Raw genomic sequence first — 72,089 nt, forward strand, 5'->3', positions numbered from 1 at the left:
AGGAGGATCAGGCCGCTCTGTGCAAAAGCATTGCACAGAGCAGGTAAGTATGATGTGTTTATTATTTTAAGGAAACAATCAAACCTTTAGAACCACCACAAGATGTGAAAAACTTTCCTTACCCATATAGAAGCAGTAAGCAGGGCAGTTCACTGCACAGGATGAAAGCCAGGATGAACATCAGAGCCTATCAATGGGTAGGCTGTATTCCTTGAGAGAGTTTTCAAGCAAAAATAACATGTTTGACTGGAATGTCTCCCTTCTGGTAGCCACTGTATAGCTCTGGGTACATAGTTTCCAAGTGTCCCAGATCTTGTGGGACAGCCCCACAGAACCCAAGACACTTGGCACCACTGCAGAGTGGCAGTGGGATGCCAGGTGCTGGAACACTTGCTGCCTTCTATTTCAGTACCCAGCACTGAATCAATGCAGTACTATCAGTCTCATTTTCATCCAAAAAAATCACTATCATCTTGGCCCGACTAGCTGGGAGAGGCATCCATGTGGGAGCCTGCAAACAAGGAAAACCACTGACAACCAAGGAAGGGGTAGGGGGATTATTGTTAATTCCACTTGTAGGCAGGTATTGGTTACTGCTTCCCAAGCGTGAAGTTAGGTGTTACCTGTAATCCCCAGTTTTTCTTGGAGGAATTTGCTGAGTTCAACCCCCAGTTCTGTGCGATATAAAAGGGTCAGATGTCCGGACCCAGAGAGAGACGATGCAGAGTGAAGGAAGGGGAAAGGGAAGAATGAATTTGGTCTAGGCCTGGTCCACTTTGCGAGGCTCACCTGATGCTGTTACCAGAGTCTGAATGGCCAGTACCATGAAGTCGGAGCTAGATTCCAGTCCAGACGTGGACTTAACAAGTATTGGACTTTCGCTTGAACAGGTATGTTGGGGAAGTTACAAGCCTGAAGTTAGGGACTAGAGGTGTTAGGAAATGTTTTTCTTGGACTGTTGATGGTCTCTGTCATTATGATAATTTATTCTTCAAGTAAAACATTTGAAACGTTGCTTTGTCTGGTCTGAAGTTTCTAAAAGGGGTGCAATGTAGTAACTGGCACACACAGTCCACAGATTGGGTCACTAGACACACTGGGGTATGAAGACAGAGGTACAAGGAGTTAATACAATGTAAAGACACAAATGGTTACCAAGGGTAACAAAGGTTTCTCTAGCAGCCTGTCGTAAGGGTGTACATGTGGCAGGTGAGATAACCTCTTGCAGTGAGGGAGATGTTGTCCGCACTCCTTCAGCAATGATCCCTCTATAGCAATGGGAGCAGATCTGCACTGCCGGGACCCTCATCCTGTACACAGATATGGAAGAGAAAGAGTTAAGTAAAGTGCATGCATGGAGTCCACGCTTGGTGCACGGCGGGGCTCCTAACTGTTACCAGCAGTAAGGTAGCAGAGATACGCTGGACAGGTGAAGAGGGCAAGGGCTCTGCATGTCCCTCCTAAATTACCAAGTTTTTTTAGAACAAGTGCTTTGTACGTCAAGAGAGTTTACTAGAGATCATTCATGTTTAGTTATATGTCCAGGTCATGAGCGAGGCTCAAGTAAAGGTACCCCATGTGTAGTGCGATGACCCTGTACAGAGTGCCTAGTGTAGCCCAGAAGAAACTACCAATGAAATGGAGGGCTAATTATTACTGCCACTGATCACCAATGAAAGGATCTGCATGGGGATTGATTGTTATTGCCACTGACCTCAAATTCTGTTTTGTTTTTTTGCTTCCACTGACACCTATGTGGGGAGTTAGTATTATCGCCACTGACACAAGCAGTGGGGGTTGCTTTACTCCCACTTTCTCTTAAGTTCACCAACACAGGCCTTATTTTGTTTCAACTGTACCAACGCAAAGCCACAGTACTAGCCATACACCAAAAAGTGATGTCCACCTTTTGGCCACATTCGCTAGCGGTGGATAGGCAGTGCACTGTGCTTGTTTGATTTTTTTCTCTTGTTCTGTTTAAAGCCCTACTCAGGGCTAAAACAATTTTTACCACTCATCCCTTCCACTCCTCTAGTACATCCTACTAGCCATTTTTTCCTGTTACATTGTGAAGCCACATTTGCGCACTTACATTGCTTGAAATGGGCTTCAAGGTATCCCTCCAAATTATTTCCAGATTTTTGTAACTACAGTGCCGAAAAAGTATTCATACCCCTTGAAATTTTCCACATTTTGTCATGTTACAACCAAAAACCTTAATGTATTTTATTGGAATTTTATTTGATAGACCAACACAAAGTGGCACATAATTGTGAAGTGGAAGGAAAATGATAAATGTTTTCAATTTTATTTACAAATAAATATCTGAAAAGTGTGATGTGCATTTGTATTCAGCCCCCTTTACTTTGATACCCCAAACTAAAATCTAGTGGAACCAATTGCCTTCAGAAGACAACTAATTAGTAAATAGAGTCCACCTGTGTGTAATTTGATCTCAGAATAAATACAGCTGTTCTGTGAAGTCCTCAGATGTTTGTTAGTGAACAAACAGCATCATGAAGGCCAAGGAACACACCAGACAGGTCAGGGATAAAGTTGTGGAGATGTTTAAAGCAGGGTTAGGTTATAAAAAAATACCCCAAGCTTTGAACATCTCATGGAGCACTGTTCAATCTATCATCTGAAAATGGAAAGAGTATGGTACAACTGCAAACCTACAAAGACATGGCTGTCCACCTAAACTCACAGGCCGGGCAAGAAGAGCATTAATCAGAGAAGTCAAGAGGCCCATGGTAACTTTGGAGGAGCTGCAGAAAGCCACAGCTCAGGTGGGAGAATCTGTCCACAGGACAACTATTAGTCGCGCACTCTACAAATCTGGCCTTTATGGAAGAGTGGCAAGAAGAATGCCATTGTTGAAACAAAGCCATATGAAATCCCGTTTGCAGTTTTTGAGAAGCCATGTGAGGGAAACAGCAAACATGTGGAAGAAGATGCTCTGGTCAGATGAGACCAAAACTGAACTTTTTGGCCTAAAAGCAAAACGCTATGCGTTGCGAAAAACGAATGCCCTGTACACGGTCAGATTTTCCAAAGGAAAATGTGTGATAGGACCATGTTGTCGGAAATTCCGACCGTGTGTAGGCTCCATCACACATTTTCCATCTGAATTTCCGACACACAAAGTTTGAGAGCTTGCTATAAAATTTTCCGACAACAAAATCCGTTGTTGGAAATTCCGATCGTGTGTACACAAATCCGACGCACAAAGTGCCACGCATGCTCAGAATAAATTAAGAGACGAAAGCTATTGGCTGCTGCCCCGTTTATAGTCCTGACGTAGGTGTTTTACGTCACCGCGTTCAGAACGATCGGATTTTCCGACAACTTTGTGTGACCATGTGTATGCAAGACAAGTTTGAGCCAACATCCATTGGAAAAAATCCATGGATTTTGTTGTCCGAATGTCCGATCAATGTTCGACCGTGTGTACAGGGCATAACACTGCACATCATGCTGAACACACCATTCCCACAGTGAAACATGGTGGTGGCAGCATCATGTTGTGGGGATGCTTTTCTTCATCAGGGACAGGGAAGCTGGTCAGAGTTGATGGGAAGATGGATGGAGCCAAACAGGGCAGCCATCAGAAATGTTGGGGCCCCTTACACAGCTTTAGACCTGGGCCCCCTGGGGCCCGACCCCAACATTCTCAAGGGCCCGCCCACTGGTCGTCCCACCGAATCCGCCCACAGGCCATCCCTTCGGTGCACCCACTTTTATTTTAACACACTTACACCTTTGGAGACTGGAGGGATGGATGGTGCTGGGCGTGGGTGGGGATGTGTTGTGGAGACTGGAGGGATGGATGGTGCTGGGCGTGGGTGGGGATGCGCTGTGGAGACTGGAGGGATGGATGGTGCTAGGCGTGGGTGGGGATGTGCTGTGGAGACTGGAGGGATGGATGGTGCTGGGCGTGGGTGGGGATATATTGTGGAGACTGGAGGGATAAATGGTGCTATGCGTGGGTGGCGATGCGTTGTGTAGACTGGAGGGATTAAGATGAAGATGATTGAGTTGCATTGTGAAAATGGATGAGGGTGACTCTGGGTGGGGATGAGAGTTACACAGTGAAGAGGCTCTCCAAAATATAACTCATCTGCACCCAGAGTCGTCCATTTTCACAATGAAACTCAATTATACCAGCTTGTCAGCCTCAGGGTGTCCCATCCAAGAAGGAGATAAAGTCCAAATAAAATCTACAGGCAGCACAGGGGGCACAGGGGGCACAGTCAGCAGCACACATTACATTTTTGCGACTTACCCTCCATGCTGCACTCTCGAATCTATCTGCATGCACCTGTTATTGCTGTGTCCACATGCATCGTTGATGAGCTGGCAACTCCCCCTGCCCCTGTGTCGGCCAATCACATTGCAAGCAAACCCAGCAGTAGCCGGCAGGCTCCGCCTCAGCAGGGAATGGATGAGGAGCGAGCGAGCGCTGGCCATGATCACCTGCTGCTGGGGATGTTGCCAGTCTGAAAGATGGCGTCGGCAGGTGCTCGAGTAGTGGGCTTGTTAAATTTCATTACTGTGTGCAGAATACTTACAACATGCGGGGGGGTTGCTGGGGTGAAAGTAGGCGGCGGAGGCTTGTCTTGTTTATGCTTCTCTGCAGCTGCACGCAGATTAGCGGAGCTGGTACAAGATGAATTTCATGTTCTGCTGTAGGGGGGAGCGGGCCCTGGCTGGCCGGGCCCCTAGGGACACTCGGGCCCCTTACCTGCCTGTACCCCCCTGATGGCAGCCCTGGAGCCAAATACAGGGCAATCTTAGAAGAAAACCTGTAATGCCGTGTACACATGACCGGACTTTTCAAACGGACTGGTCCGACGGAACGAATCCGTCGGACAATCCGATCGTGTGTGTGGGCTTCATCAGACCTTCAGCGGACCTTTTCTGTCAAAAATCAGACTGACTTTAGATTTGTAACATGTTTCAAATCTTTCCGACGGACTTGAGACCGATCAAAAAATCAGTTCGTCTGTATGCTAGTCTGACGGACAAAAAAACAATGCAAGGGCAGCTATTGGCTATTGGCTATGAACTTCCTTATTCTAGTCCCTTCGTACGTCATCATGTTCAAATGAACGGACTTTTGAACGGACTTTAGTCCGTTCGTTTGTGGGCAAGTCTGGTCGTTCGAAAGTCCGTCGTAACTACGTCGAAAGTCCGTCGGAAAGACCGTCGGATGTTTGATGCTGGAAAGTCCGCTCATGTGTACACGCATTAAGTCTGCAAAAGACTTGAGACTGGGACAGAGGTTCACCTTCCAGCAGGACCACAACCCTAAACATACAGCGAGAGCTACAATGGAATGGTTTAGATCAAAGCATAGTCATGTGTTAGAATGGCCCAGTCAAAGTTCAGACCTAAATCCAATTGAGAATCTGTGGCAAAACTTGAAATTTGCTGTTCACAGATGCTCTCCATTCAATCTGACAGAACTTGAGCTATTTTGCAAAGAAGAATGGGTAAAATGTTCACTCTCTAGATGTGCAAAACTGGTAGAGACATACTCAAAAAGACTTGCAGCTGTAATTGCAGCAAAAGGTGGGTCTACAAAGTATTGACTCAGGGGGGCTGAATACAAATGCATGCCACACTTTTCACATATTTATTTGTAAAAAAATTAGTAAATCATTCATAATTTTCCTTTCACTTCACAATTATGTGCCACTTTGTGTTGGTCTATCACATAAAATCTCAATAAAATACATTTACGTTTTTTTGGTTGTAACATGACAAAATGTGAAAAATTTCAAGGGGTATGAATACTGTATGTGAGCACAGTGATAAGGGCAGGTGAGGTGGTAACTGCACCAGCAGCCCTACCTGGCACACCACACCAGATTGTATTTACATGTTTAGAGCTGCCTGCTTCTATATGTCTATAGGGCCGCTGTTGTGACAGCATTGCTGATTCAAAATATTGAGAAACCTTTGATTTCAAAATATCAATTTCTTCACTTAAAGGGGTTGTAAAGGTAAAAATTTTTTCACCTTAATGCATTCTATGCATTAAGGTGAAAAAACTTTTGACAGTACCGCCGCCCCCAGCCCCCCCCGTTTTACTTACCTGACGCCTCGAATCTTCGCTCCTCGTCCTCGTCAGCTTCATTGCAGCTCAGCCTGGTCGCTGATTGGCTGCAGTGGATGGATTGAAAGCAGCGCAGCCATTGGCTCGCGCTGCTGTCAATCACATCCGATGACGCGGCGCGCCGGGGGGCGGGGCCGAGTGATACAGCGAGCGGCTATAGCCGCCGGCTGTATCACGGGAGCGCGCCCGCAAGCACTCACCACCGTGCGAGGGAGCTCGCATGAAGGTGGTAAATGCTTGCGGGGAGGAGCTGAAACAGCCGCCGAGGGACCCCAGAAGACCAGGTTCGGGGCCACTCTGTGCAGAACGAGCTGCACAGTGAAGGTAAGTATAACATGTTTGTTATTTTAAAAAAAAACAAAAAACATCTTTACAACCCCTTTAAGCAAGTCATTCACAACTCAAATATTGAGCTATGGGTGGTCCTGTCGATACCACCTGGCTGGACAAAAGTTGGCTAAAAAAATCAGCTGAGCCGGCTGGAAAATTATCGACAGGGCAGTGGCTACATCCTATCTGATGCAGTCACTGTTCGAGTTTTCAGACAGCCATGAATGCTGTGGCTGTCTACTAAATCCATACCATAACAATGCCATAACAATGCACACATACTGTACATGTTTATGGAGTTTCCAGAATGTTTGGGTGGAAGGATTTTACCTACATGTCCATTCGCTGGTTCAGATGGCCAGTAACAGCAGTAATGTGCTGAAAAGTGATTAGTGAAATTATAAAGGTAATGGATAGCAGCATTTTATAGAAATTGCTAGTAATACAGTATATCATAAGTAATTGGCAATTAGTATATGGCATAAGCCCTGAAGCCTGCAGGCACACAAGATTTGACACTTTGGGTAACACTCTACTGTTAAGCATCTTATTTACACATAACCTTTCTTGTTTTATTGGTCCTAACTCATATTAATATATTGTGATAATGTGATTTTAAGCTCTAACGATCAGGGCCCCCTGATCGTTACCAAATTGTATTGTAACTGTAATGTCTGCCTTCATTTTGTAAAGTGCTACGCAAACTGTTTGCTCTATATAAATCCCATATAATAATAACCTTATACCTTATAATAGATGACTATTTGCTACGGATGATATAAAAAAATACAGTATTTTTCGTTCCACGTGACGCACCTGACTATAAGACGCACCTAAGTTTAAGAGGAGGAAAACAAGAGAAAAAAATATTCTGAACCAAATGGTGTACTAAAATATTTACCAGTGCCCATGAAATGCAGCCTGACTGTCAGAAACCATGAATCAGACTGAGACAGAATTACAGTTAAATCTCACTTGTTTAATAATAATAAAAAAAGGTAAATAGAGTAAACATAGTCAAAACATAGCCAGAGTTCAGGAACCAGAACGGATAGTCAGACAAGCCAAAACATCATAGAGCCAGAGATGAGTGTAGTAGAACAGCAAGCAGGATCTGAAGCCAGAAGGAATGTCAGCCAAGCAAGTCTTTAACAGTAACACAGGGGAGCGTCTCTAGAGATGTGACCAAGGCGAAGGCAGAGATTATCTGGGCTTTACAGCTTAAGTAGGCAGGACCGACGAGCAGGATATCATCAACAGGTGAGTCACTGTGGAAAGATAGGAGCTGGCAATTAGCTGACAGCTGAGCAGCCAGCTCAGGGAAGGAAGGGCTGAGCCCAGCCCTGACAGTACCCCCTCCTCAATGACCCCTCCCCCTCGGAGGACCACCAGGCTTGAGGGGAAAACGTCTATGGAAATCATGGAGGAGGACAGGGGAATGTACGTCCGAGGATGAGATCCAAGAGCGTTCCTCCGGACCATACCCTTTCCAATGCACCAGGTACTGTATGTACCCACAGAACCTACAGGAGTCAACAATGGACTGTACTTCATACTCCTTATGGTTCTCAACCTGTACAGGGTAAAGACGAGGCATTGAGGTGCAGACCAAAGGTTTTAATAAGGAGACATGAAATACATTTGAGATACGCATATTAGAAGGAAGGTCTAATGCATAAGCAACTGGGTTAATCCTGCAAAAAATACGGAAAGGCCCAATAAACCGAGGTGCGAACTTCAGAGAGGGAACACGAAGTTGGAGGTTGCGAGATGACAGCCAGACCCTGTCCCCAACCTGGTAGGAAGGATTAGGCAGGCGTCTGCGGTCAGCATGGAGTCTGTACCTATCATTAGCATGTCGCAAAGCCTCCTGGACTTGTGCCCAAGTGGAACAAAGATCACAGAGATAATGCAGGAATACTCTGCAGAACAAATGAGTCAGGCAACATGGAAGGCTGGAAACCATAGTTCGCCATAAACAGGGACAATCGGGAAGCATAATTCAAGGCACTATTGTGAGCAAACTCCTCCTGTTCCTATATGAGGTGGTTTCAAGACTAGTTTTGTAACATGCCAACAGATGGCAGCACAAGACTGCACGCACAGTCACAGGGAGCACCAACCTTCATAAATCACTGTGCCAAAAGATATCATCCTGTGTACATCAGGAGTTGTGCAACTGGTGCTATACTGACCACATGCATTACAACATCTGCTATTTCATCATAGACAGCAAGTTAGAACAAAGAGCAAGCGTGAAATTCTGTTTGAAACAGGGCAAATCTGCCACAGAGACATTTGACATGATTTGCCAAGTTTACGGCAAAGCTGCAATGAGTCGTTCTAGGTGTTTTGTGTATTTTTAGTGTAGCACCCTCTAGTGTGCTAGGAGTTATAGTGCCTTTTTTTTAGGTAAATTTCCAGGCTTGGGAGCCTGGGAGCCAAGCCTGGGTGTGTTTTTGTGATCGGAGAGGGGAGTGACTCAGAATAGAACTGGGTGACTCACAGGTAGCAGGACCTCCCACTTCTTTCCAGAATCTTCTGGTGTTTTCTGTAAAGAGAGGTGGAGAGGAGGAGGTGGAGCCATCTGGGGTATTCTGAGGAGCCCTGACCAATCCCCAATCTGGATTGGCAGGGGCAGGCCTCCTTAAATACCCAGGGTCAGTTCAGCTGGGGAGGAGTTGATCAAGTGGAAGATGGAGATGGAGTGTTAGGCTGTCAGGGCCTTTGAGGGAGCTCCCCAATCTGGTGGGGGTGACCTTGGTCCTGGGCTTGGGTGAAGACAGGACCCTCTTACAACCCACTGAGGTGTCCTGACCAGGAGGCACAGGAGGAGCAAGAGAGGACAGTGGGAGAACACTACCAGACAAGTTTCCAGGAGTTCCACAGAGGCGGCCAAGTGGGCAGGTGAGTGTTCACATAGTCGGGGGAACTGGGAGGCATGCCTGAGAGGACTGAGATGGAGCAGTCTGGGAGGGGTGCAGAGCCAGTCTGGAGGATTGTGGTGGCATGGGCAGAGGAAAGGGGAAGCTGCAGCCAGGAGGGCTGGCAGTGTCTGAAGAGGTGGTACTAGGAGCAGTAGCCACAGGGAATGCTAGCACTGGAACTTTCTACTTTTGCTAAACCATAGGGGCCCGCGGTCCCTGCCTGCAACGGGCATCTGCTTTGGGTCTGGCTGAGCCAGTGTCAGGCCTGCAGTGCTAGCTGATCCAGGAATTGCAAGCAAGTGATGTGCTGGAGGAGTGAGGAGTGATAGTCTACCAGCAAGGAAGTGCAGGAGGAGAAGAGGAGATTGCATACATCGTAGTGTATATAGTTGGTCCCAATTTTGATTCTCAATTACCTGGGCATCTCATAAGTTTTCTATCCTCAGCCAAATTAAATTCCCCTCAATAAAATACAAAAAAACAAGTGCAAGGACTGCTTTCATATCTCTGGATGCTTGAAAAGTGTGTGCCTGGCTGGGCAGGGTGACAGACAGACTACTATGCTCAGCCGCCCCTACGAGGGTACCGCTACATTAGGAATAATAAGAATTGGTCTTCTGACCCCATGGAAGCAATCACAGGTACACTTAAAAGTTGAGTAATGAGGCAATACCCTTCTAGCAGCAGCTCATCTTGACATTCCTCAGCATAGCAGACTTGTCTGGATATGTTCCAGACAAGTAGCCATTTTCTTGATTTGACACAGGCCAGCTTAACTTTTGGGTTTTGGTTTGTGCCCCTGGCTGTAGCAAGACCCCAAAGAAAGTCCTTATCAATGCGGTATCATCTCCAAGTCAAAGCCCAGGAAGGAAAGCAAATATCCTCCCATTGTAATCCTCACCAGGCAGCAGCCTGGGAGAGTAAGGCCCTTCTTGAGGGTTGCTCCGACCCATTAGACATCTGTGGCATAAAACCCTCAGTGATTGGCCAAGGCAGACAGATATTTATAACCCAATACGTGGTGACGGCTCACACTAATGAAAAGAGACAACTCAACAGCATCAGGCAAAAAAGTAATCTATGCTCTAAGTTTAGGTAGAACCTAGCAAGCACCACTAAATTTAGCAAGAGATGCTCCTGCTTAAGACGAGATCCCTTCAATATTTTTGAAAGAACTTTAACCTTTCAACAAATTAGAGGTAGACAAATACATGTCTGTGACATGCAATATTGATGTCTTCATGTCTAATGGGTTTGCTACTGGTCAGTTTTGGTGTTTGGTGCTTTTATTCACCCTTAGGACAACATTCAGAAATAATTTATTTATTATGTGAGATCACTTCCATTAATTATTGATCCCAAAGTAATTCATTAACTATATCGACTAGACACAAAGGTAACCTGGGGAATGGCCTAATGTAGTAAGTGTACACAAACAAGTAATGTAATAAAGCAATCACAAGGTCATGTTACAATCACTGTGAACCATGTGACTTTTTAAAGTAAATGATGTCTGTCCATTTATAATAAATATGTAACTGAACTCTGAATTAGGCTGGAGTTTGGTAAACTTTTTATATGGCTTAGTAAAGGCAGTGCGAGGAAAATGGAATGCCAGATTCAGGTACAGCAGAGCTAGAATACACTTTATTGGTACCAGTAAGGTCTTGTAATCTATGGCAACAGTACAAGAACACAGCAAGACAGCCCGTTAATAGAGGCCTTATAGAAAGTAACATTGCAGAGTTTGAAATGTTAGCACAGTTCTTTATCAGATTAAGCTTTTGCCTATTGACTTTAGTACTGTCTTCTGCCTATACATCAGATTTAACCAGTAGGACAAAGTTGGCAGACACACTCTGGGGGCATCACACAGCAAAACCTATTTTTAATGAAGGGGTATCAGCCCTGTGTTCTTACTACTAAAACCCACCCACTATCCTATTCTCCACAACACAGAGTGCACAAAAACACAGTAAAACCACAACCCCACATTCCATGAACACTGTTTCCCTAGTTTTTCCTAAAATATTCAAACTATAGACTCTGGTATGTGTTTGCTAGAATTTGGCTAACATCAGGACAGTATACAGTCACTTAAATAGGCAGCAAATAAAAAAAGCACAAGGCAGGTTTTATAATGCAATAAAAATTAGAGTGTATTTTTTGAGAGACAATAGCCACAAATAGTGTTTAGTGGCTGGATAGCATGTAGGCAGTTTGGTTAGGCCACAATAAAAAAGGGATCGTTAAGGCAGTTTTTTTCTTGCAATAAAAAATTAGAGTGTATTATCAATGAAAAAATAACAACAAATATTGTTCAGTGGCTGGGCAGTATGCAAGCAGCTTAGCTACAATAAAAAAAGGTGGAATGAGGCAAGTTTTATCTTGCAATAAAAATTTGAGTGTATAATCTTACAGACAATAGCCCCTAATATTGTTCAGTGACTGGAGAGTAGGGCTAGTCTGCAATAGAAGAGGGACACACAAGGCAGGTTTTATCTTCAAATATACCTGAAAGTGTTTTATTTGAGAGACAATAGCCCCTAAAATTGCAAGCAGCTTGGGTAGGTCTGGTGGGAACTGGCTTACGGGGGCCATACATATCTATATATAGTGCGTGGTGGCTGCCTTCTACTATCCTAGAGCGGACAGCCTTACATTACTACAGCATGCTTTATCTTATTGAAAGTAAAGAGAGGGAGTTCAGTCTGCAGACTCCTGGGCTGGTTGCCTATATATTCAGTACTTCTTTGTGCTGTGTATATATATATATATATATATATATATATATATATATATATATATATATATATATATATATACAGTATATACACAAGGAGAAGCAGGAAAACATTAGTGAACATTCATTTGCTAATGTCACACAACTGGGTGGGCTCAGGGTGCAGTGCCCACCCTTTTTTAAATCAATTAGAGTCTCAGGCTTTATTCATGTGCTTAAAAAAAACCCCATTAAAATCCATGCGTCCGGAGCCCTGCATGTAGATTAGGGGCCGGGCGCATGGATTAGAGGGGTGGTGCCCCTGCGCTCCTAATGGACAGGCCACTGCTGGTGAGTATTGTGATGAGGACTTGTTCTTTTGTATTTTAAAGCAGTATTAATTCCAAGAACATAAATGTAGTATATTGCAGCATACCAACTCTCAAATGTGATGGCTGCATTAGTGTTATTTGTAGAGTTTTTCCACATATTTTTACTTGGTAATCCAGCATAACACATTTCTTGTCTTAGGGTGTCTTCACAGTGCTGGAGGAGCACAGGGGAAAAACCTTTGGACAGCAGCATTGTCAGTCTGTGGAGACTGGGGTAGTGTTAGGTTATGCCGCGTACACACGGTCGGACTTTTCGTCTACAAAAGTCCGACAGCCTGTCCAACAGACTTCCGACGTACCTTCGGCGGACTTGCGGCAGACTTTCTTACGAACGGACTTGCCTACACACGACCACACAAAAGTCCGACGGATTCGTACGTGATGACGTACACCGGACTAAAATAAGGAAGTTCATAGCCAGTAGCCAATAGCTGCCCTAGCATGGGTTTTTGTCCGTCGGACTAGCACACAGACGAGCGGATTTCGGGGTCCGTCGTACTTACGACGTAAAGATTTGAAGCATGTTTCAAATCTAAAGTCCGTCGGATTTGAGGCTAAAAAAGTCCGTTGAAAGTCCGGAGAAGCCCACACACGATCGGATTACCAGCCAGCTTTAGTCCGTCAGCGTCCGTTGGACTTTTGTAGACGAAAAGTCCGACCGTGTGTACGCGGCATTAGTGTTATATGTGCCAGCAGATTTAGATGGACTTGAGTAAAAAAATTAAAGAAATCTAAAAAATAATAATTTTTAGGCACTTGCAGCAACGGATTTTTCCTTTTGGGGTAAAGTTTCTACATAAATTAATAAACAAGTGGTAAAAATAACGGGAAAAAAACTAAAAAAAAAAAGATTGATGGCTGCTGGTAGTGATTAATATTAGGGTGATTTTGTATTCCTTTATAGTCTAAGTATTTTCCCTTTTTTAATTCCTTTTTCTTTTTTTTGGTGATCAGGACCCCTCCCCTATTTTTGATGAGCTTGCTTCCTGCTATAAGGCAGACCCAGTAAATACATCTGGTATGTTCATATCTGTGTTTTTTTTTATAGTACCATACCTTATATGAACATCAGTGATCCTATAGTTCTTTCTACGTAGGTACCAAGGTTACCACTTTCTTGTCCTTTCTGTATGCTTAGGGGATCATCTTATGCTGTTGTTGCTCCAGTGCTGAGGTGTGCCCTGTATATTATGCTGTACATGTAATGCAGAATGATATTTCTACAGTTATTTATATGTATCTCTGAATGTTATTTTTCTTTGTAGACAACTGCTGTATTATTTTCATGGGTCCTGATGAACCTATTTCTTTTCTTTTTTTTTTTTCAAATCTCTTTATTGTTTTTTTCCTTTAAATCAACAAAACAAACCGAATACAGTGCACAATACAAAACACAATACACGTTGGTCAAAGTATATATTCATCATTGAGATCCTCATCGGATCACAATACCATTTTCCTATCTAGTAAGTAGATTAGCGTCATAATAAACAAAATACTATCTAGAACATAAAACCTTTCAGTCACTGCAATGTCAGCCCTATCATGTATAGCTTTAGCAAATTGTATCATAAATAATCCATATAATCTATATATCGGTATCATATCTAAAATTTAATATTAAAGATTAAAAACTAATATTGTTGGGGGATGCCGCGTAGGGCTCCTCCAACCACTTAGCCCAAATTTTTTCGTATTGACGAGGACAACCTCTGTTCACATAGGTATCTCTATGTAATGGCAAACTGTTATTAACCAGTTGTTTCCTGTATACTAATGTGGGTGGGTAAGGTTTCTTCCAATACAGGGCAATAGCTTTCCTGGCATAAGACAAAGTAATATTAGCGAATGTTCGCTCTGCCTCTGTAGAAAGAATATCCTTAACAAAACCCAACAAACACACTGACATAGAGACTGGCATGTGGGCATGTAAAATAAAATTTAGCAAAGCCACCACCTCCATCCAAAACCCTAAAATATATGGACAGGTCCAGAAGATGTGTGTGAAATCTCCCAGAGCCACACCACACCGCCAACAGTCGGGAGAACACGTAGGGTTCATCTTGTGAAGTCGGCGTAAAATAAGCTCTATGCACCAATTTAAATTGAATCAAACGGTCTCTTAGTGAGGCCAAAGATCGAAAGGGAGAATCCCACACTTCATCCCAGTCATCATTGTCTAAATCAGGAATGTCCCGCAGCCATCTCGCCATAAGGCCCTCTAACGCCGGGGGAGAAACTGTAATAAAGTGAGAATACAATCTGGAAGCAGGTTTCTCCAAACGATGAGACCGAAGTACCATTTCCAAAATAGACTGTTCGATAGTTTTGGCTTGTGCAAAATGGGCATTGAAGACATGGGAAAGCTGATAATATCTAAACAAATGGGAACTGGGTAAATTAAAATTTAAGGTAACAATAGGTCTGATGAAGCTATTTCTAGCGAATTGTGCTGACTCGAAGATATACAGTATATTCACATTGGCATATCTATACTGTTTGTAATGTTTGTTACTTCATCATGATGTATGGTTGACTCAGTTTATGAGCAAACAAAATATAATTGTTTTTAAATTACAGACATGCACACATACTGTATGATATTTTAGATTAATTTACAATAAAATGTATTGTTTTTATATGGATGTGTACTCCTTATCTGGCCAATATAGTCAGATTTTTCTTTTTTTTTTCCTGCTTTGTAACTTAAAAAAGAAAACAAATAAAGCCACAGAATCAATAAACTTGAAAGTTGGAATATAAAAAAAAATTGTTTTTGGAGTATAATACCACTTTAATTTATTAATAAGTTGTAATTCTTACTGGCTTATCACCAGTAGCCTCTTTTTCTGTAATTCTACAGACATCCGATGTGTTACAGCTTTTGCTGAGCTCCAAGACTCATCATGCTATTGGTGTTTTGTCTGTGTACATTTTCCTTACTGTTTCAGCATCTTTTCAAGATTTTTAAAATCTCCCCCAAATAGGGACAGAGACAGTAATAACAAACTTACAGTAGTTCCAACTCTTCCCAGTTTTGTAAGAAATTACATTTTTTTTATTTGCAGTTCCACTTTAAAAATACAGTCTCCCAATTAAGCTCTAACTCTTATTTAAAGGAAAATATACTGGATACAAGTAGAGCAAGGAGCAGTTTTGTGTGGCGTTTGACTAAAGCCCTGTCATAATGCATTTTGGAAGGTTTTTTATATGGCCCATAGCTATTATTGTATATGATTTGTCTACTACATGAAGCTAGGCACTATACAGCATCGTAAAACAAAATGTTACCCATTATGTTCTTGTGATAGCCTGGGGCACCTTGAGTAATGCAGAGATGTAGCGCACTAGCAAGCTGTGGCAAATGGTGGGTGTGGCCTAACAGAGAGATGTGCTTAAAGGGTGTGTTTAAATAAAACCTGTGTTTATTTTATGACATATATATATATATATATATATATATATATATATATATATATATATATATATATATATATATATATACCACATTCCTACAATACCTACAAACACACAGGCTTAACTCTAACCTCAGCACCTCACATTTCTCAGAAATGAGAAATCATGTGGCATATGAAGCGTGTCTCAGCAAAGAGCAACTGTGGCTAGTTTTCACTAGATATTAGGCATGGAATAAAGGAACATGGTTAAATTTAGTCTAAGCCTACCTGTCAATGTCTGTGCTTCCTTAAATTTGTGGGCAGTGTCTGTGCCCCCCTTCATTAGGGTTCAGTGTCTGTGCCTTACCTACATTGTTGGTCAGTATCTACGTCATCATTACATTGATGATCCATGTCTGTGCCCCCGTACATTGGTGATTGGTGTCTGTGCCCTCTTACATTGGTGATCACTGATCAGTGTCTGTGCTCCCTTTACATTGGTGATCAGTGTCTTTGCCCCTTATTTTGATGATCAGTGTCTGTGCCCCCTTACATTGGTGATCAATATCTGTGCCCCCTTACATTGGTGGTCAGTATCTGTGCCCCTTCCATTGATGATCAGTTTCTGTGCCCCCTTACATTGATGATCAGTGTCTGCTCCCCTTACATTGGATGATCAGTGTCTATGCCCCCTTACATGGATGATCAGTGTCTGTGCCCCCTTACATTGATGATCAGTGTCTGTGCACTCTTACTTTGGTAATCAGTGTCTGTGTCCATTACATTGGTGATCAGTGTCTGTGTCCATTACATTGGTGGTCAGTGTCTTTGCCCCTATACATTGGTGGTCAGTGTTTGTATCCCCTTACATTGGTGGTCAGTGTCTGTGGCCTTTTACATTGATGGTCGGTGTCTGTACCCCTTACATTGGTGGTAAGTGTCTGTGGCCTTTTACATTGGTGGTTAATGTCTGTGCCCCTTACATTAAAGGTCGGTGTCTGTGTCCACTTGCATTGATGGTCAATGCCTGTGCCCTCTTACAGTGGAGATCAATGGCTTTGCCTTCTTACATTGGTGGTCAGTGTCTGTGCCCCGTTGCATTGGTAATTAGTGTCTGTGCCCTCCTAACATTGGTGGGTAGTGTCTGTGAGTCTTACTCACTGGGGGACATCTTGAGCCAGTGCCAGGTTGCAAACTACCCAGACTACACAACACAGCAGTATAGAGCCCCGCACCTTCTCTTCCTGGTCCAAGTCCAGTGAATTTAGTCACACCACTCAATGCCAAATATCAGCTGAAAAAGTAAGCACCATTTTAGATGTATAAAGAGGGAGATAAAACCATGTGTTGCTACAGACATGTGTGTGGCTCCAGTATAATGTAGAAAATATGTTGCCAGCACACATTACCCATTCACAGCAGGTGTGCATTCTGTGCTGTATAAATGCGCACCCACTAGTGTGTATTGTGTAGGGCCAGTGAAATGTGTTGTATTTTTTCTTTTCTTAACTGTATTGCACATCACATGAGCCTAATAAAAGGGACCTGCGAGGTTCTGAAATGTTTCAGTGCTGTATTATGATGCTTTTGATTTTTAAATAAAGCTTTTGATATCATAAGCATCATATGACAGCAGTGCGATATTTATAGGACTCAAGTTGTGCTGGTGACACATTCTCCATGTTTTTCATGTGATGCCAAAAGTTAGTTGCTATAGCACCCTAACCACTATGGTTGTTTCTAATAAGGTGTGTGGTGGAAATATTTTATCTGGCCCCAACACAAATCATAAGGCTACATCTAGGTTAAAGGTGTCCAGTCTTGGGTATAGAATTTTTGGAAAGTATTTAAAGCAGAGAGAAAAAAAAATAAAAGCAATGATAAGATTTCTTAGAAAGACTGGGTACGTTCTCCCGAGATCTATGAACACCAACTGCAATAAATATACATGGTGAAAGACTTTATTAGAAACTTGTTGACAAGCACAGCTACTGCTGCATTATTAAACATAGGATCACAGAAGGTGTAAGAGAGATACATTTTGTCACATGATGTCACCCAGATTGTAGAAAGGAATATAGATGGGAAGTAGACTGTCTGGATCCTCATGGGTGGTACACAGCTTAGCTGCTCTCTTTCACGCTATGCTTGTCAAACAGGTACTCGCCCATGCCGTTCTCGGGCAGCCCAAGGCGTTTCAGGTTGGTGATGAAATCTCCAAAACGTTTGATATCCTTCACCTGTTCCTCCAGATATTCCGATTCCAGGAAATCACACAGCTGGAAAACAAAATGGCGTTGGTTAAATATCAAGATAGAAGAAAAAATATATATATACGTTTTTGATAAACCTGTTGCTTCCCTCCTACTGCACCAATACAACTACTTCTAATTCCTGTCATTTACATTTTTTGTTAGAATTCATGCTCTCAGTGGGGAACTAAAGGTCGGAACCAGCTGCCTGTAAGGCATATGGGTGGATCCCAACATATTGGAGTGATCTGTGAAGTCAGGCTTTAGCCCGCTGTCAGCTGAGTCTCTTGGTCACAGGAGAGCACAAGTAAGTACATTCCTGTGACCCACATGAGAAGTATGGCCAAAAGAGCTTTGACCATACTTTTCTTTTAATAAAGTGTTGTAAGGACCTGAAATGTTGTATTTAGATATAAGAAATCAGTTGTATCACTTACTTGCTATTTATTGAAGATGATGGAATATATGGAATAAAGAGCTACTGTATATTGGCATAACTCATTAGCCTATTGAGCAGATACTTACATGGGGGTCAACTTTGTCCGTGGCCAGCTTGTGCAGGTCCAGAAGAGCCTGGTTCACGGTCTTCTCCAGCTGCAGAGCAGCCTGCATGGCCTCCAGGGTGTTACCCCATTCATCACGCTCTGGTTTCTGAAGTACAAAACAATCTTATAAGGCAAAATGTTTATGTGTAAACAATATTTATTCATAACATAACAATGTGTAAGGCCTCTTTCACACGGATGATCCGTATGTCCATTTTTCATCCTTCCGTTTTCGGATGAAAAACGGACATACATGTATCCCTATGGAATAGCGGATGTCAGCGGATGAATGTCCACTGACATCCGACACGCTCCGATCCGAAAAAGTGTAACGGAGGAAAACCCTATTTTTCCATCCGTTTTCCATCCGTAGTGTCCGTTGTCACCCAATCTCCCATAGGGGAGAGCGGCGCTCTAACAGGTCCGTCGCTGCACAGTGTGTCATCTTCCTGCTCAGTGGGGATTGGCGGAGCGATCCCCGCTGAGCAAGTGGATATTCACGGGGCGGATCATCACTGATCTGCCCCATGTGAAAGAGCCCTATATGATATTTATTCATAACATATATAATTGCTACACAGCCTTTTTGTACCTTAGCGGTCTACTTAGGCTAGGTTCACACTTAAAGTGTTACTAAACCCAGTACCCTGCACTCACTATATCTGGTCTCTCACAGTACACAGAACATAGAAATGCATTAATTTTAGTAAATATAACCTGCTAAATGCCTTTTCTCATCAGAAATATATAGCAGTCTTGTGACTTCAATCAGTTCCTGGTTAAAGCTTGCAGGAGGAGTTTTCATACTGCACTGAGCTGTTCTATTAGGATGCACTACCCCTGGCCCTCTGTCTGGACAGTGCTGATTGGCCCTGTGCTGATCACATGCACTCTCCCAAGAAAAAAAAGCAATATACACCAAACTGAGCATGTGCAGCCTGACTGCAAAGACTCTGTCTTATCGGGACCTGTTTTGGAGTCAGTGGAATAAGAAGAGGATCTGGGCATACAGGATTAAACAGCCTTTTTACGCAATGCAGAGGATTAACCCCTGAGGCTCCACAGTGAGTATAACAAGCATGCTTTACTGTATATAATGCTTTCACTGTTGTGGGTTTAGAAATGTGTGTAAATCGCACGCATTCCTGTGCCCACAGGCAAAACACACTGCCCTTTAGCAGATGCGCAGGTGTGCCATTAATCCTTAAATGGACAAATATGCAGCGCTCAATGGGTGCTAGCAATAAAAGATTGTTATGGGAAGTGTAAACAATCAAGTTCATTTATTGGATGCACATGAAGATAAAAGTCTGACATTGCAGACAAACAGTAAAATCAACCTTGGTTAAAATCAATTAACACAGTCAGAACTGAAGTACTCCGGAAATAGTAGTATCAGCGATCCGCCATGACTCCAGTAAGAAAAGGGTTAATGTCAGCAAGTGTGCTGTGTGTGTCAAGCCTCAGCGGCAGACTCTGTGGCTGAAATGCACATGAATGATGGAATAGGAGGGTTACAACTCGCTGGAGCAACAAGGAATGCCAAACTCACTGTGACCAGAGATGTGATGTGAGCCGCGTTAGAAGATTCCACTGGTCCCGCTGGCTGGCCAAACACGCTGGGACCTGGCTTATTGAACGGCACTTTGGCTTGTGCAACTGAATCCAAGGACCCGCATGTGCAACTGAATCCGTGTGAAACATGTTAGTCAACGGAGCTTGCGATCCGCACAGCATTGATTTCTCCTCACTTCCGGCAATCTTCGGCTCTGATCGGCTCAGCTCGGGTTCTTCCGGTCCTTGGATTCAGTTGCACAAGCCAAAGTGCCGTTCAAGAATCCAGGTCTCAGCGTGTTTGTCCATTTGCTATTTACTTCCCTCCAGGAGTTGGCAGCTGCACTGGGCTCTAGCCTTTTGATGAAGTATCAGTAAGACAAGACAATGGTTTTATAACGATATCAGTTTTAGCGCTTAAGGACCCACATTGTTTTTTTCGTGACATTAATTCTTAATTAAGCCGCAGCTGCGAGTTTGAAAGGATGCAGAGACCTTTTTCTGTCTTTCCTTCAGGTACAGCAATCCATTCAAATGAATGGGCTGCTGTGCCCGCACATACAGCATACAGCTAGATGTGAACATAGCCTCATAAAACATTCATTGCACATGGTCAAAAACATTGTGCATGCTGAATGAGAAAATTGAGTATTGTCCGTGATACTTTTTTTATTTGCACTAACATACAATTTTTCAGGACAAGCTTTCGGGGTATGTCCCCTTCTTCAAGGTCCAAGCAGTACTGATTCACAAATTTTTAAGCAGAATGTTAAAGAAGAAGAAAAAAAAAAAAAAAGAGAAAACCAAACACATGCATGCTGAATGAAATGTCCCATCATTTTTGTAAGAGATTAACGCCTGTATCTTAAGCTCCACCTAGTGGCAAAAATGTGGTATCATTTTTTTCGTTGCGGTATTTCAGAAAACGTTACTGCATTTGGCCACTAGATGGAGCTGAAGAAACAAGCATCAATCTCTTACAAAATTTATGGGACATTTTGCTCAGTGTCCATGAATGCTTTTGATATTTGAGCAACTAATGTTTTATAAATTGAAAAATTTGTCAAAATTGGCTTCTTGCCAGCTGTATATAACTGGAGTGACAATTTTCATGAATTACGAAAAACAGAGATGTACTATAAAATGGACCAAATACTCTGCTCCAAAAAAGCAACCAGGGATGGAGGCACAATATTCCCCGTTTCATTTAAAGTCCCAAAAATATTCCCTTTTTTCTTAAATACTCCTGGGCGCTGTCATATTACCTGTACAACATATGTGCAATGAGAGAAGCCTATCTGATTACTGCATTCTGGCTCATTACTGACAAGGGCACATCACCAGCATGAAAGACATGTCTCTTCCCAAGTCCATGAAAATTTGTTCTTTTATGTTCTTACCTTGATGTCCTGCAGGACAACACGTCCCCCACGCTTGTTTTGATATTTCATGAACTTCTCAGCATGCTCCCTCTCCTCATGACTGTGCTCCTTGAAGAACTCGGCCACATTGTGAAGGGCAACATCATCACGATCGAAAAAGGCATACTGAGGATGGAAAGGAGATTATGGTTTAATGTAAAAATGTACCTAAAAAGCTCACAAATCTGTGTTATCTAATGCCTAATATCTTATATTTGTGGGGTTGTGCATTTTTTTGTTCTCTTTGAGAGATGTACAGACAGAAGAGAGGCCACTTCCAAATGCACCTCCATTTGTACTATTACTAAATAACAGCATGAGAATGCTTCTAGTTGTCCAAGTACAGTTAGTACTCACTGTTACTTTATATCAAGTATTCCTAATCAGACTTTGTACTGGAGAATGTACTTGCTTATCTGCACCGATAAGAGCGATAAGAAAGGATTAATCATTAATAGCAGTAAGCAAAAACACAAAATGAGTCACGTTATGTGTGGTTAAAAAAAACATAAACTTCCCTATTTCTCATGTTGTTGAATAAGCAGTTTGTGGAAAATTGGTGCTCAGTCATTTTCGCAGAACCCAAAAAAAGGAAGTTCTCACCAGTACTAATGAACACAAAAACACACTTGTAAACCTTTATTTTGTGCAATAATCAGTAGCAACCAGAGTTCGGTTCCGTTGCAGTGAAATGCTACAATATATATTGCCCTTATGGCCTGTACACACGGTCAGACATTGATCAGACATTCCAACAACAAAATCCATGGATTTTTTCCGACGGATGTTGGCTCGAACTTGTCTTGCATACACATGGTCACACAAAGTTGTCGGAAAATCCGATCATTCTGAACGTGGTGACGTAAAACACGTACATCGGGACTATAAATGGAGCAGTAGCCAATATCTTTCGTTTCTTAATTTATTCTGAGCATGTGTGGCACTTTGTGCGTCGGATTTGTGTACACACGATCGGAATTTCCGACAACGGATTTTGTTGTCGGAAAATTTTATAGCAAGCTCTCAAACTTTGTGTGTCGGAAATTCCTATGGAAAATGTGTGATGGAGCCCACACAGGGCCGGAATTTCCATCAACAAGGTCCTATCACACATTTTCCATCGGAAAATCCTATCGTGTGTACAGGGCATTAGTCTCCAAGCATTGCAAACCAGAACCACAGCCATCAAAAAAACACTTGCAACAATTGTGCAAATAGTGTTGTCTTTGTACGTCACCCAACAAAGATGTACGTCGCCCAACAAAGGAGCAACAACAGTTTATCCATCTGTATTTTGTAGAAGGCATTTCATTTAGGTGGGGAGAGATGGGATATGCTATAAGACGTGTCCATGGACCTTTTTGTTTAATTATGACTAATTTCACAACACTAACCATTCTTGAAATTGAGTGTTTTAAGTGTACGTATAGACAGGCAAATCTTTCATCAGGAACAATAAATTAGGAACTGTGAATTACACAATGACTAGGTCCTCTGACACAAAACTGCATGTGATTTACTGAAAATTGCTGGCTTACTAGAAAAGTGTTCCAGTAATAGTTATAAAGTGCTGAGTAATACCAATGAATAATCTGGAATGGATATCAGGTCAGATGACAATGGCTTCCACTGTTTACCAACAAGCCCTTGCACAACCATACTGACAGATCTTCTATTGTCAAGACTCTGCAGGCAGCATCTCAACAAAGTATAGTGGGCTCCATTCACAAAGTGGCATTTTACGTTAAGAAATGGGAAGCTCCTTAACAGCCGGTAACTGTGATGTCACGTGGTGGCCGCCCGCTCCTTAACAACTCCTTAACAACTGATGAGTCATCAGTTGAATGTAAAAAACTAAATGCCGGCAATAAAAATTAAGAAAAAAAAATTCCCGGGTTTGGTATGGATTTTGGGGGGGACTCTACGGCCACCCGCTCCTTAACAACAAGCTTGTTTACGGTTGCGATTTGGGAAAACACCTAAGTACCCCAAGCAGTCTGTGAATGGAGCCCATTATCTTCTTAGTATAAGATGCTGTTCTATGTTTAAAAGTAGGAATTGGCCTGACCCTGGTAGATTGAGCCACTCCAAGATACATTGTCAGGGAAAACAAACAATGATGAAACCGTACTGTAAGTTTCTTGTCAGTCTTGGTGCTGAAAGTGTAATCTGACCTTGCCAAACTTGTTTTCAGCTTATGGAACTTCAAATGTTGGGAACAGAACTAAATGTGCCATGTTGGTATTGTTTAAAAAATGTTTTATATATAAGACAAGGATCTACATTTTATTACACACAGTATACAGTATATTTTATAGTCAAATACAATTATAATAACTTAAATAAATAAATAAATATAATTGCGCTTAAAAAGATGATAGGTCTTGTAGTCCTATAAATGATGTAGTATACCAAACTGTCTAATACTAACCACAATAAGCTACATAAAATACAAGATATAGATGTAAATAAAGCACTGTAAGAAATATGTCTTATATACAATATTGTAAAAAACAAAACAAAAAAACAAACAAACAACAAAATCCTTACCATGGAGGAGTAGGTGTAGGAGGCGTACAGCTCCAAGTTCAACATACGGTTGACGGCAGCCTCGCAGTCGCTATGGTAGTTCTGGCGCACCTGGGACCCCATTTCAGCGTTTCGGTGGTTTTGGGTGGCGCAAAAAAGTCAGAGAAGATCAAATTGGAAGATGTTTGGAAAAAGAGCAAAGGACTCAGAGAGGGTTCCGTTCAAACACTGTTGAAGCAAGAACTCTACTCAGAGTCAGGTGTAGATTTGATCACAGCACAAAGGAGCTCTGTATATATAGGCAACCAGCCTGAGAGACTGGGGACTTCCCCCCTCCCTTCACTTACATCATCTTCTAGAAGCCAATCACATAAAGCTTGCTGTTATGCAAGAATCTTGGCCCTTGGCCAGGAGACGACAGTAGAGCGAAGTTCATGAAGAAACATTACCTTTTTTTTTTTTTTCTAGCATTAGCCAACTTTTATATTTAAATGTAATGCTGAATTACTGCATGGGAAAAGGTCCTGTTCAGATACACTGAATTATTACATTAGGTTGGCTCATATCATAATAATTATACACAAATATAGACAGTAAACAGAATTTCAGCATTTGGTGTTTGAGTTTCAATGAATGTTTTTCTAATATTCTACTGAAGGACATGCATCAAACAAATCAGGCACACAATTAGATGTAAATCAGGCTGCCTTTACGTTGAAAACAGTCTCATGGAACAAAAAATAGAAACTGCACTGCTTTTAACACATGTAAAAATAAACAGCTGCTGGCAGCTAAATAGCAAGACAAAACTATGCAACAGTATATATAACATGTATGTTGCTGTGCTAAAGCAGTGATTATAAATACTAAATCAACAAAAAGTCCCAATAGAAAGTGAAGAAAACATGAATTTGTGAAGACTTTAGAGTCCAAATTTGTGTGCCTTGGCGACAAACACCATGGATGGAATTGAATGACAGTTATGCTAATCCATTGCAGTAATCACCACTTGAAGCGTCACCAATAGTCAAAATGCAATCTTACCAAATTGGAATGTCTCCACAGAGTCCAATTCGCCTGTTGTAAACACTTAGCGGGCAATCCAGTTAGCATCACTTGGTTGCAGTATATCAGACTGACTCACTCTCCAAGGTGTATGAACTCAGTAGGGACCATATATTGCAGACATCCACATAGAATCAAAGCAAAGGAAACCACATAGCGTAAATACACTAAAAACTTTAATATACATACATGGTACAGGTTCCACTCACATGATAAAAAGGAATATGCGCATAAAAACACAATTTCTAGGCTGTACAGCAAAGATTCCAAGTCTGGGGTGGCGTGACAGTGTCACGTACGTAGGCTTGGACCAACCCGTTTCCTCCCCTAGGACATCATCTGGGGCCCCATTCATGGTGTTTGTCACCAAGGCACACACTTTGGACTCTAAAGTCTTCACAACATCATATTTTCGTCACTTTCTATTGTAACTTTTTGTTGATTTAGTATTTATTATCACTGCTTTAGCGTGGCCACATACATGTTAAAGAAGAATGACATCAGGGATGGGGCAAGGGGGGAGGTGGAATCCGTGTGGGAGGAACTTCAAAGGCAAGAAACAAGTGGGAAATTTCTAGTGGAGGTATGTTACATGCCCCCCAACTTGAAGGAAGAAGGGGAGTTGGAGCTCCTTTCACAGTTAGAAATAGCATCTAGGCAGGGAAATGTCATCATAATGGGGGACTTCAGCTATTGACTGGGCAGCAAGGACAGCTCACTTAATAAAGACCTGTAATTCCTTAAATGTCCTAAAGGACTACTTCCTGTCCCAATTGGTGGATTCCCCTGACCAGAAATGATGCATTACTAAATCTATTAATTACAAGTGACTCAGATCTGATCACAGATATGCAAATATGGGAAAACTTGGGATCTAGCAATCACAGGATGATTGCTTTCAGCATAAATCATAGGAAAAGAAGGCACGAGGGTAGTACCCGAACACTAAATTTCAGGCGAGCCAATTCTTCAAATAATGCAAGATATTAAATGGGACCAAATCTTAGATACATTAAACACAGAAGAAACATGGGAGTGCTTTAGGAACATATTAATTGGTATAGCCGAGTGCATTCCAATGGGCAATAAATATAGGCGAACAAAGGTTAAACCTGGGTGGCTAAACTGCAACATAAAAAGTCTCATTAAAGACAAAAAAATGGCCTTTAAATAAAATAAAACAGGTGGTTCACTTTTAGCATTCCAACAGTACAAGGAATGCAACAAGAAGTGTAAGAACGCAACCAGGGTGGCTAAGATAGAGCATGGGAGACACAAACCGGAGGAGAGTAAAAAAAAATCCCAAGAAATTTGGGTGACAGAAAAATGAATAACATAATTCCCTACATAACATTGCAAAGAGCCTCTTGGCATAGCACTGAAAATTCCATCAGTAGCAATGCCAGGAGCTGGATCATTGAAATTCAACTTTCATTATCATTAGTAGAAGTCTCTTAGTTATTGGCAAAAACAATACTGAAATGCAAGTGAGGGAACAGAGACAGAGCATCAAAATTCTGGTATCATATTAAACTTTAGAAGTTCTGTTACTGGACACATGCTGAGAACGTAAAGAACACATCCTAAAAAGAAAAAGGCTCGGTATACTGTATGAATGCTGCATGTTCCTTCTTATTTATCTTGGACTATTTATCTTAGACTTATATTTCTTGGACTGACCAGAAAATAATTTCAGTAATTAAGGAGCATGTTCACTAATGTGTGTTTTTGTAAAGCACGTTACATTCCCATAGGGAAAATGAGGATTTAAAGTGTTAAACATTCAGAACCTGGCCCCTAAAACTCAAGGTCAATAAACCATAAGGCTGAAATGTGACTGCTCTAACCCCCTATTTCACTGAGCAGAAATATTAGTGCATTGTTCTAAGCAAACATCATGTGACTGTGTGTTATATGCTGCTTGTAGGGTATTTTTCCACAGGTTGCTGAGTCATTTCCAGAACTTTATGCTGAGTCACTGTACATCGACCCAAAGATGTGTCGTCTGGTCTGTCACATGTTAAAGTCTAGAGTTCGAGAGATAGAGAGAGACAAACTGTACAACTCGCAAAGCACTCGGACCTTCTGTAAAATGTATTAGTGTTATAAAACTTAAAAAAAAATATTGTTTCCATTTTAATAAATTCATGAGACAGTATTGTTAGCACAGTAGTTAACCACTTCAGCTCCAGAAGATTTACCCCCTGACCAGGCCATTTTTTGCTATACGGCACTGGGTTACTTTACTGACAATTGTTGTGCACTATAAACAAAAAAGCCTGACAATTTTGAAAAAAAATCCAATATTTTTTACTTTCTGCTATAAAACATATCCAATAAAAAAATGTAAAAAATCTAATTTCTTCATCAATTTAAGCCAGTATGTATTCTGCTACATATTTTTGGTTAAAAAAAAATACCAGTAAGCGTATATTGATTGGTTTGCGCAAAAGTTATAGCGTCTACAAACTATGGGATAGATTTATGGAATTTTTATTTATTTATTTACTTTTTACTAGTAATGGTGGTGATCAGTGACTTATAGCGGGACTGTGATATTGAGGTGTACAAATTGAACACTAACTGACACTTTTGACACTTTTTTTAGGGACCAGTGACACTAAGACCCCTTTCACACTGGGGCGGTTTACAGGCGGTATTGCGCTAAAAATACCGCCTGCAAACCGCCCCTAAACAGCCTCCGCTGTTTGTTCAGTGTGAAAGCCCGAGGGCTTTCACACTGAAGCGGTGCGCAGGCAGGGCGGTGAAAAAAGTCCTGCAAACCGCTTTTTTGGAGCGGTGAAGGAGCGGTGTATTCACCGCTCCTTCACCGCTCCTGCCCATTGAAATCAATGGGATAGCGCGGCTATACCGCGGCAATACCGCAGCTATAGCCGCGCTGTACGAGGAATTTTAACCCTTTTTCGGCCGCAAGCGGGGGTTAAAATCGCCCCGCTAGCGGCCGAATACCGCTGCAAGAACGACGGTACAGCAGCGCTAAAAATAGCACTGTTGTACCGCCGACGCCCCCACCGCCCCAGTGTGAAAGGGGCCTAAAACAGTGATCAGTGCTAAAAAATATGCACTGTCGCTGTACTAATGACACTGGCTTGGAAGGGGTTATTTGGAGCGATCAAAGGGTTAGCTGTGTGCCTAGCTGGTGTTTTACTGTAGTGTGGGAGGTGCTTTTACTAGGGGACAGCATAGATCTTTGTCCCTGCTTTTCAGGAACACAGGATCCATGTGTTCCTTACTGACAGAATGGTGATCTGCCTTGTTTACATAGGCAGATCACTGCTCTGCCTGTGTACCGAATGATCAGCGAGTGCCGGTAGACATCAGTTCTGCGGGACCCGCCGATCAGCTCCCACTGTGTAGAATCACAGCAGGAGCGAGCTGCCAGTGGCGCACACTCACGCCCAAAACCCAGAAGTGCAGGATCACTTATATATACATGATCCTGCGCAGCGCGGCCGCCCTATAGCGGTCGGCAAGTGGTTAACTTGCTACTAAATTTGCTGCGGCACAGGCAGGCCAGACAAGGTACCTGTACGTCGCCACCTTTCTTCTGGGTTCCAGGCGTGCATGTGTGCACACCCTGCCAACCCATGCTGTGATTGGCATCAGATTTCAGGCAATGAATTTGCCTGAAATCAGCTGATCGGACGTGTCCAACCACACACAGAGTTCTGTGTTTACACACAAAACTCTGTGTGCATAGGAACAGCGATCTGACTGTTTCTTCTTCCTGAAAAGAAGTGAGAAAAAACAGCCAGATCAGAAAGTAAAAGCATCAAATATTTTACACATTACACTTGTCAGGCACACAGTTAACCCCTTGATTACCCTTAGATGTTAACCCTTTCCCAGCCAGTGTCATTAATACAGTGTCAGTGTACAGTATTATCACTAGCAATGTCTGTGTCAGTTAGTGACCCTCCCAAATAGTGCCTGTTAGTGCCAGATTACTTGCCACCTAATCACAGTCACAATATAAGTCGCTGATCACCGCACTTTACAGTATAGCGTCTATAGCTGCATTCCAGTATATATACTGTAGCATAGATTGTAGACGTTATAACTTTCACACAGACCAATTATCATAATTTTTATTTTATTTTTACCAAAGGCATGTAGCAGAATACATTTTTTTATTGGATATGTTTTAGAAATTTTTGTAAATTGTTTGGCTCGCAGTTGTGGCAGTGGCGGCATGGCCCCATTGAACTGGATGGGTGATTTTGACAGGCGGTGACACCTGTCAAACTCTAAAGCCTGAGTTAAGAATGCCACATCCAGCTGTATTTCTGGATTTACTATCTTCACTACCAGGAGCCATGTATGGCCTTTGAACAGTCTGTACATTATTGTGCTTTACTGCAGACAGATACTGATGAGTGATCATTTGACCTGTGTTTTTCTTTGCTCCGTGACTAAGCAGAAATGTGTTTCCATGACTTAACATATACAGTACATCCTTGCTTGCATGCTAACTTGAGCATATACTGTATGTGGTAGCATAAAAAAATAGATTGTATTGCTCACTTATTTAGACTCAGATTTCCCTAATACTTTTTTCAGCATGTAATAAAAGGAGCACAGAGTCCGTGAGATCAGCAGCCTCTCTAGGTAGGAGGGTGCACGTAGGGTTGCCACCTGTCCGGGATTCACCCGGACAGTCCGGGTTTTGAACGATGTGTCCGGGTTTCAGTCCACCTGAAACCCGGACACATTATTTAGACCGGGCTGTGGCACCCCAAGTAACCAAGATAGTTACACACAAATCTGTTGCTGTCCAGGAGCTGCGGGCGGCTGTCTGGGAGCGGGTTCAGCATCACTGGGGGGCAGGGTGATGATGTCAGCAAAAGCAATTTGGCCACACCCACATTTTGCTGCAACAAGCTATGTGCACTACATTACTAAATGTTCGGGTTTGGCTTAAAGAAAGGGCGGCAAACCTAGCTGGAGCAGTAAAAGGGCGGAAATGTAGAAAACAATTACAAGACAATTTTATGGTACATAGTTCATAGAGGCTCCAACTAGGAATGATGCTCTGCTGGACCTGTTAACCTCAAACCTTGCAGAGCTTATTACTAATGTTCATATAAAAGAACATCTGGGTAGCAGTGACCATAACACAATTTAACTTGACCACTTGCCGACCAGCCGCCGTATAACGTTATACGGCGGCAGGTCGGCTGTCCTGCTCAAATCGCCATAGCTGTACGGTGGCTCGCGCCAGCCGAGATGGTGGGCAGGCGTGCGCTCATGCACGTTGTGGGAGCGCGCCCGTGAGTCGGGCTGAATCGATGTCCGCCGGCGACCTGCGATCGCCTAGTACAGAGGCAGAACGGGGATCTGTCAGTGTAAACAAGCGGATCCCCGTTCTGACAGGAGACATGACAGAGATCTACTGTTCCCAGTGATCAAGAGCAGTGATCTCTGTCATGTCCCTGCCAGCTCATCCCCCCTACAGTTAGAACACACCCAGGAAACACAGTTAAGCCCTTGATCGCCCCCTACTGTTAACCACTTCCCTGCCAGTGTCCTTTTTATATTGATCAGTGCATTTTTATAGCACTGATCAATGTAATAATGTCACTGGTCCCCAAAAAGTGTAATCTGGGGTCAGATTTGTCTGCCGCAATGTCGCAGTCCCGCTAAAAATTGCAGATCGCCGCCATTAATAGTAAAAACAATTAAAAAAAATAAAAGTCCCTAAATCTATCCCATAGTTTGCAGACTGTTTGTAAGTTTTGCGCAAAAAGTGTTTGGATACACTGTGTTTATCGTAACCATTTTGAATATTTATAATGGTTACGATAAAAAGTGTATCCAAACACTTTTTGTTATGTCACAATAGGGACACCTCTCACCTTAAGTTTTGGGGTATCGAACCATATTTTAGACACTGGCGGGGGGGACATAAGGTTAGGACCCCCAGTCAGCTGGAATCCAAATGGATTTTTACCTTAGACATATTCTCGCCAAGAGGCCTGAACATTGAATTTGACCTCAATTGTTTTCTTAGTGATTTTTAACGATTTTAGATATATATATTTTTATTACTATCTGTCTAGTCTAATAATTTTTTACCAGCACCTGAATTTACCCGCAATTTTACCTCAATCGTGTCTAAGCTCATAGGAGCTCTTACATATTACAATCTTTATGCCATGGTCCCTTTGCCTGGCTATAATGTTATCTTGTTTATATTGCCCGTAGATTTTAATATTATTTGTCTATTATGTATTGTTTCCCCCCCATGAGACCACTAGCCATTATGTATTATATTTCTTTAGTTGAGATATGGGAATGCCTCCGCAATACCGTTAGCATAGAACAACCATTTGGAGATGGGGACTTCCCATCGCTGTATGGCTATTATTTGTTCCTTGCAGCACAGATTCCTATCCCTTCCGACCGGGTTCGAAAATTTTTATTTTTTTTAATTAATCTTGTTTAATTTTTTTTTAATTACCGTATATACTCGAGTATAAGTCGTTCCGAGTATAAGTTGAGGCCCTAATTTACCACAAAAAAATGGGAAAAACTTAGTGTCCCGAGTATAAGCCGAGGGTGAGAAATGCACAGCTACTGTAAGTGGAAAAGAGGGTCAACAATGCCCATTTGCAGCCTCACTGTGCCCATTTGCAGCCATAGGTCCCCCGAACTTCAAACTCGGTAGTTAAGGGTTCCTAGATGCCCCCTAGCTGCAGCCATAATTTGGGGTCTCTGAACCCAAATGGTCCCGAAATGACATTGCTGCAGATGGACACAGTTGACCGAATTTGGGGCCCTGTATCTCGGGGCCACTTAGTGCTAGGAACCCCAAATTTGGTGTGCAAACTCAATGGAACTAGCACCATAAAAGATCCAAAGCTGAGGATTCTAGCACCAAGTGTCCCCGAGATACAGGGCCCCAAAATCGGTTCAGAAAATGTCAACACTTTTCTGCAGCAGAGAATGACATTTTCCGAACCGACTCTGGGGCCCTGTATCTCGGGGCCACTTGGTCCTAGGAACCCCAGCTGGCTTGGATATGTTGTGGTACCAGTTCCACTGGGTTTGCACACCAAATTTGGGGTTCCTAGCACAAAGTGGTCCTGAGATACGGGGCCCCAAAGTTGGTTCGGAAAATGAAATTTTTTGCTGCAGAAAAGTGCTTGAATCGAGTATAAGTCCAGGGGGGCACTTTCAGCACAAAAAAATGTGCTGAAAAACTCGACTTATACTCGAGTATATACGGTAATCTTTTCTAATTAATATTGTTTGATTTTAGACAATTTTAATATTTTTTATATACTCCATAGATGATTTACAGTTCAGAGATCCTTGTAGTTTTAAAGATGTTTTTAATAAATAAAGAACTCGCTCCGGGAACATTTCCCCTGAATACATTTTATACTCATCAGAGTATGCTGTTACCAGTATGATCTTATTGTTTTCCTCCTCTGCTGACAGCTCATGCCATCACAACGGCCTATTGACTGGATAACTTTCAGCTGACTAGATGGAACACCGCCCATAGCCTTATTGACGAGTGTTGGGCGTGGTATTAGATAACCAACAAAATGGCCGCGCCCATCAACTTCCGGGAAAATGGCCGCTATGTTATTTCCCATTTGACTACTAGAAAATGTCCGCCCATTATAGTGTATGGGGCAGCTATTTAAAGACATCCTAAGTGCCTCCCTGTATCCCCTGATGAAGTCACGTGGTATGTGACGTCACGCGTAGGGACGGGACAGACACTCTATGCTAACTGGAGATTACGAGTTCGCCGCTCGTCAGAGATAAGGCACCTGTTTGATTGATGTTATGTGAGTACTTTTATGCTAATAAAACTAAGCTTTTAGCCTACAATATTACACTATTCTGGGACCTTCCTTTTTTTTTTGTTTCCATTTATATCCGCGGAGGGACTGAGTTCCTGCATAAAGATGTCGATTATAGGATAAAAGGTTGTTACTCCCAGACATTGGTCTTATGCTGTTACCCTGATACCTGGAAGGTATAAAGTTCCTGCAATAGGATAAAAGGGCTGTCACTTCCAATACTGGTCTCATGCTATTGCCCCATTACCTGAAGGTAAGGGGCCATTACTTATAAGTGTAACACCAATATAGATCTGTTCCAGTCACCTCACCCTCTAAAGGAGGATTGTCATATGTTCACCAATCACTTTATTTGGACATTATGAACTTTTAATCACAAGGATTGCTTTTTGCACATGTCACTTTGCTTTATGTTTGCTTGCTGTGTGCATGGTATGCACAATATGATATTATTCACATATTTTGCACTTTATTTAAGATATTTCTTGTAGATGTCTGCACTGTGTGTATCTAATAGATATATTCTAGATCAAGTACACCTTTTGGTGCAATTATCACTGATCGTGCTTTTATACACACCGTGTTTCTTTCACATGTTTTGATCACATGTGTGCTGATTGACCCTTTTGTTATAGTCACTAAGTGTTATGGATTTGATACTAGCACTGTCACTTTATGCTTATGGCTCATTTTTATTACTCCATGTTCTTTGACTAGTGTATACACCATTAGCACCATCACTTTACAAATCTTTTCATTTTGTAATATTAATCTTGTGGCTGGATTAGCGCAGCACCACGCTTCATTCTTTTGTTTTCACTGACCAGTAGGGGTAGGGTGTACCCTATTCGGTGCAGGCAGCTTTTCCAATAGCCTCTTTTGTCCACACATGATAGTGCAGAAATAACCATACATTTTTACCTGTCCAGGATTCACCTGGACAGTTCGGATTTTGAATCATGAGTCCGGGTTTCAGTTCACCTGAAACCCAGACACATGAAACCCAGACACAATATTCAGAGCAGGCTGTGGTTCCCCAAGTAACCGAAATAGTCATACACAAATCTGTTGCCGTCTGGGAGCTACGGGCAGCCGTTTGGGGGCAAGTTTGACTGAAGGGTGGGGTGATAATGTCAGCAAGAGCAGTTTAGCCACACCCACTGTTTGCCAAGGCGCTCTCTGTGCGCTACATTACTACTCTCCTTGGGGCACCAAATGTATCCAAGGTGTTTTATAATCCTATAGTGTTTACTGCAAAAAAATAAAGTATTGCCCTGTGCTACAAAAGTGTTCGGGTTTGGCTTAAAGAAATGTAATTGCCGGGAACCACAGTACGATTACTTCACCTGTGCCTGAAAATCATCAAATAGTCCCTGAGGAGTAATCCTTGTGCTGTGGCTCCCGGCAATTATATGCCCCGGCGGATTGATATAGACAAGGGGACTGGGACTATAGTTTAATTGTCGGGAGCCACTGCACAAGTCTTACTGCACTGCTGACTGATTTAACTAGTTCTGTTCCTTCTTCAGCCCCCAGCTGCTGCCCGATAAGCATTAGCTATGTTGCTTCCCCTGATCCCCAGCTGCCACAGTCCGATCTGAATTAATCATGTGTCCGGGTTCCAGAGAGACAGAAAACCGGACACATGGTTCAAAATGATTCAAAACCTGTACTGTCCGGGTGAATCCTGGACAGGTGGCAACCCTAGCCCTGCAACAGCTTAAAGCCATTGGGAGAAGAGGAGGGAAAGTTGGCTGGGCTGCAGAGGGTCCACAGGGGGATTGGTTCCAGTAATTTCCCTGCCTCTGTTGAGCCTATGAACTTCCCCCACCAATGTCAGGATCGGGATCTGAAGTGAGGACCTCTGTTGCGTCTGGCTGTGGTTCTTCCAACTGTGCCACCTGAGATGCTAAACATTTTGCAGCCTGATCCCTTGGACAGCCTTAGTTTATATCTTGTTTCTGGATGAAACTTGACCTCCTTGCTCTTTGCATGAACTTCCTATTTAAGCCATGTCTGTGCACTTCCTGTTTGCCACATTATTGTGCTCTTCTACAGCCAATATCTTGTTCTTTGCGCTCCTGCTGCCATCCATACCTTCATTACCACACATTACTGATCTTTGGCTTATTCCTTGACTATGTTTCTACTTGATCCCAACTAAGGCTGACATTTGGGGGGCACCGCATTGAGAGGGGTGCCACCAGGCAGGGCCAGGACAAGGGGGGCAGAAGTGGCACAGGGGCACGCTTGAAATTACTGCACAGGAACAAGATTAGCACCTTCCCTGTCTCCCCTCTGGATCCTTAAGCCACCCCTGTATGTAAAGCCCAGATTGGCTGTTCTGCTTACAGCTAGGGAGGGAAGTGTTTGCTCCCAGCATGAAGAACAGGGCAAGTAGTGGGAGTAGCAGCAAGAGATCCTGACAGCCATCATAACAATGGCTGCACAGTGCGGAATTTCTTTCTCCTCCAGTACTGGGACTCACCTCTTCCCCCTCCGCATTTTGACCAGGGCTGCTGTGTGTGTACAGCTGTTCACTCACCGTACACACCATTCACCTTCTCCAGTGGGGGGGGGGGGGGGGGCATGGCAGCTGATTGTTCTCTCACTACACATCATTCACCTTCTCCATTGAGGGGGGGGGGGGGGCATGGCAGCTGATTGTTCATTCACTACACATTATTCACCTTCTAGGGGGGCATGGCAGCTGCCTGTCGTCCTCTTGGCCTTTCAATTGGTGGGCTGTGGGCAGGGTTATCTGTGTTTGGGTCCCCTCTTATCACCCCCTGTAGTCCTCTTAGCTGGGGGTCTTTTTTAGGTAGAGGGGAGAGAGGGGTTCCTGAGGGAGGGTCTCCTTTTATCACCCCCCTCGCAGTTTTCTTTAACTGGAAGGGGAAGGAAGGGGAATTCTTGTATTCCTGGATAGGGTCCCCTCTTATAACCCCCTTGTAGTGCTCCTAGCTGGGGCTCTTCTTTATCTGGAAGGGGGGGAGTTCCTAAAGGGGTTCTCCTCTTATTGCCCCCTGCAGTCCTACTAGCTGGGGTTCTTCTTTAACTGGAGGGGGAAAGAAGGGAATTTCTGAATGGGGTCTGCTCTTATCACCCCCTGCAGTCCTCCTAGCTGGGAGTCTTCTTTATATGGAGGGGGAGGATGGGAGTTCTTGAATGGGGTCCTCTCTTATCACACCCCCACAGTCCTCCTAGCTGGGGGTCTTCTTTAACTGGAGGTTGAGAGAGGGTAGTTACTGGAGGGGAGAGGTATGGGAGGTCCTGTATTCCTGGATGGGGGTCCCCTCATCACCCCCCTGCAGTCTTCCTAGCTCGGTGTCTTCTTTATCTGGAATGGGGAAGGAGGGAAATTCCTGTATTCCTGCATGAGGGTCCCCTCATATCACTCCCCTGCAGTCCTCCTATCCAGGGGTCTCCTTTAACTGGAGGGGGGTCCTGTATTCCTAAATGGGGTCCCTCTGTGTCTGTCTGTATTCCTGGATGGATGAGAGGGGGTCATTTCTATTCACCTCCATGCACTCCTCCTATTAAGGGACTCTTGGGGTGGGGGCAGTATTCCTGGATGGGAGGGAGGGTCCCTTTGTTCACCCCCTGCACTCCTTCATGGTAGGGAATCTCTAAATATTTCCCCTGTATGCCTGGAAGTGTGTGTATGTGTGTGGAGGCGTTTCCCTGATTCCATTTGGGGGTCTCAGGTTACTCCTTGCAATTCTGGATGGGGGACTCTGATTACTCCTTCATTATGGGGGCCCCTAAATACTTCTAGATTCTCATTAGTGATTGAACTTTACAGGGTTTAAAGTTACTCCATGTATTTCCAATGAGGAGGCAAATTTCATTACTCCATTTTGGGGGTCTCTATTTAATATGCCTTCTCATTTATGGAGGTCTCTAATTCCTCCATTATGGCATCTTGTTCTTCAGTGTAGACATCTCTTGTTACTTTGTGTTTTCAAGTACTTAGACCCCCTCTTTAATCTGTTTTCCAATACAGGATACCCCCTGTACTCTGTGCCTTCCAGTGTTTAGGTCTCCTGGTTTGGAAGGGGTCTCTGCATAGTAAACTGTGTTTACTTGGCTTCAGTTTGTTAATGAACAGGCAGCTGCTCAGCACAGAGCACTTGCCAATCATTTACTGTCCAGTGCAGCTGAGGCTGCAGAGAGAGGAACTGGGGAATCTGTCCTCTGTCCCTTTCCCCAAAAGTGAGACATCAGGGGTCTGTTTAGACCCATGATATTTCACTAATCCCCCTAATAGGTCTCCTGAAATAAAATTGTGTGGCACCCTCTAGTGGGCTAGGAAAATATAGCAGGTTTTTTCCTAGTACAGGTAAATTTCCAGGCTTGGCTGGTAGCCAAACAAAAAAAGCGCCATTCCCCCCACCCATAACTGCCCATCGCAGTAAGCAGCATTGGAGGGTGACATAAGGTATAATCAGGGCCAAGGTTAAATCCAAGGGAAAAAAACAAGCATACTTACCGACCAGCTCGCTGGTAGCCAAGCCTGGGTGTGTTTTGTGATCTGGGATGGGAGTGACTCAGAGTAAGTGCTTTGTGACTCACCGGTGGCATCACTAGGACCTCCTACTTCTTTTTAGAATCTTCTAGTGTTTTCTAGAAAGAGAGGCTGGAGAAGAGGTGGAGCCACCTGGGGTGTTCTAAGGAGCCCTGACCAATCCCCAACTTGGATTGGCAGGGGGCAGGCCTCCTTCAATACCCAGGGTCAGCCCAGCTGGGGAAGAGTTGATCGGGTGGAAGAATGGAGATGGAGTGTTAGGCTGTCGGGGCCTTTGAGGGATCTCCCCAAAGGCCTGCCTGGGCTCGGGTGCGGACGGGGCCCTCCAAGGAAGCGTGGGGATGTCCTGGACAGGAGGCACATGAGGAACAAAAGAGGACTGTGGGAGAACACTGTTGAGCAAGTCTCCAGGAGTTGCACTGAGCTGCAGCCAGACATCAATCACACACAGAAGGGACATCATTCCATGCAAGACAAACACAATCCTCTCTGTTTAATAATGTGAAGTGTCCCTGTGTCTGTGTTTTATAAAAAAAATGCAGCTATATACCTGTTTTCAGAGCACTGATAAGCGCTCACGTGACCCGCTGCCTCTCTCCTCCTTTCCTCCTAACTGACATCAGCGGGGAATCCTCAGCCCCACCTGCTGCAGCTGTCAGACTGAGAGAGGAGAGAGGCGGCAGGTCACGTGAGCGCTGACAGGTGCTCTGAAAACAGGTATATAGCTGCATTTTTTTAATAAAACACAGACACAGGAGCACTTCACATTAATAAACAGAGAGGATGGAGTGCATTGTGTGTAGTGGGATAAAGAGGTTGTAAACCTCTCTGTGTCAGTTGTACCTATTGGTAAGCCTAGAATAAGGGTTACCTATAGGTACTGTAAATATCTCCTAAACATGCACCGTTTACGAGATTTTTACTATATACTGCACTGATGATGTCGTCAGCGCATGCGCTGTGAAGAAACGGCCACCTTTGCCATTTCTTCAGGAGCGTGTGCCATGACCGGCGGCTCCGGCAAGCATGTGCGGGAGTGACGTCATTCGGCTCCGGACAGTCACAGAGCTGGAGTCCCCAGCCTCAGAAAGAAGAGGGGGGACGATGGATGCGGCCTGCAGCGGGGACGGCACGGGCTTCATTTGCAAGTGTGTCACATAATGTGCTAGTATGCGATACATACTAGCACATTATGCCTTTACTTTACAGGGGAAAAGAGAGAAAGAAAAACCCATCAGGGTTTACTTCCTCTTTAACCACTTGCCGACCACTGCATGTCGATATACGTCAGCACAATGGCAGCGGTGGGAAAATGGACGTACCTGTACGTCCCCTTTAATTGGCGTGCACGCCATGTACAGTTTGACCGTGCCCTCGGGGCCTGCGGATTCGAAGTCCGCCGGCCTGCCGGCGATCATGTCACGGAGGCTGTAGAACGGGGAGATGCCTATGTAAACAAGGCATTTCCCCATTCTGCCTAGTGTCGTGACAGAGATCACTGCTTCCTGTCATCGAGAGCAGTGATCACTGTCATGTGAGCGGCAGCCCTTCCCCCCCACAGTTAGAATCACTCCTTAGGACACACTTAACCCCTTCATCGCCCCCTAGTGTTTAACCCCTTTCCTGCCAGTGTCATTTACACAGTAATCAGTGCATTTTTATAGCACTGATCGCTGTATAAATGACAATGGTCCCAAAATAGTGTCAAAAGTGTCCGATCTGTACGCCATAATGTCGCAGTCAGGATAAACATCGCAGATTGCCGCCATTACTAATTAAAAAAAAAAATAATAAACATGCCATAAAACTATCCCCTATTTTGTAGACACTATAACTTTTGCGCAAACCAATCAATATACGCTTATTGCGTTTTGTTTTTTACCAAAAATATGTAGAAGAATACATATCGGCCTAAACTGAGGAAAAAATAGTTTTTTTATGTATTTTTTGGGGATATTTATTATAGCAAAAAGGTAAAAATATTGTGTTTTTTTCACTCTTTTTTTGTTTATAGCACAAAAAATAAAAACCACAGAGGCGATCAAATACCACCAAAAAAAAGCTCTATTTGTGGGAAAAAAAGGACGTCAATTTTGTTTGGGTGCAACGTTGCATGACCGCGCAATTGTCAGTTAAAGCGACGCAGTGCCAAATCGCAAAAAGTGCTCTGGTCAGGAAGGGGGTAAAATCTTCCGGAGGTGAAGCGATTAAAAGCCACTTTAAGTTCACTTATGAACAACTCTGAAATGATAATTAAATCTGCAGGTGACAAGAGGGGGTGGCATAGTTATACAGGATAAGACAGACTATATAGTGGAAGCTTATCGACTCTTATCTGATCAATCAACCTACAAAAAACTGTGTAGGCACCCCATTACAGAGTACAGAAAAGAAGCAGAATCTCTCCTATAGCCAAAACAGGAAGTGGGAGAATATCACTCCAAAGTAAAGGACTCCCTGGTTGTCACCAGAACTGCTGTCTTCATTGGAAGATTTCCCCTCTATTCCTGTTCTGAGGACAACCCAAAATTTGGGATTTTCTTTTACTTTCACGTTTGGTGATTACAGTAAACAAGACAAAGAGAGGGTGAATCTGGCTAACTGGGACATCAATAAAAACCAGACAGATGTTCTAATCCCTCTCCACTCTTTCCAAAACTATAAAAAAAGTTTTGTCTTCGTTATACTTTAAGTATAGGAGCTTTAAGTATAGGAGAGGATTTTGTACAACTGTGCAAGACTGAATGTAAGACTTTAGTTCAGCTTTAAGAGATTTATGTAATTAAGAAAAATAGTAACTAGATTCCCCTCATGTTTTAACTGGGTTAAAGGATCATGTCTGTGTAAGGCAGCCCATAGATGAGTCAGTTTTTACATTCTCCTTCCACACACCTGAGCTATTCACTCCCTTCTGAGCTATTGTATTCTGACGACAGGGAGACTTCCCCACCATCATAGTACACTGATCAGTGTTGTAGACTATAACCTGCAGAGCTGATCGAGTGGGGACAATCTGCCAGGGCGGATGTACAGAAGCCGATTTGTAGATAGACCAAAGTGTCCATACATGGATCGAAAATCAGCCAGTCCCAGCCGAAGCAGACAAATTTTGATCCATCTTTGGCTGGCTTAAAGTGGTGTTCCGCCCCCCCAAAAAAATTAAAAGCCAGCAGCTACACATACGCAGATACTGGCTTTTAACGATAGGCCGCTTACCTTTCCTGGAGTCAAGCGATGTTGGCACCGCAGCTGATGTTTCCATCAGCTGTCAGGTGCTGCTGCCGCCATTGCGGGTAAGGGTACCCGGCAGTGTAGCCTTATGGCTTCACTCCGGGAACCCTACTGCGCATGCGTGATGCCTGCTTCTCTCTCCTACTTGCCTGGTGACAGGGAGAGGAGCAGGGATGCGGAGGGAGCCCCGGTGTGACGTCACGGGCCACGGCTTGGATTCCCAGAAGTAGGAACAGGATACCTGTCAAAGACAGGTATCCTGTCCTCCCCCCCCCCCCCCCCCCCGAAAGGTGCCAATTGTGGCACTGGAGGGGGAAAGGAGACAAATGAGCAGAAGTTCCACTTTTGGGTGGAACTTCGCTTTAAGTAACTCCCTTAGTAACAGGCAAACTGCTAGATACACAACAACTTTACATAGAAGTGAGCGGCTTTATCTACCAATAGATGAGCAATTTAATGTAGCCTGTGTTGTAACATAGTAACATAGTTACATAGTAGGCGAGGTTGAAAAAAGACACAAGTCCATCAAGTCCAACCTATGTGTGATTATATGTTAGTATTACATTGTATATCCCTGTATGTTGTGGTTGTTCAGGTGCTTATCTAATAGTTTTTTGAAACTATCGATGCTCCCTGCTGAGACCACCGCCTGTGGAAGGGAATTTCACATCCTAACTGATCTTACAATAAAGAACCCTCTACGTAGTTTAAGGTTAAGCAGCTTTTCTTCTAATTTTAGTGAATGGTCGCGTGTCTTATTAAGTTCCCTTATGTGGAAACGTTTTATCCCTATATCCGTCACCAGTACGGTATTTGGATATTGAAATCATATCCCCTCCCAAGCGTCTCTTCTCCAGAGAGAATAAGTTCAGTGCTCGCAAACTTTCCTCATAACTAAGGTCCTCCAGTCCCTTTATTAGCTTTGTTACCCTTCTCTGTGATTTACACACCCCTGCCACATTGCACAGGCCGTGCAGGTGACACCACAGATTCATATTTCAGCTTTGTGTGTCACCCGCCTGCCCATTGGACCATAATGGTTCAATGTCGGGTGAGCTGGCGGGTGGCATAGGAAGCTGGAATGCTCTTGGCTTAGGAGACATGGTTAGTTCCCTAAAGTTGCTCTCCTACCAGGTTACACTTTGTAGCCTGAACACAGCAATAGAATGTTTGAAAGAAGCACTTATTTATGTTCCTGTTATCCTGGAAGTTTGTTTTCCCTCTTGTCAATTAAGGACTCAAAAGTTCTCTTCATCCTGCGGAATATCCGGGAGTGTTGGTGGCTCTCTTAGCCTGACAGTAGCAGATGCTCCAAACCCCTCCGCTGCTCCACACTGGCCTTTAAAAGTTAGAGCTCTGTATAGCTGTCTAGTTAGGAACTTCAGATACTATCACCTGTAGCTCCTCTTAAAGGCGAATTCCACCTTCCTGACCATGCCAATGTTACACCGATATTTGGAGTATAACATGGCTAATGGATTTTTCAACCTGGTTCTAAAACCTGCCCTAAAATAAAGACACAGACTGCTCAACATGCGTTTTAATACGGCCACAGCAGCCAATTTATTAATACTTAATAAATAACATAACAACGAAAATACCGTTCAACAATGTAATTCTAACAATTTAATTCTAGCAATTTTACTGAAATCGTCCATGTCCTCAGCCGCACCCCAACTGGCTCAAGTACGTTACAACCTCACCATACTTCCATTCCCCCCCCCCCCCCCCCTGGGGACCTAGCTCCTGGGGGGTGGGTACCACTACCAGCCACATGTAGGTGCCATACCTTAGATGGACCCCACAATGTTGCAACAATGTCAATAATCACTGACCCCCCCAAAGACCCCCTGACCCGCCAAGCTGCTATGACAAAATCACCACCAACACAAGTGCTCACTGGGTGTTTCTTTTTTTTATTATTAACAGAAACACAAAACAAGACATATACTCCCCAAACTTGACACCTCATGAAAATTTTTTTTTTTTACATAAGGGCGGATGGGAGGGAAGTTTCTTCTCTGCCTGAAAACTCCCAGAATGCCTGATCTGCCTGTCTGTCATTTACCACCAACAGCAGCACCTCACCCCCCTGCTCTGCTGCCTCCAATCAGGTAAGTCCCCCTGCCCGACTGACCTAGCCGACCCTTTTTTGACCCAGTTCCTCCCCTAGTCATGCAGGCCCTTTGGCCATTTTTCTTCTCCGGGTCTCACTTGAATCACGGTGCCATTCTCCAGCCTCCAACCCTCTATCTGCCCCCCCCCCCCATCCTCAGTCATATCATCTACTTAGATCTGTGTTAGGAAAGACTACAAGTTCCATATGCCACCATAGCAGAGCTACTTGTAGATTTCAATGGAGTACGAGTGTGGTGACGTTGCTGCACTCAGAGTCCATTGATTACTTTCTCCATTCCCATAACCAAAGGATTGTACCTTTCATACAGACCTGGGACTAAAGGAATAGTCTATAGGAGCCTCTGCATTACCCCAACCATCCACAGATCACAGTTTCCATGCTTTACAGGCTCCAATGCAAAAAAAATGATTAAATGCAATTTTTTTTCTTTTTGCAATGTGTGTGCATTTATTATTATTATTATTATTATTATTATTATTTATTTTTATTTTTTTATTTATTCTAAAGGTGATATAAGCCTTGAAAGCCTCAGTTGCCTATGGCAATTTCATCGTTTTACATGTGATTGGGTAGTTAACTTTTAATGTGATGTCACTTCCTGGTAACTCTTTCCCTCCTGTGTTCTGTCATTGGCAGACTTCAGCAATGGTGATCATCAGCAGTGATGTGAAGTCTGTAGCGAAGGCTGATAAGCAGGAGGTGGTGGGTGAAGTGCAGGTGAATATATAAATGGCTTACTGATGACTAATGAACTTTTATGTTATAAAACACGGGGGGCATAGTAGGGGAGAAGGAAATGAGTGAATGATCAGCAAGTGTTAAAATGTTATTTCACCTCCTATTATTTTTATTTTTTTTGTATTAAAATAAGAAACATGTTATTATACTTACCTGCTCTATGCAATTGTATTGCACAGAGTAACCCTGATCCTCCTCTTTTCAGGTCCCACCCCGGCGCTCCTTGCTCCACCTCTTCAGCGAGTGCCCCTATAGAAAGCTGCTTTTTATGGGGGCACTCATGTGGGCTCGCTCCCTAGCCGCCCTGTCTGCATCTGTTGACAGGGAGGCTCGGCCCCGCCCCGCCCCATGCTCCCCCATCACAGAATTTGATTGACAGCAGCAGGAGCCAATGGCTCACACTGCTATCAATCTACCCAGTGAGAAGGGAGAAAGCCGCTGCTCTCGCGCACATTGCTGGATCGAAAATGGGCTCAGGTAAGTATAAGGGGGTTGGGGGGATCCTCTGCACAGAAGGTTTTTTTACCTTAATGCATAGAATGCATTAAGGTAAAAAAAAACTTAAGCCTTTACAACAACTTTAAAGCTTGTTAAAGGGAGACTCCAGGTAAAAACACAAACAGACTTTTCTACTGAGGTCTACATTGCCCTATATCAGTGCCTACAAATAACTGTCTTTATTCATTACCGGTAACCAGTATGCAATATACAAAATAAATGATAACATCAAGAATTGTGTGTGTGGTTCTGTTATATATAATACCTCTAATGTGAGGGGTTAAAGAGAACCTGTTCTTGGTGTAAAGCTTAACCACTTGACTTCCTGAAGATCCCCCCCTTCATGACCAGGCTGATTTTTGCATTATTTTAACTGACAATTGCACGGACGTGCGACACTGTACCCAAATAAAAAGTATTCCTTTTTGCCCACGAATAGTTTTCTTTTAGTGGTATTTGATCACCTCTGCGGTTTTTATTTTTTGCACTATAAACAAAAAGAGATCGACAATTTTGAAAAAAAAACAATAATTTTTTACTTCCTGCTATAAAACGTAGCCAATAAATAAATTTAAGAGATCAAACTTCTTCATAAATTTAGGCCAATGTGTATTCTGCTACATATTTTTGGTAAAAAAAAATCCCAATAAGTGTATATTGATTGTTTTGCGCAAAAGTTATAGCATCTACAATCTATGAGATATTTTTATTTTTGTTTATTTATTTTTTACTAGTAATGGCGGCGATCAGCGCCTTATTATGGGACAATATTGCGGCAGACAATTTGGACACTTTGTGACAGTTTTGACACTTTTTGGGGACCAGTTATATTATTAGAGTGATCAGTGCTAAACAAAATATGCACTGTCACTGTATTAATGACATTGGCTAGGAAGGTGTTAACATCAGGGGCAATAAAAGGGTTAAATGTGTGCCCTGCCAGTGTTTGTGCACTGTGTGGGACTAGGGGAAGGCATGGATCCATGTCCATGCTTTGCAGGAACACGGGATCCATGCTTTCCCTACTGACAGAACGGTGATCTGCCTTGTTTACATAAGTAGACCGCCGTTCTGCCTCTGTAACAAACGATCGGTGGGTATCGCGTCTGCGGTACCCGCCACTGGGCTCCAGCTGTGTAATCACAGCAGGAGTGAGCCACCGGTGCTGCGCATGCGCACACCCTACCCGGAAGAGAGGGATCAGGCATGTATACACGATCCAGGGCACGGGTAACACCCTGTAGTAAAACTGCAATGGGGCGGCCCTGAAGATTAATAACAGATCTGAGGAGTTTAAGGCCTCCTTCACATGGCTGGTTATCTGCATTCTGTGGATTCCAGTGGCAGATTCTTTCCAGTATAATGACCTGATAATGTGAATAGCAGCGGCCGGTCAGTCTCTAAACTAATGACAGGCTGACAGTGGTCACCACTATTCGCATTTAGCCGCACACCGCGTGTTTACCTGCAGATGTCCGAGCCTTGATGCAGTCAGCTGTGTCCAACTCCGACATCCACAGGTAAACGATCGGTGTGCGGCTACATGCGGAAAGCGGCATCGTAGTTCACAGATTTGCTCTGTGATTGGAGGAGAGCTGGTCATGTGTGTCTGACAAGTGAAATAACCAGGACTCCCAGTTTTTTTCTCATAACTCCATTTTAATAAATGGTCAAAAATATTTTTTATTAGAATAATATACATTCTCTGTAGAACAAGATACAGAAGTTTGGTGGTTTCTATCAATCTAACTTCTCTGTAGAACAGAAAAATATCTTTACACATACTGTATGCATAACCCGTCATATGCATCAATCCTCTGCACACTGCTATACGTTTCTATACATTTCTTGCAAACTTTGCATACAAACAGGGATTTTTCATGTAATGATTGGAAAATTATTAGATTAAAAAGAATTTTATTGGTACAAAAACGAATAGAATATACATAAACGTACACATCAATCTATATTTTGAAAATATTAAATAGTTAAAAAAACATCAGATACATGAGTACATATGATGCACCCTACTGCTAATTACAAGTACCACCCCAGATTGGTGCGATGGCGTCCTGTTAGCAGATTTCCAACGCGTTTCAACTTTAATTGTTAGTGGTGAAGTCTTCCTCAGGGAGGGACTGCATCACATTCTAAAATTTCAAACAACAACATGATTACTAATATATATATGGATGTATATCGCCTGTATCTAAAACAATCGCATTTTAACAAAAAAGTGGTATATGCGACTTACATTAGGGCATGTAGCTGTGAAAAATCGCTCTCCCAGTTCTGACAAGGGTCCTAACACCCACTTGTTGGTACTGCTCAAATATCCTCTACGGGGCGGCCTGGTATATTTAAAGAAACCAATATTTGGCAGCCATACTGGTTAAAAAACTGAAAAACATAAATGATGTTTCAAATCAAAAAAATATAAAGAAGAGGATAATTCAAAAATAGATCAAATATAAGGGTGATGGTGGCATATGGGAAAACAGATTTCCCAGAGCCACCATAAGGCAGAAAGATCCAATACCTTGAGTTGATTGTATGGGGTGTAGAGTTCCAAGTAGCAGAGAGCTCAGGTCCTGGAGTACCTCTCTGTAGCAGAGCCAGTTGTGGAATGCTGCCTTTGGCCGTCCCTGGCGTCCTAATGTATGGGGTGTGGGCATGGTAGAGCGGTAGGCGTGACCTTATTCTAAGTAGGGTCTCTAGTTCATTGGTGATACAGTGGAGGAGGCGCGGCTTCAATTAGCCGCCGTCACTGTTAAAAAACACCTTTCTATCATGTGTTAGAGGGGAGCGTCCACAAGCTTCCCTGTTGTCAGGGCAATGGACGCTTAACCACCTCCCTTGCTGTCTCCTCCCCTTCCGCGACGCGAAGCTGTCATGCTTCCCTGTATCCCATAGAGTGTGGGCGCGGGCTGAGAGATCACACAGGCGGGGAGAGAGGTGCGTCAGGTTGCCGAGGCAACGTTTACATATTTGGAGTCTATGGTGCGTATGACGTCGGAGTCACATGGCTCCGATGTCAAATCACTGGAGAGGGAAGAGCGCTGTGTGATCTAGCAGCGCTAGTGGGCAATTTGTCCATATCACACAGGGCGTCGGAGCGTGATGACCCCGCTGCCTGTCAGAAGGACATCTGAATATGTGCAGCAATGTATATGGCACTATTTTATACAGATGTCATAGATGTCACTGATATGTAAGACATGTATAAGGTATTGTCACTGTAAGAATGACAAGTGAGTTCAACCCTCATTGAAATAGAGAAAAAAAGGGGGATAAATAAATAAAAAATGTATATTCAAAAAAACTGCTGAAAGGTAAAAATGGATATAGAGAACAATGGGAATTTATACTAGACTTGCCCAAGCCCCTCTATAGTGGTTTAACTGTCATTCAATGAATGACAGGACACCAACATTAGGACTTATAACCACCGGCACAGTAGGAAACCCCGCGGCATCAAATAAGAATTGACGCCTTAGGGGTATTTGGGCCACGGTGAGTCATCGTGGCCCCCCCTGTGCCGGGTAGGGATAAGGGGCAGGAGAACAATGGTATCTCTGACCCAGTATTTCAGGACTGGGAGGCAGAATCATATAACACAGCTACATGCAAAAATGCATCTGTAGTGATAGCAGCGATCAAAATGATAATACTATATACACAGTAATTGTAAAGAGAGGATTATTACAGTAATGACGATAAATAAAGTTCAATTGGAAAAAACTCTCCTATATAGTTTCTGGCTGGGTGGAGTGTAGAATCCTGACAATTTGAAGCATATGATCATCCACTAGGAGACCGTTAGCCTGTTGTAGATGGGGCCCTTTGTTTCTCCATGGGGGGTACCAGAATATGGCTCACATTGTAGAGAAACAAAGGAACGGAAAGGCGAAGAAAGGAAAAGTGGATTCTTAGTTAGTCCGTTTTCCCCGAGCTAAAACCCTCCAAGAAGGGTCTGAAACTTTCAGTTTCGTTCAAGCCAGGGGGGGTGGTGGCCCTAAGGTACCTTATCCAGCGCATTTCCCGCTGGAGGAGGACCTTGTTCGTGTCCCCCCCCCCTAGTGGCAAATGAATCCTATCAAGGACTGTGAAGTTCACCGAAGGTAGTTGATAGTTATGGTGTCTGGCAACATGCCTTCCTAAGGGTAGATACAGGTTGCCGATATGCATACTTTGCATATGCTTATCGACACGTTTTCTTAGTTCTTGTCTAGTTTTGCCTACGTAGAAGGCACCACACTGGCACTGCATGAGGTATACCACACCCTGTGTTTTGCAGTTGGCAAAGTGACGCAGGGAAAAGCTTTCCCCATTGGGCAGTGCCAGCGTGGTCCTCCTACCGATAACTTCACATTGGGCACAGGAACCACATGGGTAGGTACCCCATGTTTTGCACGGGTCCTTTCTTGCCGTGCCCTTGTATTCACTTTGAATAAGTGCATCTCCTATTGAGCCCGGTTTTTTGTATGTAATTTGTGGTTTGGGACCAACTAGTCCTTTCAAAGTTGGATCATCTGTAAGGATGGACCAATATTTGGAGATAATTTTGTTGATTTTAAGATGCTCATTTAAGAATCTTACAATGATCCTTGTTGTATCATCATCTTTGATGGATTTTTTTGAAAAGATCAAATCCCTTCTATTGGTTAGCTTGACTCGGTTGAACGCTTTTTTTAAAGATGATTTGGAGTAGCCTCTCTCCATGAGCCTGATGGTAAGTTTGTCCGCTTCATGTTGAAAGTCTTCGTTGTTACTACAGTTTCTTTTAAGATATATGGGATAGATCTTTTCAGGGGTTCCGGGTGAAAACTGTTTGCATGCAACAGAGTGTTGCCGGCAGTCTCCTTTCTATAAAGTTTGCTTGATAGTCCACCCTCAGAGTTTTTAAAGATGGTAACATCCAGAAAATTTATTTCATGGGTGTCAGATATCATGGTGAAGAAAAGGCTAAAATCATTGTTGTTCATCAAATTTAAACAATCCCTCAATAGTTCAGGGGGGCCGTCCCAGATGATGAAGAGATCGTCTATGTACCTCTGCCACATGCAAATGTGGCGAGTGTACACAGACGCTGCCTCCCCCTGTAAAAAATCCTTCTCCCACTCCCCCAGGTACAGGTTGGCATAGGAGGGCGCGCAGCACGTCCCCATGGCCACCCCCTGCACCTGGAGGTAGTGAGAGCCCTTGAACAGGAAGGTGTTGTGTCTGAGGATATACTCCAGCATAGTTAAAATAAATGCATTAAATTTCCAGTCAGTTGTTGCCCTTTGTTGCAGGACACGTTCGATTGCTGCTATACGCAGGTGGTGTGGAATGCTGTTATAGAGCGACTCCACATCCACTGTAACCAGTAGGGCTGAATTGGGAATGGATATTCCATCAAGGATTTGCAGTAGATGTATAGTATCCCTGGTGTACGATGGTAGTTCCATTACATGGGGTCTCAAGTACTGATCTATTATTTGGCTGATCCCCTCTGTAATGGAACCATTCCCGGAGATAATGGGTCTCCCTGGTGGATCATTTAGTTTTTTATGCACACACCACACACACACCACACACAACACATAACACACCTATATATTTGGATTGCAGAGCTTGGTGGTTTCTCTGTAGAACAGGGTACAATATGCTTTGTCTGATTCCATCAAAATTCTCTGCAGAACAGTGTAACAGGCTTGGTGGTTTCCATCAAAAGCCTTGACTTGAATGCTCCTATGGATCTAAGGAATGAAGGCATCTTCTGGAATGTCCTGGTGTGCCAGCAAAATATAAAAAAGAAAGTGTGTAAGTTATGTTTGTTACGTGCATGCTGGCATGTGTTTTTAAGTTGCACTGTAATGCATTTTTTGCAGGTGTTCAAGTGCATTTTATTATACCTTTCTCTTTTTTGTAATGTATACTATTACTATGTCCTATTTTTTTTTTTTTTAGTGCAAACCAATGGAGGGCATTAGTGTGATCTGAAACAATAGGAAATATGCTATTTTCCTTGTGCTTGCATTTAAACTGTATTGGGCAACACTGCTTGTGTGACAAACCCGTAGCCTAGGTTCACACTTATGCGGTGCTATTAACCTGAGGTTTTTAGTGTGATTGCAAGGAAAATGTCCAATGTGACTTCATGCGGATTCAGGTGCGATTTGGATACAGTTATGATTCTCTTTTTATCTCTCTTTCTCTGAAAATCACCTCAGAAAGACACTATGGCCTGCTAGAGATCACACTGTAACTGCTTAGTCTTTGAACACCTATGCGTTTTCCATGCAGTTGTCATTACACCCTATGGAGATGAAAATCGCACCACACACACACACAGGACCCTTTTTAAAAATGTATTGCATTTGGAGTGCATATACATGAACGGCCATCATATAAAGTCGTGTTATTTCACTTGTCATGTGATTCTATGTGTTCTGGAATGCATACGAAATCGCATCAGTGTGAACCAGGGCTTACTGGGTGATCAAGTATTGTGGATAAATCAAATCTAGTTCTAGTTGAATGCTCTTACCTTCATATATGCGAAGTCACGTCTTGCTTGATTGTAATTCCACTGGGCATCCTCCAAGATTCTGAAACATAAAGAAGTAAAACCTATAAATATAATGAACAGACAACTAAAACTGGCAATAGACTTTAGACAGCTGATGTGATTCTGAACCCCATAGAAAAGAAACAGAATAGAAAGAGAAGTAATAATGGAAACATACTTTCTGGCCCAATCCTCCGTAAGTCCAGATCTGATTGAGAACTTTTTAATAAAGTTGGCAGCTGCATTTGGACCGTCCAAGTCATAATCGCCGTTGGTGCTATAGAAAAAGTCCTCCGGAATCTGATTTTCTATCTGCAAAACATCAAAATGAAATACAATAAAAAAACTGGAGAAGAAGCTATTGTGGAAAGAAGTAAATTTAGGGGCCTATTTATACCAGAGGGCAGATGTCTCTATCTGCTCTTTATTATACTCCATAGGGCTATGCACACTATTGGTCCACATTTTACAGTTAATTCACAATGTGGGGGTCACAGTGTGTACTCTGTGGTAGTTCATTGAGCTGCTCTGTGATTGGAGGAGAGCTGGTCATGTGTGTTCGACCAGTCAAATAACCAAGCTGTCCTCCAGTTTTTTTTTCCTCACAACCCCATGGCGCACTTTATAAATCCCCCCCTTAGTTATATACTGATAGACTTACCTTCATCTTTTTAAAGATGGCCTCTGCATCCTGCCAACTCCACTTCATGTCAGAAAGGCACCTGAAAAGGAAAGTGTTGGTGAGATTAGTAATAGACAATAGAATGACAGGACATATATATAAGGTTTATACACAAAACTCAACATTTGATTTTCAAGCAGCATGTATATATAGTGGAAACAATGGTAAGTACAAAATTTCCCTGGGTCAACTCCATTTTGTCAGAGATCCAGCAAATCGATTATCTCATTGGTAAGGGGCGATGTTAATTTAAACAGCCTAGACTTCATACAGAAGAGCAGCAAAGGACTACACTCTTCTCTGAGCAGGACACAATTCCACCATGGACAAGTACAATAAAGGTTTTGTACCACCAGGAAAAAGTAGGCCATTAGAAAAGGAAAAACTGTTGTCAAAGGGCTTGTGTAGATGGATTTTGGGCTTGTGCCTATGATATCAGTTTAATATTAGTTTAAGATATTTCTGAAACGATTCAGAATTCATTGACAGGTGTACATGACCTGCAGTTGGCCTCCTTCTTACCTGCAGTTGACCTGCTTCATACAGCTTTTACATTCCTATAGACTTGTTTGTGAATGCAAAACCCACCTGACATGGACAAAAGTCCTTCAACATAAAAAGTAAACTTGGAGATCACTAGAGTAATTCTGAGGCATAATAACAATAAAATATAATAGCTTTCCCCATCCATCCTGCTGCTCCTAGTGTATTCTGACAGTCGCTGGGGATGGCCTTCAGAATACCCAAACAGTAGCTGCATCCAGTCCTTGTTGTTCCAAATATTTTCAATCAAAGATTGTCAGGCAGCAGGATGGAGACAGGGCCACACATGGAGCGAATTTCATCTGGCTCCTGATGAAAATCTCCTAGTGTATGGCCATCTTTAATTACATAAAAAACAATAGAATAGAAATGGAAACCAAGACTTACTTTTCCGCCCACTGAGGGCACATGTTGGTCATGCTGGCAAATTCAAAGACCATCATGTTTTTGTTTGATGGGAAGATGGTCTGTCCCTCATGTCGGTAAAAACATTGTGGTGGAATTTGGCCTTCTGAATTCAGGAAGTTGAAAGCGTTCAAAGACTGTGCCCAGTCCCAGTTGTTTTCCCGAAGACACCTGTAAAGAAATATGGAGGTTAGGACGGGTTGCAGAAGACATATAGAGCATTTTCTGTTTTGATGAAAGTAAAAAATAAATAACATATGGACCCATTTAAATAAGTAAAACGGGGTAAACCATTTGCTCAGTTTCCACATGTTCATATTGCTAAAGCTAAATGGGATTGACAATCTCATATGAGAATTCGTCAGACCTAGATGTTAAAGAATGGAAAACAAAAACGTGTGTGAAAACCATTCCCCAGAAACAGGGTGTCCCAATGGATTTAACAGAAACTTACTTGTCGGCGTATTCTTCAAACATTCCGGTGACTTCAATGAACTTGTCACGGAGCTCATCATGGATAGACTCCAACTTTCCCATATTGAGGAAGAAATGCCTCGGGATTTTATCTTCAGCCTTCATTTTCTGGAAGATGTTTATGGCTTGATTGTAGTCACCATTGTTTTGTCTGAGACACCTGGAGAAGAAAATATTGGTAGGAAAAGGTACAGAGAATGTAACAATAGGACGTAAATTAGAAAGTCATTTATATTGCTTTAAAAACCCAACACATTCAATATATTTGTGCTAGAATGTGTAATTCCTCCCATTTGATGGGTCCCCTTTCATTGTCAGAAGCCCAGTTAAATCCACAAAGAATTTACATTTTCATTTCATGAAAAGTTACATCTAAACCACAAAAGACCAAAAGAGAAATGCAGTTCTTGGTGGATTCAGCTCTAAAGAAATGTCCATGCTACAACAGAGATTTTAGTGATGGACTTTCCCTAAAGTGATTAGACCAAATTCTTCAGCCAGGCTACATCTTCTCAATTCTGCTCTAGTAAGGTAAGTAAAAGACACAGAATTTGTGTAGGCCAAACTGGAAAATGGTGGCTATGTTGATATGGATGACAGAGGGAATCCAGAGAACAAATCCAGACACTGCAGGCTAAGAGTAGACTATAGGACACCTCTGAAAATTTTGAAGATGTACATTTTTAAGGTGAACGTTAATGAAAACATTGTCTTCATATGATGTTTCCTGCATAATGCAGGCTGGCTTTAGAAACACAATTAATATAAATATATATGTTATAACTAAAATCCAGTCGCCCTTATTTTCTATAACTGTCTTATGGCTATGTATTGTGGGAAGCTGACAGGAAACCTTCATTCAGTGATAAGGAACTATGTAAATTTTGCACTTTATAAAAAAAGGTTGAAAATCTTTTATATACTGCTTTTTTACATGTTGCTTCTGGCAATGGCTTAACTTTAGCTTTACATTTTTATTAACAATTCACAAAGCTTTAACTTCTGAACAAGGGTCCCTTTTCAGTCATATGACTGTAATGTTCAAACCACATTGGCCTTAGCTGAAAATAACTTCAATTTTGAAAAGACGTATACTTATCCTGGTGGTAAAGTGTTATGATATAGTTTTATTTAGTGACCCAGTCACAAGGTTATCTGGGTCTGGGTCTGAGGACTTTTTAGTTTTTATGACTATGCTTTGCATTTTAAATATGAAAGAGCTCAAAAAAAATTTAACAAAAAAACGTAGAGTTTGGCCCATCTTGGGTACATTCCCGTAGCTTCAGAAAAACGGGAAACCAGCTCTTCACTCAGCTGCTGTTGTGGCTGGCTGGTCGGTGGCTTTGGTGTAGTGGCCGGCTTATCGGCCTTGACAGGCTCACTTCTGATACTGCAAACAAAGAAAATATTTGTTAGTATGGTCTATATAAAGCTTTGTCATGTAATTTTTTTCTTTCAATGATGTTTATTCAGTTTCAAGAGATACAAATCAAAATATGGATCACATTCAGTAGGAAGATCACATCACTAATCCTGAAATCCCCCCCCCCCCCCGACATGATACCCTGGCCAGGAGATTGGTCCCATGTTTGTAAGGAAAAGTCAAAGTTATTTTGCTCTTTTAGTAACCATGATGATTCTCGCCCCTGAGAACCAGCCTGAGATAAAGTAAGGACCTGTGTCAGTTTGAGATGCTTCTGTGATCATTCAGAATTCATTAATAGGTGCATTGGATCTGCAGATAACCTGTTTCAAAATGGTTCTACATTCCCACAGACATGTATGAGAATCATAGGAGTGTAGATGGGAAAGATCTCCCACTGAGTAACTCTGCTTATAAGAGAAGCACTTCTCTTTTACTCTGAATCTGCAGGCAGGGACATAATGTACTGGCAGGGAGATCGGAAATATCTCTTTTCTGACCGGCAGAGTGCCGCAAGGGAGATTGGTACTGGTTCTATAACCAATCAGGACACCTGGCGGGAGCTCATGTGACCATATGCCAAGCTACCTGATTGGTTGGAAAACCAGTATTACGGGACTTCTGCAAAGAGTGGTAAGAAAATGATGATGGGGTGTGAATCCCAGATCCTTTACCCCCATTTTCCCTTCCAAGTTGTTCCAACCTGTATTCAAATTCATACAGATACAGTGCAGGTATTATCACTGCAACATCTGACCTTTTTTACCTGCCTAGCCTGTAGATCAGGGGTCTCCAAACTTTCTAAACAAAGGGCCAGTTTATTATCCTTCAGACTTTAGTGGGGACTGTGGCCAGCGGGATTGGAATATTTACTGGCATCTGTGAGAGGAAAAATTGCCAAGTTTGGTATTTGGGGGAGGAATAGTGCCCCATTGTTGGTGCCAGTGGAAGAAATGGTGTCTAGCACTGCCAAAATATTTATTTGTTCTCGTTTCATTAGTTTTTCGGGTTTTTTTTGTTTGTTTTTCGGCTCCTTTGATATGATCGAAATTCAGTATTTTAAATAAATTCATAAAATCAAAAATTAGAAAATTAGAAAATTGGGAAATTTGGAAATTGGAAAATCCAGAAATGTGAAATTCGAAAATTTGGAAATTCAAAAGTTTTGAGATCCAAAAATTCGAAGATACGAAAATCCGAAATTTCGAAAGAATGAAAATCCCAAAATTTGAAAATCTGAAATAATAACTAACTAATAACTAAATTATAGGTATTGGAATTTCCTTTCAAATTTGGCTATAACATATTGATAATAATAAATAATAATAATAAATAGTTTTTATTATTATTTAGTATTATTAATTTGTTAAATTCTATTCGTTTAGATGCGGCATTCGTTATTTTGGATAATTCAGATCTTTGGATAAATTTGTATTCATTACGCTCACTAAGCCAAATTTGAAAGGAAATTCCAATACCTATAATTTAATAGTTAGTAATAGTTATTATTTCAGATGTTCCAGTTTTTGGGTTTTCTAATTTTCTGATTTTTTTTCTTATTTTCAGGTTTTTCGTTCTTTTGAATTTTTCAAATTTTTGTTCTTATTTTCAGGTTTTTGAATTTTTGGATTTTGTCATTTTTCCAATTTCCGAATGTTCGAATTTTTGACTTTCTCATTTTCGAATTTTTGACTTTCGGATTTTCAAATCTTTGAATTTCTGAATTTCCGAAACTTTGAATTTCTGAATTTTGGGATTTTCAAATTTCGGAAAAATACGTTAAACGGGTTTTAGTGAATTTGAATATTTCCAAATTAACGAATTTGTCTAATTTAGTCGAAAAACAAATTTGAACTAAACGAATTGCACATGTATAATGGTTTCCAATTGCTGTCAGCAGTTGGCAGAATACCGCAGTTTGGAGACCACTGCTGTAGATTGTCACAAATGGGGTTTATTCATTAAACAGGTGATTATAGACAATTGTCAAGGTATTTGTGAAATATAGATCAACTGTGAAAAAATCCCCCCGTTCATCTATTTTTTCTGCTGAGATGTCTGGGCTGAAGGCAAATCTCTGATTTGTGTTCATAATTTCCTATTTAGTGACTAAATTCATCCTATAATCATAAGCTGCAAATTGGATTGCATGAAAAAAAAGAACAATGAAAACATACTCAGCAATCATCATTATAAGTATGTGTGTGTATATACAATATGTATGTATCTATCTATATATATACACGGATGTGTGTTTGAGCTTTGAGCTGCACACACATATGATGAGAATACAAAATGTCCCTAAAGTGTATAAAAGTCCCAGGTGACGCAGGTCCTAAAATCTAGGGAAACTAGAACTGTCATTATTAGTCAGCACAATTAAAGCCAACTCATTGATCAGATTGTGTCAGTTAGCTAGACAGCTGATCTGTGATCACATCTGGGAGAGGCAGCACGTGATTGGCCGGGAGAATTTCAAACCCACGGTCTATTTTTAGCTACAGACAGCAGACTGGTCGGGTCGGTTATATACCCTGTTTCCCCGAAAATAAGACCTAGCGTGATTGTCGGTGATGGCTGCAATATATGCCCTACCCCCCAAATAAGCCCTACCCTGTTTCCCCGAAAATAAGCCCTACCCTGAAAATAAGAACCACAAGGACTTTAACTAGGGCTTATTTGGGGGGTAGGGCTTATATTGCAGCCATCACTGACAATCACGCTAGGTCTTATTTTCGGGGAAACAGGGTAACAGACAATAATATGATCTGTATTTCACATTACTGATACATTCAAAATCTCATGATTAGCTGATCACTTATAAATAAATTCTGTTTTCTATCCTGTCACTTTGTATTGATCCCCTACTAGTTATTGATGGGAAATATCAGATACTTACTTCTTAGAAGGCCAAGCCTGGCATTCTGATGTTTTTCTTGATGTTTTTTGTTATTGCGACGTTGATATGGACCGCTTTCTCCTACACGCAGGTAGGCGGTGCGATCTAATTTCACCATTTTGCCTGTAAAGAGACGTACAATGGGGACGAAAAGTATTAAGACCCTCCTAAATTTTTCACTCTTTGTTATATTGCAGCCATTTGCTAAAATCATTTACGTTCATTTTTTTTCCTCATTAATGTACACACAGCACCCCATATTGACAGAAAAACACAGACTTGTTGACATTTTTGCAGATTTATTAAAAAAGTAAAACTGAAATATCACATGGTCCTAAGTATTCAGACCCTTTACTCAGTATTTAGTAGAAGCACCCTTTTGATCTAATACAGCCATGAGTCTTTTTGGGAAAGATGCAACAAGTTTTTCACACCTGGATTTGGGGATCCTCTGCCATTCCTCCTTGCAGATCCTCTCCAGTTCTGTCAGGTTGGATGGTAAACGTTGGTGGACAGCCATTTTTAGGTCTCTCCAGAGATGCTCAATTGGGTTTAAGTCAGGGCTCTGGCTGGGCCATTCAAGAACACTCACTGAGTTGTTGTGAAGCCACTCCTTCGTTATTTTAGCTGTGTGCTTAGGGTCATTGTCTTGTTGGAAGGTAAACCTTCGGCCCAGTCTGAGGTCCTGAGCACTCTGGAGAAGGTTTTCATCCAGGATATCCCTGTACTTGGCCGCATTCATCTTTCCCTCGATTGAAACCAGTTGTCCTGTCCCTGCAGCTGAAAAACACCCCCCACAGCATGATGCTGCCACCACCATGCTTCACTGTTGGGACTGTATTGGACAGGTGATGAGCAGTGCCTGTTTTTCTCCACACATACCGCTTAGAATTAAGGCCAAAAAGTTCTATCTTGGTCTCATCAGACCAAAGAATCTTATTTCTCACCATCTTGGAGTCCTTCAAGTGTTTTTTAGCAAACTCCATGCGGGCTTTCATGTGTCTTGCACTGAGGAGAGGCTTCCGTCCGGCCACTCTGCCATAAAGCCCCGACTCGTGGAGGGCTGCAGTGATGGTTGACTTTCTACAACTTTCTCCCATCTCCTGATTGCATCTCTGGAGCTCAGCCACAGTGATCTTTGGGTTCTTCTTTACCTCTCTCACCAAGACTCTTCTCCCCCGATAACTAAGTTTGGCCGGACAGCCAGCTCTAGGAAGGGTTCTGGTCATCCCAAACATCTTCCATTTAAGGATTATGGAGGCCACTGTGCTCTTAGGAACCTTAAGTCCAGCAGAAATTTTTTTGTAACCTTGGCCAGATCTGTGCCTTGCCATAATTCTGTCTCTGAGCTCTTCAGGCAGTTCCTTTGACCTCATGATTCTCATTTGCTCTGACATGCACTGTGAGCTGTAAGGTCTTATATAGACAGGTGTGTGGCTTTCCTAATCAAGTCCAATCAGTATAATCAAACACAGCTGGACTCAAAAGAAGGTGTAGAACCATCTCAAGGATAATCAGAAGAAATGGACAGCACTTTAATATATGAGTGTCACAGCAAAGGGTCTGAATACTTAGGACCATGTGATATTTCAGTTTTTTTCTTTTTTAATAAATCTGCAAAAATGTCAACAATTCTCGGTTTTTCTACCAATATGGAGTGCTGTGTGTACATTAATGAGGAAAAATAATGAACTTAAACGATTTTAGCAAATGGCTACAATATAACAGAGTGAAAAATTTAAGGGGGTCTGAATACTTTCCGTCCCCACTGTATACAGTACTTTTCTGTGCTATGTATATATATATATATATATATATATATATATATATATATATATATATATATTCCTGGCTCTAAGCACAGTTCTGGCTTAAATGGTATCATCTCTGAGTTTTGCTTATTTTCTGAACATCTTCTGCTAACTGCTGATTTTCTAATACTTTTTGTCCCATCCAAAACTACTGAATGTTGAAACGGAGTCCCAGGTGTGTCAGCACGTCCACAATGAGGCTGGCATCCACCATATGGTTAACATGGAGCTGTGTGACTCCTACGCTTACTGCTCCATTGTGAATACTGTGATGAGGACTTGTTCTTTTGTATTTTAAAGCCGCATTAAATCCAAGAAAATAAATGTATTATATTGGCGCTTACCAACTCTCAATTGTCATGGCTGAATTTGTTTTATTTTTAGTTTTTTTTTACCTTTACTTTTACTAGTTAATCCAGCCAGTAACACATTTCTTGTCTTATGCCGCGTACACACGAGCGGAATTTCTGACAGAAAGAGTGCGATGGGAGCTTTTCATTGTATATTCCAACCATGTGTATGCCCCATCGGACTTTTTCTGTCGAAAATGCAGACGGACTTGGATAGAGAACATGTTCTATATTTTTCCGATGGAACAAATTACTATCGGAAAAAAACGATCGTCTGTATGCTGTTCCGACGCACCAAAAACAACACATGCTCTGAAGCAAGTACGAGATGGAAGCTATTAGCTACTGGCTATTGAACTTCCGTTTTCTAGTCCCGTCGTACGTGTTGTACGTCACTGCGTTCTGGACGGTCGGAATTAGGTGTGACCGTGTGTATGCAAAACAGCTTGAGTGGAATTCAGTTGAAACTCCATCGGACAAACCTTCAGAGTTTATTCCGACGGCAAAACCGGTCGTGTGTACAGGGCATTAGGGTGTCTCCACACTGCTGGAGGAGCAATAGAGGCACTTTTGGACAGCAGCTTTGTCAGTTTGTGGAGACTGGGGTAGTGTTAGGTTAGCATCATATGCGCTAGTAGATTTGCATGGACTTGACTAAAAAATTTAAACCCAAATCTAAAAGTTAATGATTTTTAGGCAATTACAGAAACAGTTTTTTCCTTTTTGGGATAAAGTTTCTACATGAATCAATAAACGATTGTGAGCACCTCAGTCATTGTTAAGTGGTTTGTCTCAACTCTCTAACTGCTACTTTTGTTGGACAGCTTGGTTAGTTAAAGGAAGTGGAAAATCAAAAACGGACTGGCCAGATTACAAGGTAAAATAAAGGAAAAAAAAAAAGGAAAAAAAAGAAAACTAATAAAGCCACAGTATCAATCAACTAGAAAGCTGCAATATAATAAATATTTGTTTTTGGGGTTGAATATAACTGTAATGTATTAATAAGTTGTGTAGCACCCTGGAGTTTAGGCATGGTTGCTCCTAAATTTACCTGCCAGGAGTAGCTTACCTTGGCTAATTGTTAGGGATTATCTGATTTCTTTATAAGTCTGGCACTGCTGCACTTTTCTCTTTTGCCAGTGGCCGGGTACCTGGTGGCATTTGATAAGAGAAAGGCAATGCAAGGTCAGATTATGTGTATATGGGGTATCTCAGCCAATGGGCAGGGGTTTTCTTAGATCCCTTGACCTGCTGGGAGAGCCTATATATTTGGATGAAGTCAAGAGTCTGCCAATTAAACTTGCAACTACCCTAAGGGTGTCCTGACCCTAATCCTCTCTCCCAAAGTTCTATTAAGAGAAATAAAAAACTCTTTTGCATTCAAGAAGTGTCTGGCTTTAACTAATTTGCACCCACTATACCTCACAATCCACCATATACAGAAGGATGTCAGCTATCTCTGGCCCTGGAGGTTCTCATTAGGCCGAAGGAGGCCTGGGACCTTGCTACATTTGTAATTCCTACTGGCTTATCACAATACCAGTAGCCTCTTTTTCTGTAATTCTACAGACATCCGATGTGTTACAGCTTTTGCTGAGCTCCAATACTCATCATGCTATTGCTGTTTTGTCTATGTACATTTTCCCTACTGTTTCAGCATCTTTTCAAGATTCAGAAAATCTCCCCCAAACAGGGACAGAGACAGTAATAACAATTTTTTATATGCAGTTCTACTTTAAAAATATAATCTCCCAATTTATATGGCCCATAGGTATTATTGTATATTATTTGTCTACAGCATGAACCAAAGCACTGAACAACATCGTAAAACAAAATGTCAATCCACTATCTTCTTAAAGGTGTCAATTTAACATAGGGGATAATTTAACCTAGGATTGTGATAGACCTGGGGCACCTTGAGTAATGCAGTGATGTGGCGCACTAACATGCTGTGGCAAATGGTGGGTGTGGCCTAAAAATGAGATGTGATTAAAGGGGTGTGGTTAAATAAAACCTGTGTCTACTGTTTATATGACATATATATATGTACCACATTCCTATAGTACCCACAAAATATGCTATCATTACTATGCCAGAAGCAAGACTCTCACAGAGTGGCTGTGGTTAGTTTTCAATAGATATTGGGCATGGACTATAGGAACGTGGTTACATTTAGTCTAGGCCTACCCATCATTGTCAATGTCTGTGCTTCCTTAAATTAGTGGGCAGTGTCTGTGCCCTACCTACATTGCTGGTCAGCATCTCAGTCATCCTTACATTAGTGATAAGTCTATGTGCCCCCTTACATTGATGATCAGTGTCTGTGTCCCCGTACTTTGGTGATCAGTGTCTGTGTCCCCGGACATTGGTGATCAGTGTCTGTGTCCCCGGACATTGGTGATCAGTGTCTGTGGGCCTTACATTGGTGGTCCGTGTCTACGCCCCCTTACATTGACAATCAGTGTCTGTGCCCTCTTACATGGGCGATCAGTGTCTATGCCCCCTTACATTGAGTCGGTGTGTGTCCACTTGCATAGGTAGTCAGTGCCTATGCCCTCTTACAGTGGAGATCAATGGCTTAGCCCCCTTTACTCACTGGGGGACATCTTGAGTCGGTGCCAGGTTTGCAAGCTACCCGGACTACACAACACAAGCAGTACAGAGCCCCGCACCTTCTCTTCCTGGTCCAGTGAATTTAGTTACACCAATCAATGCCAAATATCAGCTGAAAAAATAAGCACCATTTTAGATGTATAAAGAGGGAGATAAAAACCATGTGCTGCTACAGACGTGTGCGGCTCCAGTATAGTGTAGAAAATATGTTGCCAGCACACCTTACCCATTCACAGCAGGTGTGCATTCTGTGCTGTATAAATGCGCAGCCACTAGTGTGTATTGTGTAGGTCCAGTGCAATGTGTTATTTTTTTTCTTAACTTTATTGCACATCACATGAGCCTCATAAAAAGGGCCCTGCAAGGTTCTGAAATGTTTCAATGCTGTAATATGATGCTTTTAATTTTCAAATGAAGTGACAGCAGTTCAACATTTATAGAATTTGTGTGCCGGTGACACAGTCTGCAATTTTTCATGTGATGCCAAAAGTTAGTTGCTATAGCACCCTAACCTCTATGGTTGTTTCTAGTAAGGTGCGTGGTGGAAATATTTTATTTGACCCCAGTAAAAGTCATAGGGCCACATTTAGGTTAAGGCTGGGTTCACACCTATGTGAATTGGATGAGGTTTCCCCGCATCCATTTCACAAAGCAGGAGAATGTTACCGGCTCTCCATGGTGCTGGTTCACATATCTCCGGGGCGGCTGCGGAGCGCACTGCACAGAAATGCTGTGCATCTTTGGATTAGTTTCAGGGCACAATTCAGGCACAGATTTAGCCCAGATTCATTCCTGAACTGGAGAATGGGGGGGACGCATAGAGTTCCTGTGTGATCTGTAGCCAGTTCCAGTGTGAACCCAGCCTAAAAAGGGGTCCAGTCTTGGTTACAGAATTTTTGGAAAGTATTTAAAGCAGATATAAAAAAAAGTTACACATAAGTGTTTCTGGGAAGTCTTCCAGGATGGCAGGCCTGCTTGTCTTGGTCGCCAGCCCCTGATCCGCGCCATCCTGGAGAAAGTTCAGGATGACAGGGATCTCTTATTGGGAAGTCCTTTGCCTGACACCATTTTGAGAAGACTCCAGACTTTTGCGTAAATACGCCTGGTAACCTGCTTCCTACTTAAAAGTGTGTCGATTACTCTCTCAGTACACCCCCTTTTTCGTAGGTTCTCCCTTTCAAGAGCCAAGCTGTCAGCTTGAATAAGCCGGGATCTGGGTGGCAGACTGGGCCCTGAAGGAGAAGGTGCTGCTGGACTGGAAGATGCTGAGGGGGAGCTATGGACAAATTTCCCAGGGAAGGGAACCAGGTCCTCTTGGGCCACCATGGGGCGATCAGAATCAGTCTCCCCTCTGAAAGAGTTTCTGCAGTATCCTCAGGATTAGAACTAAGGGGGAAAGGCATATGCTAAGTGGAAGTTGGGGGAGTCTTCTTGCGCTGGTGCCATGCGAAGGGGACTTCCCAATGAGAGATCCCTGCCATCTTGGACATTCTCCAGGATGGTGCGGATCAGGGGCTGGCAACCAAGACAAGTAGGCCTTCCGTCCTGGAAGACGACTTGAGGAAAAAAAAAAGAAATTGTAATCAATGGTAAAATGTCTTAGAATGACTGGATATGTTCTCTTGAGATCTATGAACACCAACTGCAATAAATATACATGCTGAAAGACTTTATTAGAAACTTGTTGACAAGCACAGCTACTGCTGCATTATTAAACATAGGATCACAGAAAGTTTGAGAGATACATTTTGTCACATGATGTCACTCCGATAGTAAAAGGAATATAGATGAGAAGTAGACTGTCTGGATCCTCATGGGTGGTACACAGCTTAGCTGCTCTCTTTCACGCTATGCTTGTCAAACAGGTACTCGCCCATGCCGTTCTCGGGCAACCCAAGGCGTTTCAGGTTGGTGATGAAATCTCCAATGCGTTTAATATCCTTCACCTGTTCCTCCAAATATTCAGATTCCAGGAAATCACACAGCTGAAAAACAAAACGATGTTGGTTAAATGTCCATTTTACTGATTCTGAAATGTTCTGAGACTTTAAGTGAACACAAGATAAAAGATACATTTTCGGGAAAATCTGTTGCTTCCCTCCTTCTGCACCAATGCAACTACTTTTAATTCCTGCATCACATTCTGTGATTTACACTATTCATTTTTTGAAAGACTATGGTTAGGAAAGACTTCTCCAGAGCCTCCTCCATCCTCTGAAACTCTACCACAGTCTGTCCCGCTATCCCATACTTTGCCTTTAGGCAGTCTTTGAAAATTCAACTCTTCACCGTCTGCATTGTATTGGAACTGTACTGTGTCCCTTTACTTTGTAAAGCACTGCCAAAAACTGTTGGTGCAATATAAATCCTGTATAATCATAAATAATAATCATTAGGTCTGAAGTCGCAACAGTTTTTAATAATTCAGTTTAATAGAACACATGATCAGATTAGTTTTGCTTGAGCAATACCTTAAAGTGGTTCTAAAGGCTAAACATTTACCTTAATGCATACCTTGCATTAAGATAAAAAATCCCCCCCCCCCCCCCCCCCCGTTTTATTTACCTGAGCCCTCATTCAATCCAGCGCCATGCACGTTTGCAGCCATTCTCTCCCCTTACTTCTGGGTCTGGCTGGCTTACCGGGAGCCATTGGCTCCCAGTGCTGTCAATGCTTACCTACCTGCTGCAGCTGTCCCCCGGCACCTCCACACTGAGAACCGAGTGAACACATTTGATGGCTCAGTTCTGACAGCTGACTGGCAATCAGCAGCTCTCCGCTCCCCCTCGCTCACTAGAGCGCTGAGCTGTGGAGGGGAAGGGGAGTGGCTGTCTCAGGCTCTCAGCGGCTCGCTGAGAGACTGAGATGGGTGTCAGTCCAGGCACCTGAAGGATGCAGACTTCCATTTTTGGGATGACGTGCTGCCTGAACAGATTCCAGTGGCGTCAGCAGAGAGCGGACTTCAGCCCACTCTCTGCTGAAAATGGATCACAGGAGTGTAAAACGATTTGCACTTCTGTGATCCATAGGAGAAGTACAGCCAAACGAGCTTTGGCTATACTTCTCCTTTAAGATATAAAGAGTCAGCTGTATCACTTTCTTGCTAAGTATTATATGACAGAATAAAGAGCTTTACTGGCATTTAACTCTTTATCATGGTGAGCAGATACTTACATGGGGGTCAACTTTGTCCGTGGCCAGCTTGTGCAGGTCCAGAAGAGCCTGGTTCACGGTCTTCTCCAGCTGCAGAGCAGCCTGCATGGCCTCCAGGGTGTTACCCCATTCATCACGCTCTGGTTTCTGAAGTAGAAAATAGTCTTATAAGACAAAACTTTTATCTAAAAGTGTAAATGATATACATATTTTTTTTTATAACATATTTAATTGCTACACAAGTCTTTTTTGTACCTTAGGGGTCTATTTAGGCTAGGTTCACACTTATGTGGGTGCAGGAATGCATGTAAATCACACACCTTCCCATGTCCACAGGCAAAACGCACTGCCCTTTAGCAGACACGCAGGTGTGCCATTAATTCTTAAGCTACAGCTGTGATTTTGAAAAGCTGAAAATACCTTTTCCTGCAAGTACAGCAATCCAATCAAATAAATGGGCTGCTGTGCCCGAACATACACTGCACACAGCAAACAGCTAGGATGTGAACATAGCCTCATAAAACATTCATTGCACATGGTCAGAAATATTGTGCATGCTGAATGAAATGTCCCATAATTTTTCTAAGCAATTAATGTCTGTATCTACAGCTCCACCTAGTGGCAAAAATGTGGTATAATTTTCTTCATGAGGGGTTTCAGAAAACTTTACTGCATTTGGCCACTAGACGGAGCTGAAGAAACAAGCATCAATCTCTTACAAAAATTATAGGACATGAATGCTTCGGACATTTGAGCAACCGTTTTGTAGATTAAAAAAAAAAAAAAAAGCCTAATACTCTGCTCCAGCCCTCTGGAAATGAATCCGCTGGGTGCTATCATATTACCTGTACAAGATATGTGCAATGAGAGAAGCCTGATTACTGGATTCTGGCTCATTACCAACATAAAAGACATGTCCTTGGCCTCTTTCCAAGTCCTTGAAAGATAAGAAAATACATTTTTTTCCCAAACATTAGAGGTCTGAAACTACAGGCTGTTCTTACCTTGATGTCCTGCAGGACAACGCGTCCCCCACGCTTGTTTTGGTATTTCATGAACTTCTCAGCATGCTCCCTCTCCTCATGACTGTGCTCCTTGAAGAACTCGGCCACATTGTGAAGGGCAACATCATCACGATCGAAAAAGGCATACTGAGGATGGAAAGGAGATTAAGGTTTAATGTAAAAATTGACCTAAATAGATGTCAACTCTGAATTATGTAATGCCTAATATCTTATATTTGTGGAGGTGTGCAGTTTATTGTTCTCTGAGAGATATACGTCTGTCTATTTCCACGTATGCCTAAGAAAATGTAGCTGAACTGCAAGCAACCATTGGCTTTAAGCATAGGGGTGCTCAGGTCCTTACATAAATGAAGCATCACAGGAAAATTCATTTAGATGTCAGAGGGTGCGCCATTGGTCAGAAGACCGGCCACTTTCAATTTGTTCTATTACTAAATAACAGCATGAGAATGCTTCCAGTTGTCCAAGTAGAGTTAGTAATCACTAATCCTAATCAGACTTTATACTGGAAATTGTACTTGCTTATCTGCACTGATAAAGGATTAAACATTAATAGCAGTAAGAAAAAAAAAAAAAAAAAAACACAAAATGAGTCACATTTTGTGTGGAAAAAAAAAAAAGCAAACCCCAGGCATGCGTTTCCCCATTTCTCATGTTGTTGGATAAGCAGTTTGTGGAAAATTGCTGCTCAGTCATTTTCTCAGAACCCAGAAAAAGGGAAGTTCTCACCAGTACTAATGAACACACACACACACACACACACACACACACACACACACACACACACACACACAATCTTATTCTGTGCAATAATCAGTAGCAACCAGATTTTGGTTCCTTTATATTGCCCTTTGTCTCCAGGTACTGCAGACCAAAGCCATTGCCATCAGAAAAACACTTGCAACAATTGTGCAAATAGTGTTATCTTTAAAAGATGTACGTCACCCAACAGAGCAGCAACAACAGTTTATCCATCTGTATTTTGTAGAAGACATTTCATCTAGGTGGGACGTGCGATAAGACGTGTCCATGGACATTTTTGTTTAATTTATGACTAATTTTGCAACACTAACCCTTTTTGAAAATTAATGTTTTATGTGCATGTATAGACAGGCAAATCTTTCCTCGGGAATAAAAAAATTGGGAACTGTGAATTACACAATGCTAATGCTGGAAATGACTAGGTCCTCTGACACAAAGCTGCATGTGATTTACTGACTTACTAGAAAAGTGTTCCAGTAATTATAAAGTGTTGAGTAATACCAATGAAAACTGTCAGCTCCAGTCGGAGACACTGTACTACTAACCATGCGAGGATAGTTCAGCGATCTCCCCTGCTAAGCTGCTAACCCCCCCCCAGGAGTCAGGCTGCTGGTTTTCCCAGCATGCTCATCCAACAGAAATCGGCCAAATGGCCAACTTCTGATGGACAGACCGGCCTACACACGGGCAGACTGAAAGACCTTCTATTGTAAAGACTCTGCAAGCAGCATCTCAAAGTACAGTGGGCTCCATTTACAAAGCGGCATTTTACATTACAAGGAGTGGGCGGCCACTGGCATCTTTACCAGTTACTGTCATGTCCTTAACAACCAATGAGTCATCAGCTGTCAGCAGGTAATCCCGCTGACAGCTGATGACTCATTGGTTGTTAAGATGTGGCGGCCACCCGCTCCTTAACCAGTTTGTTTACTGGTTGTTAAGGATGCCAGTGGCTGCAGGTCCCCTAAATATCGCATGCCGGGACCACTACTTTACTGCACGCATTTTTTTTTGTGTGTGTGTGAATGAACTTTTACTTTTAAGTGGTATTTAAGGAGCATTTTTCTTTATGCGGTAAATATCGCATAAGGAAGTAGTTGTCATGGTTATGCAGTAATGTTTGTCAGCTTATCTCTTCATGTGTTCAGATTAAGAGGCCAGCCACTCTCACCTGGCTGCTTAAGTAATCTCTCCTCAAAGCATGGCTCCACCCCAGCCCCTATCAGGGAACTCTATATTAACCTGTGCACTGCAAGCCAGCTCTGCTGATCAATATTGTGTGATTTGGCTTCCATGTGCTCATTGCTCTGTGTCCTACGTCTGATCCTGTTTACCAATCTTGGCTTGTTCTTGACTATCCCTGCTTGCTTGTGACCCTGACCTTTTGGCGTGTTCTCTGCCTATCCTTGTCTGCTTGTCACCCTGACCCTTGGCTTATCTCCTTACTATCCCTTGTTGTCCTGGGCTGCTGCTTCCTCTCTGTCCTCCTGTAGCCTACTATGAGCGTGAGCTAGGAGACCCTGAGGGCTGCAACCTGGAGTTCGTTTCAGCGCAGTCCATCCTCACCACTAGAGGCTCTGGTGAACACCTGCTGGCTCCTAGACTCTGCGCCCTGGGGAATCTCATGCTATAGCTCCCAGTGGGATCAGTGTTGGTGCTCCAGTGGACCCACCTTCCTGAACCACCCAGAGTTCCATCCGGAGCAGTCAGCCATAGGGTCCACTACCTTAGCAGTGCACTCCTGACTCCAACGGTGTGCATCTGTCACCTGGACTCAGGTGACCTGACAGTAGTGAATTTACCTTTTTAAGATATTTGGGAAAACACCTAAATACTGCATGCAATCGGGGGTCTGTAAATGGAGCCCATTATCTTAGCATAAGATGCTCTTATGTTTAAAAGTAGCATTTGCTCTGACCCTGGTAGATTGGAGTATATGTAACACTCCAAGACACATTGTCAGGGCAAACAAACAATGATGAAACCGTACTGTAACTTTGTTAGTCTCAGTACTGAAAGTGTAATCTGACCTTGCTAAACTTGTTTTCAGCCTATGGAACAGAACTAAAAGTGCCATGTTGGTACTGTTTAAATAAAAATAAAGTATGTATGCATGTCTCTCTCTCTCGGGTCTACATTTTATTACATATTGTATAGTCAATAACAATTATAAAACTTAAATAAATGTAATTGCACTTAAAATGATAGGTCTTGTAGTCCCATAAATAATGTAGTATACAAAATTTACTAATGAAAAAAAAAAAAAAAAAACCCTACATACCACACACAAACAACCATAACCAAAATCCTTACCAAGGAGGAGTAGGTGTAGGAGGCGTAGAGCTCCAAGTTCAACATACGGTTGACGGCAGCCTCGCAATCGCGGTGGTAGTTCTGGCGCACCTGGGACTCCATTTTGGCGTTTCGGTGGTTTTGGGTGGCGCAAAAAATAAATCAGCAATAATTGGAAGATGTTTGGAAAAAGAGCAAAGGACTCAGAGAGGGTTCCGTTCAAACACTGTTGAAGCAAGAACTCTGCTCAGAGTCAGGTGTAGATCTGATCACAGCACAGAGGAGCTCTGTATATATAGGCAACCAGCCTGAGAGACTGGGGCCTGCCCTCCTCCCTTCACTTACATCATCTTCTAGAAGCCAATCACATAAAGCTTGCTGTTATGCAATAATCTTGGCCCTTGGCCAGGAGATGACAGTAGAGTGAAGTTCGTGAAGAAACAATACTTTTTTATCTTAGCATTAGCCAACTTTTATATATTTAAATGCAATGCTGAATTACTGCATGGAGAAAAGGTCCTGTTGAGATACACTGAATTATTACATTAGGTTGGCTCATATCATAATAATTATACACAAATATGGACAGCATTTCAGCATTTGGTGTTTGAGTTTCAATGAATGTTTTTTCTAATATTCTACTGATACTGAATGACACGCATCCAACAAATCAGGCATAAAATTACATGTAAATCAGGCTGCCATGGCAAGACCTGTGCTTGTAATCCTGGACAGCCAGAATTATCATTGGAGATGAGACAAATGTGTACTCCAAATAGATGATCAAATAAGAACTGGACAGGATTTATTATGTTGAAGTGCTATTTTAGAGTAGCTGAGAGAGGAAAGTATGAATGAACCAACCTAATTATAATAATATTATCAGATTATCTGTCTCACTGCTCCTGCTTAGCATGGTCTTACTGTGCTACAAAATGAATACACTGTGTGCTCTGCCAACGCAACCAGTTTATTGGGTTGTATATCATTTTTACAAATTATATATACTGTATTATGATGCATAGTAATTATTTAGATTATTGCATTGCGTTCATCTACGATGCGCCAGTGATATCGAAGCAAAGATTCGATTTAAGTCCACATACACACTATGGTTGCCACCTCATTCCTTTAAACCCGAACACATAATAATTACACAGGTTCTGTGGCTGATTAAGGTCGTAATTAAACTCACTTGGTGCCTTATCTGCATTTAATTAGCCTCAGAACCTGTGTAATTCAAAGGTGTTCGAGTTTAAAGGGATGAGGTGGCAACTCTAATACACACACAGTTTGGAACAGAATTGATTGGAATCATAGACTTAGTACAAACATGGTCTATGGGAGTGGCAGGTGATAGCTTTTATATGGCACACCTGCAAAAGCATATAATTCATTGATATTGCTATATATAGGGAACCAGTTAGTAGGTTGTTTTTATAATACATTGTTTATTAAATATGTATTGGTTTGCATATTGTTTTTACAAACGATATACATTATTATGATGCATAGGAATCATTTAGGATATCAGATTGTGTTCAGCCACAATTCGCCAGAGATATTAGAGCAAAGATTTGATTTAAGCCAATATACACACACACAGATTGAATGGTCTCATCAATCATAGACATAGCACAAACATGGTCTATGGGAAAGGCAGGTGATAGCATTTACATAGCACACCTGCAAAAGCAAAAAATCAGCTGGGTGGAGTGGATATAGTATAGGCCGGGTTCATACTTGTACGACAAACGCTCCGACATTGGGAGCACATGTCGTATGACGTGTGCAAATCTATGTTTCCCTATGAGAGCCGTCTTAACTGGTCCAACTTTGAAAATACTCCTCCCTGCACTACTTTGGTCCAACTTTGATCCTACTTCAGCACACTGAATATCATTAAAGTCGGATCATCATCTTAACTGTTCCGACTTTGGCATGCGACTTGTGCTCTGAGGATCTTGAAGGGGAATTCCACGTCAAATAAAAAAAAATAATAAACGGCGGCGCATGCGGGGTAGCTCCCAAGATGGCCACGTAAGCTAGGAGCTCCGTACTGCCCCAGCCATCCGACTGTCCCAGCACCCGATCGCGACCCGCAGGACGCCTGTCAGCAGCATCTAGTGGGGGAGTCCCCCAGGCACAACTTCATGCCCGGAAGTTCAGGACACCGCATCCTGGGACTCCAATTCTCCTCAGCGAAGGACAGAGCAAATTCCAAGATGGCGGCAGCAGCCCAGACACGAAACTCCAGCACTGACGGACTCACAGAACACAGGCAAGTCCAGACCACTGTGACTCCCTCCTAAACACCCCTGACTTTAAACAGGCTCCCCCCTGACCAAACACCATCTCCTGCATCCACAGAATTGCTCATAGAGCGATCGATGGAAAACTACCTGCTCTCTCCCATGGGTTTAACCCCCGGCTTGCCCAGCTCCTCTCTTTACCCCTGGGGACACAGTCCCAGACTACCCCTTCAACGCTGGGGACCTGTTCCTGAAGCTTTCAGAGCTCCTAGACAGGGGTCTGGCACAAACGGCCAACAAAATTACCAGTAACTTTCGTGCTGACTTCCAGAATCTGGGCTCTAGAATGGAAGCGATCGAACACAAATTGGACATTACAGTCTCCAGAGCTAACCAGAATACCACTTACCTTCAGGTTGCACAAGAGCTGGAAGCTGCCTTGTCCAGGATCGATGACCTTGAGAATCGGACAAGGAGGGATAACTTTAGGATCAGAGGCCTCCCACAGTCTATTACAGATATAACTGAGGCAGTACAAGACCTAGTAAAAATTCTGACCTTAAGGGAGAAACCCACTCATTCTCTAGCTTCCAGGACCGGGAACGGATTCTACTAGACCTGAA

The 72,089-nt window shown here is 42.6% G+C and overlaps 2 protein-coding genes and 1 long non-coding RNA gene across 3 annotated transcripts; 1 reads left to right on the forward strand and 2 right to left on the reverse strand.

Moving 5' to 3' along the window:
• Positions 1 to 9,007: 9,007 nt before the first annotated feature.
• On the forward strand, positions 9,008 to 18,756 carry LOC141110976 (uncharacterized). The gene is made up of 2 exons (XR_012236356.1): positions 9,008 to 9,358; positions 18,308 to 18,756. It is a non-coding gene; the product is annotated as an uncharacterized lncRNA (long non-coding RNA).
• LOC141110975 (ferritin, middle subunit) lies at positions 17,836 to 24,487 on the reverse strand. The gene is made up of 4 exons (XM_073602839.1): positions 24,213 to 24,487; positions 21,642 to 21,788; positions 18,668 to 18,793; positions 17,836 to 18,169 (listed from the first exon to the last, which is right to left on the reverse strand). Exons 1-4 carry the CDS (start codon positions 24,312 to 24,314, stop codon positions 18,014 to 18,016), a joined length of 531 nt encoding a protein of 176 aa, XP_073458940.1. The 5' UTR covers positions 24,315 to 24,487; the 3' UTR covers positions 17,836 to 18,013.
• Positions 24,488 to 63,636: 39,149 nt separating this feature from the next.
• On the reverse strand, positions 63,637 to 69,506 carry LOC141110977 (ferritin, middle subunit-like). Its single transcript, XM_073602840.1, has 4 exons — positions 69,236 to 69,506; positions 66,140 to 66,286; positions 65,157 to 65,282; positions 63,637 to 63,967 (listed from the first exon to the last, which is right to left on the reverse strand). The coding sequence occupies exons 1-4, from the start codon at positions 69,335 to 69,337 to the stop codon at positions 63,812 to 63,814; spliced, it is 531 nt and encodes a 176-aa protein (XP_073458941.1). The 5' UTR covers positions 69,338 to 69,506; the 3' UTR covers positions 63,637 to 63,811.
• Positions 69,507 to 72,089: the final 2,583 nt, after the last annotated feature.

The sequence above is a fragment of the Aquarana catesbeiana genome, linkage group LG10, assembly GCF_042186555.1.
Source record: "Aquarana catesbeiana isolate 2022-GZ linkage group LG10, ASM4218655v1, whole genome shotgun sequence".
Classification (NCBI taxonomy): Eukaryota; Metazoa; Chordata; class Amphibia; order Anura; family Ranidae; genus Aquarana; species Aquarana catesbeiana.

Excerpts from the sequence above, each read along its gene's own strand:
- LOC141110975 (XM_073602839.1), bottom strand. The coding sequence starts at position 24,314 with ATGGGGTCCCAGGTGCGCCAGAACTACCATAGCGACTGCGAGGCTGCC. Across the intron at positions 21,789-24,212 it reads CCTACACCTACTCCTCCATG|TATGCCTTTTTCGATCGTGA; the intron begins GTAAGGATTTTG and ends TTCCATCCTCAG. Across the intron at positions 18,170-18,667 it reads CGGACAAAGTTGACCCCCAT|CTGTGTGATTTCCTGGAATC; the intron begins GTAAGTATCTGC and ends TTTGTTTTCCAG.
- LOC141110977 (XM_073602840.1), bottom strand. The coding sequence starts at position 69,337 with ATGGAGTCCCAGGTGCGCCAGAACTACCACCGCGATTGCGAGGCTGCC. Across the intron at positions 66,287-69,235 it reads CCTACACCTACTCCTCCTTG|TATGCCTTTTTCGATCGTGA; the intron begins GTAAGGATTTTG and ends TTCCATCCTCAG. Across the intron at positions 65,283-66,139 it reads TTGTCCTGCAGGACATCAAG|AAACCAGAGCGTGATGAATG; the intron begins GTAAGAACAGCC and ends TTTCTACTTCAG.